The sequence below is a fragment of the Ylistrum balloti genome, unplaced genomic scaffold, assembly GCF_031769215.1.
Source record: "Ylistrum balloti isolate Yb309-2 unplaced genomic scaffold, AGI_CSIRO_Ybal_v1 Utg370256, whole genome shotgun sequence".
Classification (NCBI taxonomy): Eukaryota; Metazoa; Mollusca; class Bivalvia; order Pectinida; family Pectinidae; genus Ylistrum; species Ylistrum balloti.
The window spans coordinates 2082-74170 of NW_026782203.1; the positions used below are offsets into that span (position 1 = coordinate 2082).

Genomic DNA, 72089 nt, shown 5'->3' on the forward strand with positions numbered 1-72089 from the left:
TTTGATCGATTTGAGACCTGAATTCATTCTCCCACTATTCTCTCAATATAACCAAAATAAATAAAAAGCACACAACATATAAGCAACCAACCTCTTTAAAGGTCTCGTCGAAATACGAAGTGTTTGTAAGGAAAGACTGAATTTGACATCCTTCTGTTAACTTTGTTTCGTGTGATACAGTGCATAGAGGCAACCCCATCACGGTAAAGCATTGGTGAGTTGCAATGGATTCCTTCGGATAGTAAAACAAAAACGCAAAACACATTTCCTCGGCTGTTGCTTCACCGCTATAGGTTGTTACGTCTTTGCGTAAAGACGTGAAAGAACATTTTGTCTTGAAAACATCGCCAGGTTGGGCTTTCAAAGGTGTCTTGAAGCTGCAATAACAGGTTTTAAAGTCACTTACTTCTGTTGTCTAATCACTATCGATAACATAATAACCAAGCCGAGCTTTAGTACACACGATTACATTCTTACGATTTACGTTAACGTTTTTACAACCTGTATTAACTCAGAGAATAAAATTGATAGTCTTATATTATTTTCAGTCACTGATTCCGAAACAATACAGGCAGCATAATATATTTTCTGACCTCACCCAAACGACTTACTTGCTATTTGCCCATATAAGCATAATTTATATCACGCTTTCGTTTCCTTATCCATAGATTCAAATCATCTTCAAACTACGGTATTGAATGCGCTAAATGGTGTCGGCGATTGAGATTGCCTCGGCTAAATATACTTAGTTTCTCAGATTGGTTGTTTACTCTGGACCTTGCACTTGTAGTTTAAATATCTTTATGTTTAAAAACTGTATTGTGTCCATTTTGTTCATTTTCTAATCGTAGTTTTTTCACAGGTTCTTATGTTTAACATTAAACATTCTTGACATTTTTAAGAATTTAAAGTTGTCATTTTAAATGAGCCATCTCATATATATTTTCACATTATTTTGAAGCACACCTGAGCAAAAATTAAGATTGTACCAAGATACTTACATATGCAGTATAGGGTTATCATAACTATAGTGAGGGTCGTCCATAATAACTTGTTCAGTACCATCCACGGGTTCATAAGATATCTCCATTTCTCTACCTGTTATACAAATATAAACAGTCAAGTGAAAGTGACTTGATAAGGAAAATATGAAATTAAATAGATCTAAACGAGCATATTATACGAAACTTATAGCTACGTTTGTTGGAGAACTGATGAAGGTGCTATTTAACGAAAATCATATTTAGATCAATAATTAGTTATCACTTGAATTACACATACAACCCCGAATACAGGAAAAGAGCGTGGACACCCACCCATGTAATGCATGTGGTTGTGACCGCCAACGACGTAAATAGGACTGTTCATAATTTGCGATGAGCAGGCTGAAGTGCACTCCGATTCTACGACATAACGATGTTCTCCAGGTGGGATACTGAATCGATATTCTCCGATAATTAGGCTCCCGAGATTGTAAGGTCGTAATATTGGAGTGTAGTATAGGATCATTCCAGAACTGTCCATATAGTCAGGTTTCAATAATGGGTTGTTCCAATGTATCTATGAAATCAAGAACAATGTAATATCCATTTTTACACTTTTTCGAAAGCAGAATTCATTTAATATTCCAATAATTTTAATACATGTTTTCGCATGAGCTTATCCTTTATTTAAAAAAACCTACTCTAAGACATACGTTCTCTCAATATATTTTCGTATATTTTCGCTATTTATAAAGTACCTGTAGTAAGGCATATTTGTAACCGGAAATCCCTATCTTGTATCCAGCATTTTCGTTGTGACAAACACCAGGCAAACCAACACTCCACAAGGCTATCAGTTGCCGACATCGTGTTTCTCCCACCATACCACATTCATATGGGGCATTCAAAGGATTTACTAAATCCCTTGGTTCAACTGGAAGAAACGATTGTCGAAATAAGTTGGTCCGCTGCCGTTAGAGCATTTTCGCAACTTAGATGAGTAAGATTTTTTATTTCATAAAAGGAGATCTTTACATGCACATAGAAATATGGTATGATATGACGTGCTATACTGTCTACTAATAACAAAAACATTTTTGACATTGCATGTGAATGCGAGAAACTATTTCATATACAAAATACAGCATTCCAGTACTTTCCATTTTCACTAATAATTTAAACTTTTGTTCTTCAGTCGGATTTTCCTGTCAAATACAGAGTACTCATCGGATAAACTATAGTAAAGAAGCCTTTCAAACAATTTGCAAAGAACAATGTAAATTCTACCAGATTACTTAGATAATTCGGTCAATAGGGATTTAAGATATTAACGAATATTTCAGTCAGAATTTATGTTCTGCAGTAAATGTCAAAGACCAATTTCCTACTTAAAAATCATATGGCTTATGATACAGCCTATGTACCAACCGTCATTCGAACACGCGAAGATTATCATATGATGCATGACGAATTCATTGTCAATTACACCTCGATCAGCGATCACGTGATAATCCTGGTCAGCAGGTAAGGCGAAATTCATACAAGTGTATGTCGTTTCTTTAGCAGGAACTCTTGTTCGTGGATATCTGACCGCAAATTCAAGAACATCTACAAATAAATCGACTACAACTTTAAAATAACACATATCATTGTACGTTTTAAACTTGAAAGTAAGTTATGGGTTATACAAATGTTCCGAAAATAATTCCATAATGATAATTAAAACTAAATTTTATTTATGTCCTGATTCTGTCCGCAGAACAAAGAAAAAAAGAATCTCAGTGATTTATTATTAATTTTTGTATTATCTTTCTCCCATTAATTTTTTCTCCGTGTCTTTTCTGTTATGCTCAGCTGTGATATTATCAATATTAGCTTCAAATTTATTTTCTGTTTCCGACTTTTTCTTTACATATTTGTTAATATATAATAAATGCCAACGACTCTTTTCCACGACTTTGTGATAGCACTAATATAGAAACTGTTTAAGATATTGTCACGATATTCCTTTTTATGTTTTCATTCTCTATAACTACGTTATATACGGTTTCAGTTATCCTGACACATCGAGCTGACAAGCTGATTGGTTTGGCAGTATTTGGAGTGTACTGCCTAAAAAGTACGAATAGTATTTTCTCTTATCTTGAATTCTCTTTTCTTTTATCACTTAAAGATATAGCACAATTTCAGTAACGAAGTCGTTTGAGTTGACATTCTGATGACATCCTTATACTACCTGGGTTGTTAATGGCGTCACATTCTAGATCCGGTGGCTGGCAAATATGAAATCTCTTTTCGAAGCACTTCGTGTCGCTCCATGGCTCGCATACACCTTTTACAAAACAAATTTGATATTTTTAACCAAATTATTCTTTATTTGCTTTAGTTTCAAATTTATTTCTGGAACAAGTAGCGTTCTTAGTTCTCTTTCTTCTCCTTTTACCGCTTTAGAGCAGATTTAGGTTTTCTATCGATGATAATAATTCCATCCAAATATTAGACTTTTAAAGACCAAACAGTCATAAAAGAATATTTTTGCTTCGTTAAAATAAAAAACGTCCCATTTAAAGAGTATACCAATAACTAAATTACCATTACGCATTAAAATGTTTGGGAGAAAGTCACTTGTAATCATTGACATGGTCATCAAATACTGTAGATATATGGAAAATACTTCTAGTTTTGATATGCTATGCTTATTAGAAGTCAACAGTATTAATGATTTATAGCATTAATATCACTTTAAGTTAAATCACAAACCTGGGTGTCCAGCTGGAAGACCTGTTGGATTTGACCCCGGAGTCCATACACAGTCGGGGTCACCTAGTTCCTCACCGTTTGAAACTCCGTCTCCATCAGAGTCCATCACACATAGTGTGCGATTCCACGTCTGGTATTTAATTGAAAAAAAGAACAAATTTGATTTGCAAAAACCTATACAGTTGTATTTTATATCAAGTGTCTTATATATATTGATATATCTTGGAAATTTTGATCGAAATACTTTTCTTAAATAAGAAAACATATACATTACGTAATATCATTGTATATCTGTTTCCCACGTGTGTCCTTCACCTAGTCTGTATTACTGATTCACCTAATTAACCTTTTCCTCTAGCATATCGCTATAGCGTGATTTCAAATTGCGATGATCACTTTTTTCAAATTTGATTCGGGTTTTAAGATATCCTGGTTTTTAATAATGCAAAATGCAAATGAAAATCTGCCAAATATTAAACATAAATCATTAATATAAGTATTTCTTGAACAGGTTATCTTTAATTTTCTTACTATTAAGTAATATTGCCATTTGATTATTTATTTATTTATTTATTTCTTACTTTATTAACAATTCCTTACTAAATGGCAGCCTTTATTAATCCACGTTTCTTCTCAGGATACCAATATTTTGAACACAAACACTATTATTTTTATCTCATATTAACTATTAAATTAATTATTTCCCCCGTTATCCCATCTCCAACATTGGCTTCGAAAATTCCGCTCGATCTTGGAGCCTAGATGGCGCCCACGTCATCCAGACGGAAATGATACTCTCTGTCATCTCTGTTGTATCTCTTTTGGGAGCTATGATATTATATAAGGTAGTTGTCGCGTAGCGCGAGAAAATTTGTCTCGTGTCACCCTCGGAGGTCTGTGCATGCTTGGACTTGTTGACGGAGCGAATTATTCCCCAGTCGGTGTGACTTAGTCCCGTTTTATTTTTTTTCTCGCTGTGTCTCTGTCTGATGTGATGACTGTACCGTTTGACTGTATGACATGTGCCCTAGTGGTCAAATGGTTGGTCCATTTCTGCACCAGAATGATAAGTTACTGTTCATCATCACTGTATAGTCTCTCTCTGACTGATGGAGCTCGATGCTGACATTTCTTCAACTAATTCATGACACGATACCATGATTTGCACTGCTCCTCCATTTAAGCGGGAAATTACACTCGAATGCCAAAAGAAGAGTCTTAGTCTCTTTTAATTCCCAGTTCTCTTCGAATTAAGTCTTTCATTATCCTATTGTGCTTTCACACGACGTCGAACTCATATTTATCCCTGTTCCCTAATATTACCATAGTATATTCCCATGTTTTCGTCGAACATGTAATCCGGGTGTACGACATGACAGCAGCCAATTAAGGGATTAACGACAGGTTTACCTACCTGTGCTGATACTTCACACCTTATGCAGTAATTTTATCATTACCTTTCTAGTACACACGTAGTTTAGCTTGACTTAAAAAACTGAATAACATTGTAACATTATACCGGAAGTTTTATTTCAGTAAAACCAAATTACGAAATGACACACTAATAACGGAACGATTTTCTACTGATGTATCGTTGTAACGACTTTTTCCCCAAGGGGCATTTATACACTTTAAACAATGAGTTTGTGTTCGCATTTTTCTATGATTAGATTCACATATCTTTGTGTCCGTAATTAGGCCTATCTAATTAAATAGTACGTATAGAATAATAGTCACTGATGCCGACACGCCGCTACTCTCTGTGATATTAGTGATAACAAGCATTAATTAAAAATCAGAGTGGGTATTTGCGAGATCAAAGACTTAACTTCAATAAATATAATGCAAATGTTTTTAAATTGGTAATTAGCATTTTAATAAGAGTAACTCGGGGTCAATATCTGAACAAGCGTAATTATGAGTAGCTCAGTGTCAAAATGTTGAGGAGATCGCTAGAGTATTAAAAGATAACGCTAGAGGCGTTCCAGAGTCTTCGACGGTACCTGGAAAGCAAGGCCGGCATGTCAGGTCAACTGTCATCTCTGTCAACCATCGGTGACGATATTCTCAAGAAACACGTCGATACGAGACTTCGTCAGTATTCAATCAGAGACTTTTTACAGTAGTTCTAGGTACTGATTCCGAAATGTGCGAGATGTTTCGCTTCTATTAGACTTCAATCAAGTGTACTTGTTCGTTAACGGATCGATGACTACTTACTATGACCAGAGACGTACCATCGCGGTACAGACAATATCTCACACACGATCTACATTTTGACCAACCTCTGATTACTCGAATACCCTGTATTCCTCGAACTATTGACACAGGCCCGATGAGTTCGACTTAGCGGGGTTTTACTGTAATATATATATATATTTTCAATTGTATTTTGCATGGCCACCCCCTTTCGTTATTTGAATGAACTGATCAGTTAAAGATGCAATATAGTAAACGGCATCGTCAGACTCATAGATCACTTTACCTTTTCGTTGTTAATGAAGTCCTGGCCAAAGGGATTGATGAGTCCGCCCCCAGCGACTGCTTGATGACCAACACCCGGCCAAATGGTCACGCCGTCACAAGGGTCACGAATAACACCTCCATTTGGAATAAGTTCCTGGAATGCTGGAAAACCGTGGCTATAAGGGGCGATAACTGTCAACAGCAGCAAGGCTAGCATTGTCTACTCTATCGTCAGGTACAAGGAGATGTGGCCTGCAATGTTGAAATATAAATATGATGTTTACATGGAAACTTTATACGCGTAAAACCAGATTAAAAGATAATGTAACTTACAAGTCAAAACATGATATGATAATATCCTTTAATTCTTTTTTTTTTTAACTATAACAGTCGACAAGTTATAACAAAGAATAATGATAACAAAACGTTTGCGGAATATATCTAAATATTTGACTACTTTGCATCTATCAGGAAATTGTCATTTGTAAATAAAACCAGATTACTAAACAATAGATATTATATGTAACAGCAGTCTATTCCAAAAATTGATAAAAAAATATCTAAACTCAGATGAACTTAGGCGAACAGAAGTTTAATCTGAAAATTCAATTAATTGATTTCGATTTAAATCTAATGTCATATCGTAAATCAAAACTCTCGTTATGTTGTATTAATCAATCTTACCTACACTTCTGCAGTAGTGCAAACCTTACTCAGGAAGCAAACCAGATGACGAAGGAAAAAGTACACAGTACCCTATGAAAATACCACGAGAATCTCGGTCGTTTTGAATTATTCAAATAATTCATAGCATACCCGTGTCCTACTTATATCTATATCCAAGTCAACCACAAACGCCCCAATTGTACCGGTACAAATGACAGCTCATTTTGATTGGCTGTTTCACGATTAAATGACAAATGTCTTTAGTTACTGTGTCTTTTTATTTCAGTCACTGGTTAAGATATGTAACTGTATCGTCCTGCATAACTGTAGTAGTCTAGTGATGAATGCTGAAGATTACATACGTTTCTGAAAAGAGATAAAGAGTGTTTTACATGCTCGAGTCGAGACAGGGGAATATTATAATTATGCTGCAAATTGTATGAAATATATGAAAATCGAGAAAATATAAAGAGATAGTTATATTCATCAATGCACGTGTTTTCATAAGTGTATCGACTTAATCATTACTCGCTTATTAGTTACCTCCCCTTTTCATATGGGTTTGTTACCGTAGTCCACAAAAACAGCCACTTGAATGGCCGTACAGTTTTGAAATTTCACATCGTGTATCTACACGGTATGCGCAAGATGTTGTGGGAAAACTTCTTATAGCACACGATGTCCGGTTCTATAGTGTGGTTGATATAAGTGAAGAAATAACTTATGAATAAGTGTGAGATAGGATTTATTTGTTTTCGAAATAGTACAGCTAAGCGTACTACTAAATTAAGCTACATATTTATATGTTAGATCTATCAGGCACAGAATGAATAGTTATATACATTAGTTATTAAGAATGTTTTGTTTACAAAGAGCAATACGTGACCAGTGTACAGAAACACCACATATATGTGAATATTAGATAAACTTCTCTTTGGTCTGGCCAAGATTCTTTTAAAATGTTATACCGTCAAAAAGGAAATTTTATTTAAAACACCTCTGTATCTTATCCTGAAAGTGCTATCATTTTGTGGAGTAAAAATATGTCTCCAGGTACATTTTTAAAGTATTATCTTTTGTACATCGGAGACCATGACGGTACGGACGTGTCACACATACATGTATACAGGAATTTCTTTTATCTTTCAGTTGTGAAACTAAATGCTAGAGAGACTTATTAACTCGGGATCTCCTTCTATTTCAATAAAGCCCGAGAATTCGTTTCAGTATAATTTTCAATTCGTAATATAAATCAACCATTTTCACGCAGAAAGTTTTTGATGCGTTGTGTGATGTCACAGCTGTATTATGATGATTGCCTATGAAAAAGGATTAGATGTGCAGAGGACCGTGTTATCATTACTATTTCATTATTGTGAGGGATGTGAAGTATGCAGTGAAGGTTATTAAATGGGTGTCGAGTGGCGAGAAACCTTGCAAAAGCTAGCCAACTGCATATTTCGAACAAACAGAAAGAGAGAGTGAAAAACTCACTGTGTCAGTCAATATACGCCATTTTGTCTGTATAACATACCTGCCTGTGATGAGCGAGTATTTATCGGTGCATATGCACTTTTGCTCGGCATTTAGTTAAGTCTATATAACGTTTTTCCTAGAAGATCAGAAAAATTAGTAAACCTGATGCCTCATTCAAATAATACCTCATGCATCAGTGTCAGAGATGATACAATATATTTGAAAAGAGGGAGCATTCTGTTCAGGGAAAACTAGGGAAACAAATGAAAATTATAAAAGTGTTTTTTTAGATAAGCGGAGATCCATTTTCTGATGAAGCGAATACTCACTTTAGCTCTTGGAGATTATATTTCTTTTTTAGAAAAAGAGGAGGGTGTATATTCCCTTTTTCAAATAATGCTTGGAATTTTGTGAAATAAGTGAAAAGCAAGGAAGATACTTTTAGTTGAATACCAGTAGTCCAATATTAAGAATATATATATAATTTGCAAGAGTAGACCATGTAAGGACAAAATCATTTGTTCAATATTAAACTCAATATTTCAGTTTTGACAATATTCGTACTATAATAGTTAAATATCGTTGAAATACAGTCTTTCAAGATTTCTTCTTTTGAGTATAGATACAAAATTTACATGTCGTTTTATAAAATAGTTCATGTTGCGCGTGGTAATCTGGTTGTCGGAAAATTCAAGTCTGCCACTTACTTCTCTATACCTTAACACAACTTTTGAAGAGATTGTACACTAGACTAGTGATATAATGTTAAGGAAACCTGTGCATTATCTTCAACGACTTTGCACACTTAACATACAAAATCCCGAAAATCCCATTGAATTGTGCTGAGTGTAACTCATGTTTTAGCCTGTGTCTGTAGATGCAAGTACATTACACTAAATATTGACACACATTTTGCAAATAAATAATTAAACACCATCTTTTTTCTGTATGCAACAAATATTGTTTTATTTTTTGTTTTACAAAATCAAGCAAAAACAGGTAAATAGACTGTGTTATCTTTGTCATTTGTTTATGACACGTCAGTGATGTTATATACTTCAATGATGATTTATTTCAGCGAATGTGGAAAATCACAACTGATCGATAGGAATATCTTAACCTAGTTTGCAAGGTAAATATCCCATAATTCTTTTCTTTTTTTTTCATTTTTCGTTACCATATATCTAAATAAGAGATGCTTTCCTTGTGTTATAACTTTATTGTCAATTGTACAGTGTTGTACAAGGAAGACTGCAATATGTTCTGCCTTGTTAATACTGTTATATGTATTTTCCTGTATGTATATATGTAGATGTGAGTAATGTTACAGAGGACATGAATGAACCAGTTAATGAAAAGAATTTTCTAGGATGCAGGGTTCAATAAAGACAAGATCTCGTCCCACAAATGTAGTATACAATGCATATTAGATAGGGTGCACGCGATTACAATACTGATATGAGTTTAGCGTATACATTTTATTTAGCAATGCATAAAAAGTGTTTCATATGCATGAGTACTATGCAGAAGATAATATTAGTATTAATTGAAGTGTATAACGAACACAGCCATCAGTAGCAGAGAAAACGACATCTTGTGAGAAACACTTGTTCCGGTATATTCTATACATGGCTCTTGTGTTTGGGTTGTACATGTGCATGGTTCAACAGCCTCCAGAGCAAGTTCGACATCACACGAGTGGTAGAGGGCCATTTTGTTTTCACCCATCTGAGGACTGATCATGCTTTCCACGTATCCTTTGACTTTGCCTTGAAAACAAGGGTTACTTCGAAGATCTTCGATGTAAGTTTTGCATTCTTTCAGACAGACGAAAGTTTCACATCGTCGAAGAATCTAAAAATACAGAATATCGACATACCGGTTTTATGAGATATGTGAGAGCCTGATTTTATTTGGCTATGCGAATGCATTATAGGTTAATGTGTGCTTATGGCGGTTACCTTATTTAATACGGCAAATGTCTGCATTAAGATTAATCAAGGTCTGTTTTGATAACGAAAAATCAAAGATATCACAAGTAGTATCACAACTTCTGGCTTTTACCTCAAAAACGAAGATAACATACATAAGTGATATTGTTAACACAGTTTACGTGAAAGGGTATAACTCCAAACAAAACGAGATGTATATTTTAAAGAAAAATTACAAAGCTCCATAAAAGCAAGAAAAATCTTTTTGTTATATTTAGAAACAAGATCATGGGCAGTTAATGAAAACAAATTCAAATTTTAAAGATGATATCTCACTTGAAACCTGTCCAAAAATCCTTTGAATTACTAAAGGAATGTTATTTCAGATATCAGATTTAACACCAAACTATCTCGGCCCGTGCAACAAAATGTGTTGGTGGTTTGTTCGATTTAAGACCTAAATTAATTCTCCGACTACTCTCTCAACATAACCAAAATAAGAAAAGCACATTACACTTAGATAACCAACCTCTTTAAAGGTCTCGTCGAAATACGAAGAGTTCGTGAGAAAAGACTGAATCTGACATCCTTCTGTTAACTTTGTTTCATGAAATATAGAACATGCAGGCAACCCCATCATGGTAGTGCAGTGGCGAGCTGTAATGGATTCCTTCGGGTAGTAATTCAAAAACGCATAACACATTTCCTCGGAAGTTGCATCACCGCTATAGGTTGTTACGTCTTTGCGTAAAGACGCGAAAGAACATTTTGTCTTGAAAACATCGCCAGGTTGGGCTTTCAAAGGTGTCTTGAAGCTGCAATAACAGGTTTTAAAGTCACTTACTTCTGTTATCTAATCACTATCGGTGAAATAATAACCAAGCCGAGCTTTAGTACACACGATTACATTCTTACGATTTACGTTAACGTTTTTACAACCTGTATTAACTCGGAGAATAAAGTTGATAGTCGTGTATTACTTGCATTCACTGATTCCGAAACAATACAGGCAGCATGATTTACTTTCTGACCTCACCCAAACGACTTACTTGCTATTCGCACATATAGGTATAATTTATATTATGCTTTCGTTAATTATCTATAGATTCAAATCATCTTCACACTACGGAATTGAATGGACTAAATAGTGTCGGCGATTTAGAAGACCTCACCTTAATACATTCAGTTTCTCGTAATTGGAGGTTTACCATAGAACTGGCACTTGTAGCTTGAATATCTTTATGTTAAAAAACTAAATTTTGTCCATTTTTTCAATTCTATTAGCACTTTTGTTCACACGTTCTAATTGTGTTTAACATTAAACATTCTGGACTTGAGTGAGAGATCGTGTATACATGTTCATATTATTTTGAAGCACACCTGAGCAAAATCAAGATTGTTCCAATTTTAGATACTTACGTGTGAATTATAGGGTTATCAAAACTAAAGTGAGGGTCGTCCATAATAACCTGTTCAGTACCACCCATGGGTTCATAAGATGTCTCCATTTCTCTACCTGTTATACAAATATAAAAAGTCAAGTGAAAGTGACTTGATAAGGAAAATATGAAATGGATATATCTAAACGAGCATATTATACGCAACGTATAGCTACGTTTGTTGGAGAACTGATACAATTGCTATTTAACGAAAATCATATTTAGATCAATAATTAGTTATCACTTGAATTACACATACAACCCCGAATGCAGGAAAAGAGCTTGGACACCCACCCATGTAATGCATGTGGTTGAAACCGCCAACGACGTAAATAGGACTGTTCATAATTTGCGATGAGCAGGCTGAAGTGCACTCCGATTCTACGACATAACGATGTTCTCCAGGTGGGATACTGAATTGATATTCTCCGATCATTAGGGTTCCAAGATTGTAAGGTCGTAATATTGGAGTGTAGTATAGGATCATTCCAGAACTGTCCGTGTAGTCAGCTTTTAGCGATGGATTGTTCCAATGTATCTATGAAGTTAAGAACAAATGTAAATATTCATTTCAATGGTTTTGTTTTTTTTTTTGAAAGTAGAAGTCATTTAAATACTTAACTAATTTTAATACATGTGTACATGAGGTCATTATTTATTTCAAAAGATCTACTCTAAAATATACGTTCTCTATATTTTTTGTATATTTTCGCTACCTATAAAGTACCTGTAGTGAAGCATATTTGTAACCGGAAATCCCTATCTTGTATCCAGCATTTTGGTTGTGACAAAAACCAGACAAACCAACACTCCATCCGCCTATAAATTCCTGACATCGTGCTTCTCCCACCATACCACATTCATATGGGGTATTCAAAGGATTTACTAAATCACTTGGCTCAACTGGAAGAAAAGATTGTCGAAATAAGTTGGTCCGCTGCCGTTAGAACATTTTCGCAACTTAGATGAGTAAGATTTTTCATTTCATGAAAGGAGATCTTTATGTGCATATCAAAAATATGGTATGATATGACGTCATATATTGTCTACTAATGACAAAGATATTTTTAATGTTGCATGTGAATGCGAGAAACTAGTTGATATATAAAATACAGCAGTCAAGTACTTTGCATTTTGACTAGTAAATAAAACTGATGTTTTGGAGTCGGATTTTCCTATCAACTACAAAGTACTCATCGGATAAACTACCTTAAAACAATAAATGCAGCCTTTCAAACAATGTGCAAAGAACAATATAAATTCTACCAGATCTTTAAAAAAATAATTCGCTCAATAGGGATTTATGATACTAATGAATATTCACTCAGAATTTATTATCTGCAGCAAATGTCAAAGACCAATTTCGTATTTTGCTTACAGAACAAAATAAATAAATAAAAATGAAGTAGAAAGAAAAATCATATGGCTTATGATACAGCCTATGTACCAACCGTCATTCGAACATGCGTAGATTATCATATGATGCATGACGAACTCATTGTCAATTACACCTCGATCAGCGATCACGTGATAATCCTGGTCAGCAGGTAAGGCGAAATTCATACAAATGTATGTCGTTTCTTTAGCAGGAACTCTTGTTCGTGGATATCTGACCGCAAATTCTAGAACGTCTACAAATAAATCGACAACAACTTTAAAATGACACATATCAATGTATGTTTTAAACTTGAAAGTAAGTTATGGGTAATACAAATGTTCCGAAAGCAAATCCATAATGATAATCAAAACTAGTCTGAATTGTCTTTGCATATTGATTAACATATACTGAAACGAAAAAAAAACGCAACTTGGAAAATTGTTATTAATTTTGTATTAAATATACATGGCTGTATAAAAATCGCGGAAATAAAACCCTGCCTATCACCCTAACCAATGTTCAAAATCAACCAGGTGTGACGAGAAACCTATGCACATCCGGCGCGGTATAAACATCAAAAACCGTGCCTGTACAAACATATGCGTTCTTTTTCATTCAAACCAGTATCAATTTATCACTAACATCGAGACACATCATCGCCAATACTTTTGCAAACAATCATTCCTTTTACAATTATGCCACGGTTATCACAGGTTGATAGAGGACGTGCTATCGTGATGCTTATGGCATAGATACCATGCAGAGTTACCCGTTTATAAACACAACGAGAAATATTTATCGAAATCGTCCCCGTTTGGCAGATTTGGATACAACATAATCGGGAGTATACCCCCGACACTGAAACATATCAGAATTCCGATAGTTTGCAAAAATGACATTACTTTCCAGAAAGGTAGGAACGGCTCTGAGGCATTTGTGGGATGAACTAGACAGAAGAATTCGCAATCGCCGTAACCCCCCCAAATACCCTCCCCCAGTTAGCAAATGCACTCGTCCAAGAAAGGAATAACATTCCAATACGGACAGTCAATGCCCTGATGAACTCGATGCAACGAAGAATTAGAGATGCTATAGCTGTTCGAGGAGGACACACACGATATTAGGGCACGGTTTCAAAACTGCTGCGATTTCAACTTGGATTCACGTAGGGTACTACCAATCATGACCTTCTAGCGAAGTGACCTTTTCTTAAAAATCTCCAAACATTTAGAGGATGTTACATCAATATTCAATATTAACTATTACATATGAAATTTAGACATAATGCTCACAAGTATTATTTTATCAAACCTACAATTTGAAGTTGCGTTTCTTATTCGTTTCAGTATATAGTAAATGCCAACGACCGTGTAATGGCACCAATAGACAAACTCTGTCAAATATTGTCACGATCATCCTTTACATGTTTTCATTCTTTATAACTTGGTTCTATACTGTTGCAGTTATCCTGATTCAGCGAGCTTAGAGACTGAATGGTTTGGCAATATTAGGAGTGTACTGCCAAAAATGTACGAATAGTAGTTTCAATTTTCTTGACTTTTTCTTAATATCCCACCATTTCTTTTAGTACTTGAAGTTATAGAACAATTCAAATAACAATGTTGTTTAAGTTCACATTCTGATGACATTCTTATTCTACCTGGGTTGTTAATGGCGTCACATTCTAGATCCGGTGGCTGGCAAATATGAAATCTCTTTTCTAAGCATTTCGTCTCGCTCCATGGCTCACATACACCTTTTACAAAATATGATATTTCAACCAAATTATTCATGAGAGAAATGAAAAAGGACTAAGATTTCGATGATAATAATTACATCCAAATAGTTAGATATATATATATATATCAGCCAGAAATTAGATATTATACGATCCATCATTAGACCTTTTTAAAATTAAACAAAGTGATCTTTAAATGGGATGTTTTTCATTTTTACGTAGCAAACATATGCTTTTATTTTTTTGCTTTATTTCAAAAAGTTTACCAATGAAAAATATCCAATGTAAATAGATAACCAACAACTGAATAATCATTACGCATTAAAATGGTTGGGATATTGTCACTTGTATTCATGGACATAAGAAATACAGCAGAAACATAAAAATATAATTCTAGTACGTTCTATGTTTATTAGAAGTTAACAGTATTAATGATTTGATAGCGTTAATACATTATACAATATCTCTTTAAGTTAAATCATTTACCTGGGTGTCCAGTTGGAAGACCTGTTGGATTTGACCCCGGAGTCCATACACAGTCGGGGTCACCGAGTTCCTCCCCGTTTGATACTTCGTCTCCATCAGAGTCCATCTCACATAAGGTGCGGTTCCACGTCTGGTATTTAAATGATAAAAAAATAATGTATTTGATGGACAAACGATGTGCAAATACTTGTGAAACTGTATTTTATATGCATATATATATATATGTCTTATTATGAATTCCTATTATTTTTTTTTTTTTCTTTTTTTTTTCTTTTTGCGATTTTGCCTAAAATATTTTTAAGCTATCCCTGAATAATGAAACATATACATAATGTATTTTCTCTGTTTTCCTCAGTGTATTCTTGGCCTAGTCTATATAATTGATTTACCCATTCACATTTTTCTCTAACATATCCCTTAATCATGATTTCAAATTAGGATGATCAGTATTTCTTGTGTCCTTTAGCAATGCAAAAACGAATCTGCCAAGTATTAAGTATAAATCATATATATATTAAAAGTCTGTATTGAACTAGATATCATTTGTTTTCTTACTATTAAGTAACATTGCCAGATAACTAAAATTATTGACAATTCCTTACTAAATGGCAACCAGTATATTTCCAGGTTTCCTCTCAGAATACCAATATTTTGTACACAGAGGCTATTATTTGTTTTTCAAATAAATAGTTAAATCCATCTTTTCCACGTTATCCCGTCTCCCATGTCGGCTTCTAAAATCCCGCTCGACCTTGAAGCCCAGATGGCGCCCACTTCATCCAGATGAAATTGATACTCTCTGGCGTCGTGATAGCATCTTTGTTGGAAATTGTGATGATTATGCAGTTCAATCTTTGGATGACTGTCGCAAAAAGTTGTCTGAGGTCACCCACGGCGATTGGTCACAGGGAGGACCTGTGCTGGCGCGGGGTTGTGGACAGTGCGGGTTGTCCCCAAGTTGGTGTACATGTTGATGCGGTCCTGTTTCATTTTTTCCTCGTGGTGATTGTGTCTGATTTGGTAATTGTAACGTTTGGCTGTAGATCATCTCCCTTGATGGTCTAATGGATGGTCCATTTCTACATCAGGATGGTAATTGTCCACTTCGAATTAAGTCTTTCATTATCCTTCTGTGCTTTCATAATTCTCATATGGTTGTGACCAGACACAAAACACGTTGTAATAATTCGGTGTTTTAGATCTTTTCTATCACTGTAGTTAGAGGCAAATAGCTAATGGTTTTAGGATAAAACTTGATTTACATGTCAATACATCACAAAAAAATGCTATCTGTAAATATCTAACAAATAACCTTAGTTGAAAATTCGACAAAAATAGGTTATCGCGTATATTTCTATATTTTATTTGTAACTAATACCTTTTTATTTCCAAACATTATTCCAACCATTCTCCCGACTATATCTCTGAATATTCATTGTTAGCCTCATTCGTTTGAATAAAGTGTTTATGTCAAAGTCATACAACGGTATCGTCTATTGCTTTCGTATTGTTTATTGCAGTATTGTGGGTATCATATATCAAAAAAGATGAGTGATCTGATGTTGTTTTTGTGAGATTTCACACAAGCAATTTTGCAATTAAAAACCATGAAGTACCTATAATAAATATGACTTGAAACCATAAGGTAAACTATAAAATGCAATGGTAACATATATCACAATCAACAAAATAAATAAACAAAATACCAAGAGAATAGGTCAAAAGTCTTTGTAAGGGAAACTAAACAGCCAGTGACGACAGAGAAATATATGTCAGTCCTAGTATTCAACTCCTAGAAACAGGTCATACAATTAGGGTGACTAGTTTAAAAGGATGTCTGGTTGCATTATTTAGTCTTGGAATCAGACAGTACAACCCGGTACCCGGTATCCAGCTTATCATAAGGAAATCGCTAGACATCGCCAAAACAGTAAAGACTAAAATAAAAAAAAAACAACAATGCTACTTGCTAGGGACATATTTGATAAGACATACTGTTAACATCTGGTTATATGAATTCATTTTGTTAACCCATGCAGGTTTTATCTACTTTTTTTTTTTTTTTTTTTTTATATTTTTCATTTTCAATTGTGTTTTACATGGTCATCTCCTTTCGTTATTTAAATGAACTGATCAATTAAAGATGCAATATTGTATGTCAGTTCTAGTATTTGACACCTCGAAACAGGTCATACGATTAGGGTAACTAGTTTTAAATGGTGTCTGGTTGCATTATTCAGCATTAGAAGTAGACAGTGCAGCATGGCGCTTCAACCCAGTACTTAATCCATCTAATCACATGGGACAAGAGAGACACCGCCAAAAAGTAAAGAGACGAAAATAGCTTACTTCGTATTAGAGAAAGACATACCGTTAATACACGTCAACAGTAATCTTTTCGGTAACCTATCGATGAATTGTTTTTTTTAATGCTTACTTTTGTTTTCTGTAGATTGCCATTTATTTATCTATTAATTTTAATTGTGTTTTGCACGGCCACCTTCTTTAGTGTCGATTCTGCAATATCGTAAACGGCATCGTCAGACTCATAGATCACTTTACCTTTTCGTTGTTAATGAAGTCCTGGCCAAAGGGATTAACGAGTCCGCCACCACCAACAGCCTGATGACCAACAGCCGGCCAAATGGTCACGCCGTCACAAGGGTCACGAATAATACCTCCATTTGGAATAAGTTCCTGGAATGCTGGAAAACCGTGGCTATAAGGGGCGATAACTGTCAACAGCAGCAAGGCTAGCATTGTCTACTCTATCGTCAGGTACAAGGAGATGTGGCCTGCAATGTTGATATATAAATATTAAGACATGCAATCTCTTCAAAAAATTGAAGTGTTTCCAAAAATACATGACCAATAAACATTTTCTAAACATATAAGTGACATTCCTGACTTTCGAAAAAAAAATACAGAATTAGATGCAATACAGTTAAATAATTTCTGTTTTCGTTCCTCTGAATATGGTAACGACCTACATTTTGAAACTAAGGAGGCGAATCAGGGAAACAAGAGTTGATAGAAAGAAATATCTAAAAAAATCTATCTAATATATATGAACGTAGGTGGATAGAAATTTCAACCTCTGTCAGCTTTTTCACAGCAATATAATCTGAAAATTCAATAAATTGATTTCGACTTCAATCGAATGTTATATCGTTCAACAAAACTCATCCCTCGCTGTGTCATATTAATCAATCTTACCTACACTTCTGCAGTGGTACAAAACCTTACTCAGCAAGCAAACCAGATGACGAAGTAACCAGTACAGACCCTACGAAAATACTACGAGAATCTCGGTCGTTTTGAAATATTCAAATAATTTTTATAACATACCCGTGTCCTACATACCTCTATACCCAGGTCAACCACATATGCCCCGATTTTACCGGTACAAATGACAGCTCAGTTTGATCGGTTGTTACACGATTACATGAAAAATGTCTTTAGTGACTGTGTCTTTTAATTTCAGTCACTGGGTTATATCTATCAGGTGCAGACTGCATAGCAATATACACTTGTAATTAGGACTTTTTACCATCTGGTGAAAAGACCTATCGTCATTCTCGTTTGTTCTTATTCTTCTTTTAGACTGGTAAGAAATAGATTTATGGCTATTTAGTAATATAAGGGTATATACCTGAAGATGTACGTTATACATTTTTGAGTAGGACTTAAATCCAAAATGGCCGTCATGACCTCAAATGTTAAAATCTTTAAAATCGCCATTTCTCAAAAATCGTTGATTGTACAGAGTTCGTGCATTTATATTATTTGTAAGTAATTCCCATATCTATCTATCTATCTATCTATCTATCTATCTATCTATCTATCTATCTATCTATCTATCTATCTATCAATCTATCTATCTTTTTTCATTTTTTGTTTCAGTTGCCAATTTCTTAAATAGATCAATGCAGAATGTCGTTCCGAAGTAGCTAATGTCTTCAGTTCTGTTCAGCATTTTTCGTTATCGTTTACCGCCATTTGGAACATGTCCTTTGATCTTTTAAAATGGCAATAAATTGGTAAAACTTGTTTTAGGCCTATATCAATTACATATTTCCCTAGATCTCCTCTTCCATTAGGGACATTTTCAACTCCAACAGGAAAAACAATATGGCCGCCATGACGTTATATCCGATTTTGCAACTAAGTGCAATATGTCATAAACGGCTGAATGTATTTAATTCATCTTTATATCCAAGAAGCAAATGGTGATGAAATTTTGATCAGTTGCAATTGAATGTAAAAATCAAAACTTAATTTTTAAATGATATATAAAATCATGTCTTGATATTCAATTTCCGGTTCTCGATAGGAGTCAAAGTTGAAAATTGCTGTTTGGGGTAACAAACTTTCAAAAACTTCTTATCAAGTTCCACAAGATATACCGCCTTAAAATTTCACATGTAAGATGTCTCAGTCGTTTATCAGGTATGATAATATGAATGACCTTGACTCGACTTTAAGGTCAAAGGAGTCAATTTTGTTCAACTCATTTAATGGGTTATTTTCAAAGGTACACGATGATGATGTCTGATCACTTGCATATTGCGTAGGATTGCTAATGATAGTAGTAAGAAAGTATTGTTCCATATGTCAACTTCCGCTTTCAGGAAGGGGTCACATGTAGAATGTTCTTTTTCGGGTAACACAAATAAATAATCTGAAGTTTTACACTCTAGAGTCTAGATATATAATATATAGATTACTTAAACAGTTAGCTGCCATGTTTGTTGAAATTATTGATATTTAGCCAAGATGGTGTATATAGGTGAAAAGCTCGTAAAATTGGTGGCCAACAATTTCTAGTTAAGAGTGCTTTGTGTACAAAGAGCAATACGTGACGAGTCGTAGTGTACATACACTGCTTATATATGTGAACATTAGATGAACTTCCCTTTTTGTGTCGGTGATGAATCTCCTAAAATTGTATACCGTCGGGATGTAAATTTTATTTGAATTATCTCGGTATTATCATGAATTTTTATGAAGAAAATATTATATACCCAGATAAAGCATTTAAAGTATTGTTTTCGGTACATCGGAGACCTAGCTGGTACGGACCTGTTACACATATCTGTTTACGCCCGTTGCGCATCACTCGCCGCCCTTTAAAGTGTGAAACTATACCCACGAGAGACTAAATGTTGCATTTCGATAAATCTTAAATTTGAAATAGCTTTTATAATAACCGATCAACATTTAATACGCATATTTGATAATAACAGCCCGATATTTCTTTTCCGTATAATTTTCAATGCGTAATATTATTCAACCAGTTTTACCAAACAACAAAAAAAATGCGATCATAACACACAGCTGTTCGCTTATGACACAGCATTGTGCGTGTTTACGGACGTTGTGTACACGATGTAAGCACGATGTGCGCAGAAAGTTTTTGGTGCGTTGTACGATATCACAACTTTATAATTATTATTGCTTATGAAAAAGAATTTAGTATGCATTGTGCAAATACATACTTTAGCTTCTGGAGGTTATATTCTTTTCTAGAATAAGAGGAAGGTGATATTCTCGTCCAAAGGAGAATTTTAAAAAATACTGTGAACGTTGTGAAATAAGTGAAAATCGAGGAATTATAGTGGCACTGCTATGAATAAATGCGTATACATACAGTCGAACATCGGTCCCTCCCTAACTTAACACAAAAAATTCGAACTCAGTTAAATCGAATATTTGATTTTCTCGAAGTTTTTCATTGTTCCGCCGAGTTCGAGATAACGAGGTTCAACCGTATTTTGATTAAATTTATATATTATTCTGAATACCAGTAGCCCAATATTTCTCTTTAATAAAATACGTGAATTTCTGTTTGAAAAGGAAGAATGATATAGGACAGAACACCACAACATTTTCATATTAACCTTAAAAATAGGTATATAATTTGCTAGAGTAGACCATTTAAGCAAGAAATTGTATGCTAGATACCTATGATAAAATATCACACAAAACATAAAAGACTCATTCTTTACAGGATCTCCAATTTACGGAGACATATTGTTACTTACAATTGTTCGGTGTGTACAGTTTGGTTTCAGATTTCATATGTATCACATTGACTGTCTGTCCTAGGGTTCCTATAGATATGTATATCCATTGTACATATGTATATGTGATACGTAATGCTGTGTGTTGTATCAAAGAATAGTTATTCACCTTTTCGTATGTGTTTCGTTCATTATTTGTGTTATTCGTGTCGACGTAGGTCTGGATAAGATAAGTTAAAATGATGCCATGTTTATTTTCATTCACTGTGATTAGAATATCCAACTTAACTCCTTCGATATTGCTAATTAGAGTTTAAGTTGGTTGGTTGATAGGTTGACAAGTTTTCCGTCCCCGCGAATCGTCCCGTTGCAGGGTATCAGGTGACGTGAGGTGCACCCTTCATCCCCCTCAGCGGGATGGAACCGTCTGTAGCGGTGGGTGTTAAATAAGCAGGTAAGGTGTATCTCTTTATATACAGGGTATATCAATCATGTTTACCTAGCTTATTTAGGCATATAAATATATTAGTACATAGAAACTTTTTATATGCCTTATCGTGACGGATACGTTCACTTTATTACAAAACACAGGGATTTGGCACGAATTCTCGATCCACGGTTCATATATGTATGTATTAAGTGAATACATATATATGGACCTTGGGTTGGGAATTCGTGCCAAATCCCTGAGATTCAATGTATGTCGGTATCTGGTCAGTCGTGAATTTTGGCCGTGCAGTCGAATGACATGACACAGCTGCATTGTGTCTGACTGCGACCAGATCCGATTGGGACCGCAGAAGATAGATAACTCGTGTGAACTTGAGCAAGAAACAAGAGGAAAAATGACCACGTGGGTCCCTGACAACCTTTTACGCCTCAATAGAATAGCCCCAATAAAAAAACTAAGATAAATTTGAAATAAAACAATAGCATCCAGAGACCAGGTCTATCTGGAATATTATTACTTTTTTAGCGCTAGTGGAGCGATAACTTTTCATATAAATTATTTACCATATGTTTTGTGGGGGTATTTCATTAACAGCTAAAAGTACAACTTAAAAGAGAATAAAATATTATGAAACAGCTATTTTCGATAGAAATACCAATATTGATCCACTTCTAACGACCTAATTCTTTAAGTGGAAATGACAATCAACATTAAACATCTTACATATTTTGAGTGGATAACCCCATCTTTTGAAGATGTACTGATAAGGACAAATACATAGATCTAAAAATACGTTCAATTTATATCAACAAGTTACGTTGGTGGCTGTAAGTGACGAAGCGTGACGAATATCATATTCCGAATATGGGTAAATATATACCTATTGACAAGGTGTGTCTTGTCTCTAATGTGAGCGATTACTTGCAGACTCTTTAGCCGCATGTTGTAATGTCGGGATAATGCCTTACAAGGTGTTTAAAAGTAAACTCAGTAAAAATTAATAAAAACTACTTCCTTGAAAAAAGGAAGATTTTGAAGACCTACCGTCGCAAATAACTCAAAAATATGATATATTTATGGATGTTATGAAGAATTCCGGAACTCCTTATTTAGCAATGCACGGTGTTGTTTTCGTGTTATATTCACACTCAAGGTGTCATGCGTGTTTGATCCATTATTTTTTTAAGTACATACGGGTCTTTTGATGTGTTATTTATAGCAATATGGTACAGTTAATTTAAATTTTATTCATTTTACAATAATTACGAGACAAGTTATTCCAAATTATACTAATCATTCTTGTTCGCCCGGATGTAAGTGCGCGAGGAGTGGAAGGAAACCGGAGTACCCGGGGAAAACCCAAGTGGTCGGGCAGGTGAGACCCCTTACCTCTTCACGTCCTTTCCGGGAATCGAACCCTGGACGGCTAGGTGTAATGCGAATGTGTTACCACTGCACCATCCAACCACCCATGGTACAGTTACATGTATGCACTCTACGAAATGATTTATTTAAAACAGCACTGTGTGTAAGAGAACAAAACATGATGACTTTCTGATGTCGATTACGAAATGTATTGGATAACTGTACGTCACGTGGTCCACATCATAATTAAAACAAATTCTTATTTCCAGCTACTATGTGACTATACTATACATCTTTGGCATGCATACAATAAAGCTGAATATAACACTATTACATAAAAAATGGTAAGATATATTGCATGAGGGCTTAAAGTTTTACCATATAACAAGACCGCAAATAGGCACAACTATTAAAAAATGAAAATTTTACTTTTTAACACAATTTACTCAAATTAACTTTAAGCATTAGCTATTGAAATCCTCATACTTATGGACAGACTAACTTATAAAGTACGGTTCCCCTAATTTTGTTGACGACAAACAAGATACATACATTATAAAAAAAAAGAAGAAAACTTAATGTATTATACACAGATAATTATAACTATGTTAAGTAAAATTGGATGAAAAAAATGTATATTTTTATCGATAGACATTATTATCACACAAATAAGTCATAATTTATGAGAATGGTTACATAAAATATTTATTTATATTTGCACTTCCACACACAATATGAGGCATACCAGAAAATACAATTAAGGGATTGAATGTTTTTTGTTGTGTTTTTTGTTGTTTTTTTTTGGGTTTTTTTTTTTTTTTTTTTTTTATTTTTTCAATGATGAATTGTGGACTTCATGTCATGTGGATGTACCCGCTGAACTTTCATAGCACCATGAACGTTTTTTAAAAAAAACTGACTTCCAGTTCGTATATATATGACAGATATATAGATTAATGCCTAGCATAGTAAAACAATGAATAGATATGCCTGTATGGACATTTTGGTATGACAAGTGAGGATTTAGGTAATACATATCTGGGAACGAAAGACATTTAAAAAATAAGCAAACAAAAAAGTAAAGCTACATTTATTGACCTGGAACACAGTGAAAATACCAAACCAACTCACAATGTTGATTTAAAATTAAACGATGTGTGCACGATATAAATATAAACACCGGTACCAGTTTGCCACAATCCCACTCAGTCATGGTCCCATTTAGCTATGGTCCTACTCGGCCCAGGTTTCACTCAGCCTTGGTCCAAGTCAGCCACGGTCCTACTCAATCCTTGTCCTAGTCAACCACGGCCCCGTCGAGCCCTGGGTCCCAGAAAGCCCTGGTGCCAGTCTGTCACTGTCTCACTCAGCCCTGGTCCAAGTCAGCCACGGTCCTACTCCATCTTTGTCCTAGTCAACCACTGCCCTGTCGAGCCCTGGGTCCCAGAAAGCCCTGGTGCCAGTCAGTCACTGTCTCACTCAGCCCTGGTCCCAGTCTGTCACTGTCTCACTCAGCCCTGGTCCAAGTCAGCCACGGTCCTACTCAATCCTTGTCCAAGTCAACCACGGCCCTGTCGAGCCCTGGGTCCCAGAAAGCCCTGGTGCCAGTCAGTCACTGTCTCACTCAGCCCTGGTCCCAGTCTGTCTCTGTCTCACTCAGTCCTGGTCCAAGTCAGCCACGGTCCTACTCAGTCCTTGTCCTAGTCAACCACGGCCCTGCTGAGCCCCCGGCCCCAGTCATCCACAGTCTTAGTCACTCACGCTCGCAATCATTCCCTGTCATGTATTCCGGGTACCATTAATTCACTATCTTACTCAGCCCTAGTCCCAGTCAGCCACAGTCCTTCTCAGCCCCGGTCTTAGTCAGGCCCCTTTCCGGTCCATATAATTCACGGTCCTACTCAGCCCTTGTCCCACTCAGCCACAGTCGTACTCAGCCCCGGTCTTAGCCAGGCCCCTTTCCGGTCCCAGTCATTCACGGTTTTACTTAACCCTAGTCCCAGTCAGCCACAGTTCTACTCAGCCCTGGTCTTAGTCAGGCCCCTTTCCGGCACCAGTCCTGTTGTGCGTCACCTCAGCTGTTTCATGCAGTTGTCTCAGACTGACCATTTTACAGCTATCACTTAACGAAGATCGACCCTTCTATGAAGTTACTTTTTCCAGGTTCTAACCACCCGTTCCTTTTCTGTAACGTGCTTTCTATATCCGGTTTCGGAGTTCACATTTTACGTTGGTGTTTTGGAGTTTTTGCTGATCACATGACGAAGCCTAGGAATAAAGGTGGAGAATTTTGTAAACGAACTAAATTTAATAAGATCAATATATTAAAGAAGGATAGAAAAACGCTATGGCCGCTTAGTAGAGGTATAAACACAGATATCGGTATTATTACTTTCGTGCCACGTTTAGTACAATCATGATTATAAGCGATTATGCAGAATGTAGACAGTCGTGTTTGAAAAAAAACTACAGAACTGTGTTATTTTTGTTTTATTTCAATAACATATCTATGGTAGATAGAACTTTTGAAACGGATTGGAGTACTCGTAATGACCTGTGTTTTTACTTTTTGAAGCGAAAATAAGGTGTACTGTTGTAAAATCGAATAGCTAAATGGGTAATAAGTCACTATTATTTAACACTACTTTCAGACAGACTCATCGACGAACAGAAACGTCCGTTTTGCTCTGGAGTCGTCCGATAACCGAGAACTGAACAGAGGTATGATACCTTCCGGGTGTAGCTACCCGGGATCCTCGGAACCGTACTTAAACTACAATGTTCTGTTACAACACTACTAGCAGTATAATAGATCATAATTTCATGAAAAATATGTTATAATTTTTATTTGTTTATTTCAACGATTTCATGTCAAAGAAACATGGGGTGGGGGGGGGGGGGATTATCCCATAAAAGCTGAAAAATAAATGAAAAAACATAGTTTCACCCAGATTTGACAGCAGAATTGACAATCAGTTTTTAACTACTAAATCACACAATAGATGTGGGACAGTTATGCATTATATAATGCATTACCAAAGATATGTTTATGCGATATGTATATATATATATATATTGTGTAAGACAATTGATATGGTATTAACTGAACAATATCTTTAACTCCTAATTGTCGAAATCTTGATCAGAAGCTCATAAGTATGTATCTAAATATGACCCTGGTAGTAAAAGTAATATGATGACATGTGTGTTTTTGATGTAAACATATTTTATTTGTACAAAGTATACAAGCAGGATTGGGCACAAGTTTTCTAACTTATATAAAGCCCTTTCCTATAAAATTTTACAAAATACATATTAACAAGACAAGAAGACATGTTTAAATACCAAAAAAAAAAACGAGGGAGGGAGGGAGGGAGAGAGGTTTAAATACCAAAAAAAACGAGGGAGGGAGGGAGGGAGGGAGAGAGAGAGAGAGAGAGAGAGAGAGAGAGAGAGAGAGAGAGAGAGAGAGAGAGAGAGAGAGAGAGAGAGAGAGAGAGAGAGAGAGAGAGAGTTTAAATAACTTCATGTAGAGCGGTCTCTCCTGATACAAACAACACAAATAAAAATACAATATTTTTACATTTATCACGGAAGGAGATAAAGGGAGGTAAATAGAGAGATAAAGATCAAAATCTGTTTGAAGTATGTGTTTATTGTGGTGTAAGCATATATCTATAATTAAAACTGAAAGTCACTAAATCGGGTTTTATGCTATAAAATCTGAATGGATGGACTACTTTTAACACGGAAGTAACGTCCTTGTCATTTCCTGACATGTACACATTCTGTGCTGGTAAGATTATAGCCTGTGGCGAATAATGACTCGCGTGAACATGACGACGATTGTAGACATAATCTTTGTAACCTATGTGTGAATGGTGTGATACGTCACTAAACGTCAGAAACTACAGGAAAGCGTAACATTTTGTGACGGTTTTCAGCTTTACCTTAAAGGAACACCTACCAACATGTACAAGATAGTTACGTGTGCAGTTGAAATAGATCGTAAAAGTTTTGTTTTGTTTTCTCGTTTTCTTTTTTTTTCAAACCGAAGTCATTTGACAAAGATTGGGTTACAACAATTCATCCCAGATAAAAATACAAAGAACTGATAATCAATATTGACTTACATCCGTTAACGTAAATTTCAAGTTTTAGATTGTACTCAAAATTATGTCCAGTTCATCAGGAAATGAATGTTAAAATTAGATGTCGTTCATCAAATTAATAGCTGAATTAACCCTATTTTCCACTTTATACAGAAATAATGACATTTGATAAGTAATTAAAAACTAAATATAAAGATAAGACACTATATGATAAAACGTAGACCTGTAATTAGTGGTTATTTCAATTATGTCTTTGTCTATATTTTAAAAAATCACAAGAATACAATGTACGTTGTATGCGATCATGCGGAAAAACATTCCCCTGTCCATTTGTCATTAAAGTATTTTACATAAGGACATGTGCTCGACTGCTCTGTACAGCTTCTTTGGTTTCAAACATGATGTTAAAAACAGACTGATTGTAATATGTAACTGATGAAATAAATGTATTTTCTTTCGTTTAATATCATGTTATCCATTTTATCATTTTCTTTCGTGTAATATCATGTTATCCATTTTCTTTCTTTTAATATCATGTTATCCATTTTATCATTTCGACCACCGTGAATTCTATCCAGCAAAGTTAATATTTTCATTAATATACACGAATCTTGCCTCCGGCCAGTTATACTGCAGGTACATAGAACCAGGAAAAGAAGGCTTTCGATCTACCGGTACAATCTGGTCAGCCTTAGGGTCCAGTGCAATTCTTAAAACACCATTTATTATTTTTATCTCGTGACACGAACAACTGAAAACATGTTATCATATTCTCTCATTATATTATAACGCCTCGAAAATAACATGAACGTTTTTTACTGTAAATTTTAAAAGGCTCAAAGAAATTTTGATTAATAGCATGTTGGTACGTGGATGTTGTTTCTAAATATACATATTTGCCACAAGGCACATGTCACCAAAGTCATACGTACGTTCACACCTGGTCAAGGCATCAGATTTAGAATGATTCGGTGATTTGTAAACATTGTCCGGAAGAGTTATGACGAGCGTAATCTTCCGCCTTTTTGAAGTCAACAACTTGTAGGAACACTAACAAAGGATGTAAACATTTTCTGACTGCCACGACAGGATCTACATCACGATTATAAAGGTAAGCATCGTATTCAATTTTATTTGTAGGAATTCGTGTCGTTTTGAATATTAGTTCAATTTCATATCACAGAAACCTTAAATAAGCCCACAGGTGATAATCCCAATACCGTAGTGTTGTTAGAGTAAATAAAAATTAACCTTTATTTAACATTGACAAAGTCAGTACTAGACATGTTTATTCATAATATATTTATTATCAATTAAACTATTTATTCAGACATCGGTGTAAATATATAGTTTCCAGCGGTACAGACGATCAATATTTTTACACAACTAAATGACGATTCGGCGCACTTCTATAGAAACAATTAATATATTCCAATATAACTGAAATCCTTCAATTTCAAAAAAATTCATGTGACGTAATTGTGTTTGCATTTTTCGATACGATGAATTAGTAAAAATGAGCGTAGAGTATAATTAAAACAATCATTTTTTTTCTTCAGATGACATTATAGAATCCGTTAGAAAGCCACAGCCATGAAGAGGGTCATTGCATTGGTTTGTCTAATGATTTCCACCGTCACATCGATAAAGGAACCGTTGACTGCGCGGACTTTGAACTCAGCTTCTGGAATCGAAGTAAACAACATTAAAAGGAAGATATTAACGTTCAACGCAAAAACGCCGGATGAAGACTCAGTGAAATCAGGATATAATCCATATGTTGACATCAGTTGGGACAAAAATTTGTTTAAAATGAAATTTCGAGGCAAGCAGGGAGGTAGATTCAGAATCGGAAGAGCTCCGAAGTCTACACTCGGAGAACCTTGGCCTTTACCTCAGAAATACAAGGTTAATCGAAATATTGTGTATTATATAGACCATGAGCATTTTGAAATAATAAAAACAAAGAATACTTGTGATATATTAGAAAAAGCAATACAAAGATATCATGATATTATTTTCACATTTGCGTTGGAAGAAATCCACGAGAATTTTGATATCCTGTTACCAAAGAGCAAACTTGATGTTACTTCGGAAATGTATAGCAATGCAGAAAACATACAAACTTTAAGGATCAACGTCCAGACCCGATGTGATAAGTACCCCAGTGAGGATTCCAAAGAGGGATGTGAGTATAAATGTGGGGTCGAGGGTTTTAGACAAAGTACCAAAAACATACCTAAGTAATTTCCAAGATAAAACCATCCATTTTTGTTAATTTGTAATGTACATAATAAAAACTTTTCGCAACATGAATAGGACGTTAGTATAATTCCTTGCCTATCAAACCATCGACAAATTTTGTCATTGTGATAGTAATACTTTAAGAACAACGGAAATCGCGCCAACTTTTTCGAACTTTTTTATATCACGATGTAAAAAGATGAAACGTAACTGATCCAAATAAAAAAAGTACATTTCTCTCCATCACTTTTAGATTGGAAGCAGTTCTATACAATTAGTTCCAATTTGTTCAAGAATTTGTAAAAACCGTACATGTGATACGCTGTGTTAGAATTATGACATTAGATTATCAGCAAATCGCTTTCTCATCCGCCCTGTTTGGTATATTTTATAATTGCTCAGATCTTTATGTCGAGTCTTCAAAAGAGAAAAAAATAAAGTTAAAAATTACAGATGCCCCCCGCCCCGATCCCCTCACCCTCCACCCCCTTTCTATTGAAGAGTTTGGAAAACTTTTAAATATACAACGGCATCTATGTCTACCAGGTAAATACGATGACGATGTGTTTGGATGATGTTATGAAATACTTATATTTATGATTTTAAAAAAACCTATTCCAGCACATGTTGAGAACTGACTGTAACGAATACAGCGTGATCTCCTCAGGAATTTTGTCTTTTGATAATCTACCAAAGTTTCCCCCTTTTTCCAATTGTCTCTATTTAAATTGGATTCAGATATGTTGTTTAGATAAAGATAATTCAGAAACACTTGGTATTATTCTCCTTGTACTTTTTTTAGGAGTCTCTGTGTAAATCTCTCTTTTGTTTATATCTTGCCCTCTCTTTATTGAATTTGAGCTGGATTTTGATTTGTTTGTTTGTTTGTTTTTGTTTGTTTATTTGTTCTTTTGCCCTGGTTTTATGAAATTGAGTTTGGATTGTGACTATTTAAACATATTGATATCAAATAATTAATGAATTATGAAGAGTTATGACGTTTAGTAGTCGAATTACATTCTGCAATGATTTCCCCAATGTTCTGTTTTCAATTTGACTACTTTAAAAATAGATATTCTCGGCTTAATTTGATTCCATTATCTAATCATCCTCCCATTTTCTACAGATGTTATCAGTGTTAATGGGTCCGGAATTCACCTCGATGCTGTCGAAGTGTGGGGCGCTCTGCGTGGCCTTGAGACCATCAGTCAGCTGGTGTATAAATATAATGAAAAGGTATACATTGATGTCCTAGTTTGGTTTGATAAATTCACAAGTTATTACAAAATATCACAATATAAAACTTATTATAGTTTATGTAAATAAAAAGTAAACTAGTTTAAACTAGCAGTCAATTGAAGTATTGACACACAAAATGTAAATTGTTTGACAATGTCTGTTTGACATTTGTCTACCTTACATCTAACACATCAGTATCTTTGTAGTTTTATATCAGACAAATGTCAGTGAATGACTTCCCCCGATTCCGGTATCGCGGTTTGATGGTGGACACGGCGAGGCATTTCTTGCCGAAAGACTTACTGTATTCGATGTTGGTATGTAATCATTGAAGAAGTTCATGATCTAAATCAAGTGCAGTTTTTTTTATCTCGTTGTATTGAAAACAATAAAATGCATCTGCTTGCTACAGTGTGTGCGTCTCTTTCGCCCACTGATTCATTTCGCACCGTTTTATAAATCACTTTCCTGTCAATGTTTGATAAACAGAAAAAAATAACGAAAGTGATAAACGGAAATGTCTACAATTACTAGTGTTCAGCCAGACGTTATCCATTGCCAGTAGCACTTTTTTGATACCGTATTATTTTTGCGGTTATATTAGGTACGATGATAAATTATTGGCGTGCATGATTTTCGTGGACGTGGCTTGAAGACATATCACGAACGAAAAATTTACCTCTTTACAGGATGCCATGTCGATGAACAAAATGAACGCTTTCCATTGGCATATCGTAGATGACCAATCGTTTCCATACCAGAGCAAGGCATTTCCAGAGCTTTCTGAAAAAGTAAGTTTATTGTATCACGTGAAGTTAATTGTCTAGTTTGCTTTCCACATGAAAAAGCGCATTAGATGAACATGCACCCTTTTTTCATGTGCTGAAGGAGAACAGGCTACCATTGATTCAAAAGGTAGACATTGCACCTGCTGTAATAGGTCTGACTAAGCTCATTACGTTTTAAGGTGTTATCTTGTCTGTGATTGCTATAGCAAACATTAATAGTCATTAAACTTTCATTGTTTGTCTTTTATCTCTTAACATTACATATGTAACGTTTTGTATTATCTGATATATGCAAACTACGAAATTTATTTAAGCATGGGGCTAGTGTACATCCGCGTCTATTTTTTTTTTTTCGATCACTTTGGATTTTCCTTAGTCGACCTTTAGGTTTCAAAATTTAGGACATTGTCATCACTGACAGGTAGGACGAAACTGCTCTATGATGCAGTTAAATTCTTTGTTTGTCTCTACTGTATCTAACTCTTAATTTGCAAGAAAAATGTTATTTAATTGTGTATCTTTTGTACAGACATTGATATGTAGTTAATTAGTATTTAATTCTGTATCTTACAGGGTGCCTTCCATCCGTCCATGGTCTACACACAAACAGATATTGCTGATATCGTAGAGTACGCCAGACTACGAGGAATTAGGGTCATTCCTGAATTTGACATTCCAGGTATGAAAAAAAATAATGGTAAACTATAATACTTTTGTAACTTACCTTATAACATGAAACATACAGGTAGACCATGATAGTTCAAGCATTTCTTTTCCACAACAGCGTCTGTACGCTTTTGAGTATCCATCTATGGACTATCATCAAAAGAAGCGACATTTCAATAATAACGTGTTCTTGTAGATTTCCAAATCTCAACATGATTCATTTAAAATTAGACTGTCAAGTTTGTTCAACTACAGGTCACACATTTTCATGGGGAATCGCAAAACCAGAACTGATGGCCCAGTGTTACTCGGATACAGGACCGGTACCTGGACACTATGTCAACCTCGACCCCAGCCTCAACAAGACCTACTCGGTTTTGGAAGCATTATTCACGGAAATTAATGATCTGTTTCATGATAGCTATGTACATACTGGCGGGGATGAGGTTCCCATGGATTGTTGGTAGGCTATTACATATAATGTATTTTTTAGACTGTTACATTTATCGAAAACCTGTCGTATTTTCTATTTATTCTGAAACTTTAGATGTTCCCTACAGGAAAAATGACGTGCCATAAAAATACACGAACTCAAAAACAATTTAGATTACTACAAATTGATCTAGTCAGATGTTAAAAAAATAAATTGCTCAAAATTTTAATGAAATTGCTACCGTTGGATGATTTTAAAAGAATGACTAGTATGCGTGTATTCTAAGCTTTTCCATTATTAATAAGAATTTAAACGTGACGTACTTAATTATGATTAAGCCTTCCAGATTAACCCTCCCTTCATAAGAGCTTACCACCCAACAAAATCAATATATGATTAATAACATCCATGGTTTCACAATATTTTTGGCATGTGTAAAGTTATAAAATGTTTATATTGAAGTGGAAAGAGAACATCCTGAATTCTAAGAACAGTTTATAATTATGTAATTTATCGAATTTTGGAGTAAGAGCATTCAGCCGACCCTATTTTGACCAGTTTCCACCGAGCAATTGAAAAAAATTAATCCCAGAGTTACTTATAGAGATAAGCTTGACAGCTAATGGAGGCCGAGAATGAACATCATTGACGAGTCCTAGAAGGTCGAAACATTGAATGATGTAAGTTAATTCGTGGGTGTCGTTTTTTACAATCTTTCCTAATGGATAAACAGTTTCTTTGGTATAATATTGTACTTTTATCTGAAATATCACCATCAATCCTGCGATCTGTTTATAAAACTACGTTTTTCGTCGCTATTTTGTATACTTAATTGATGTGATGATTTCATGTGTTAACATGTGTGTCCTGAATAAGTCTTACTGATGATGAGAAGTAAATACATACACTTAGAATGCAATGTGCTCTACATTTGGTATTTATATAGATACTCCATTATCAACCTTAATATATATCATCAAGCTCAACGACGGGTGATTAGGATGTGAACTCTTCGGATCGACTTTATTGTAGATGACAAATATTGTTTTATTTATTGATATTATTACAATGTAACCAGGGGAGACAATTTCAAATATATTTTTCTGAGTATTCTTATTCTCATATTTTCCGAAATATTATTATTGGAATCAATTAGATTTCGATACCTTAACTTGATAAATACTGCGATATGTCCAGAGATTTAAGAAATTTTATTATTCTCCCTGTCGAAGTGCTACTGTTTAGTGTTGTCAATGATACATTTCTCCTGATAACAATAACACCATTTTCAAGGCGATCCAATCCAGGGATCCAGCAACTCGTTCGGAAGTTAGATGACAGTTGGAAGACTCTGGAAATGGGCAGACCGTTGACAGCCAAAGCATGGAACTACTTTGTCAATCGGTAAAATATAACATTTTTATACTGTATATCTACTACATGAAATGATTGTTATTGAATACAAATATGTAATTCTCATTGTGATTAATTTTATCCCACACCCCACTCTGTATTAAAGATTTGCATGGCGACCCGTTGCCGATGTAGCCCTTCAGGAAAACCTAGTCTTATTCACTTTGTACTTTTTCAGTAATCTTTGTGTAAATCTTCGAAGTATTTGGGTTCTTTTTATCCCGGCCAATCTAATACTCGGATAACTCGAAGTTTTCAAATGGTCCCACCTACTTCGAAATAACGAAGTTCGACTGTATGATGATGTCGACTTAGCTTTTGCATTCTGTAGTTAGTCAGCCAAATGGGTTACTACGGATATATTATGTTTTTTTCATTCCTTTATTACATCATTGATTCATGTATCTAACATTGATTGACGCTCTCTCTCTCTCTCTCTCTCTCTCTCTCTCTCTCTCTCTCTCTCTCTCTCTCTCTCTCTCTCTCTCTCTCTCTCTCTCTCTCTCTCTCTCTCTCTCTCTCTCTCTCTCTCTCTGATGTCTAGATAAATAAGTGTTTGAATAAACATGTCTCTTCTATATCACTATAACTTATCACTGGCAGAGTAGCAAGAATGGTGAAAAAAATAGGCGAGGACAGAGGGACCCCCAAACGGATCATGATGTGGAATGAAGTTTTCAGAGATGGCTTGAAGGTATATATTATTAACCCACGATATACTAGGGCATGTCAAAACAATTAACATTGCGATCGCTAACACGTTCTGGACAAATTAAGTACTTCCAATTAGAATATTTTGATTTCCAACCATTTAGATTGACCCTCATCTATGGCTCAAAAACTGCGTTGTCAGTTTATCATGCAACAACAGATTAAGGTTACTAGGATGTTAATTTATCAAATGTGTATGATATATACAATATATTTATTGTTTCTAAAACATACATTCATATAGAGTATTACATTCTCTTCATATTCTATATCAGCCTCAAAATTCAACGTAACATTTGGTATGTTGTTAAAAGAGAAAACAGTTTTTAAAAAAATACTGCTGTATACTTCTTATATTCAAAATGAATATAAACTATATTTTCTTGTATTGCTTCTTAACCTGATTTACAAATTGGTATTTCTGGATTGATTAGTCGAAACAATAATATGCACCACGTGCATAACAGATATTCTGGAAATAGCTATAAAAGAATGAATGAGATGCAACTCCTCTCTCCAACCTAACGTTCATCTAGGCATTGAACAGATTTTTTTATTCTTGTTTTTAGCGACTTTTATGCAAAGTTCTTAGATATCTCGTTTTACTGAAACAAACAGTTCATCGTAACATTTAAGCAATATCTTAATGCATTGTTCTTATTCTTTTCTAACATATGCTTACTGCTCTATAAATGCAATGCCAAGAGGTGTGAACTGTTGTAACTCGTTGATAACTAATGGAAAGTTTCTATATATATCTAAAACACTTTTTAAATTATCTTCAAGTTTAGGTGAATTATTGTACATGAAATCTATTTCGCCTCAAATTTCCCCCAACATGTATGAGGTATGATACATAAGATATGATGTTACACTTATGTTTTTAAGACATACATACAATTATATTTTTATATAATTTAATACATATCTTTTGATTCTGATAGATTCCAAGTGACTCGATCATACAAGTATGGTTTGGCAATTCTAAAGAGGTGGAGAAAGTGATAGAAAGTGGGTATCATGTGATCTACTCTGAGTGTTGGTACCTTGACAAAGTGAGCGAATATGTCCAATGGCCTGATCTCTACCTGTGTGACCCAAACACTCGCAAACCTGGTGAGAACATGTAAAATAGTCACAAACATTCACAGTAATATTTGATTTGTTTGTGTCTTTGTTTTTTCGAATAGTTTCTTAAATCAGAATATTGAATATTTGAATCTCTTTGAAGTGTTTTTAATTGTGCTTACACGTATAAAACATTGAGTATTTTTCTGTCTGCAAATACTTATAAGAGAGTTTTTTCAACAATACAATACCATCTTTGATGAAGTAGAAGACACTTATACATGGTCTTATTTTCTTTGTACCTTTTCAAGGGCTTCCGTGTTTTCGTTTGTTCAGATTTTGCCCTAGTTTTATTGAATTCTAGTTTGGATTATGATCATGTTTGTATTTTCGCGGTGTTTTTAAGATACTGAAGGTCGGTCATGTCCTACCACACATATAAATGATTTTCAAAGAGATTTTATTTTCAATTTTCAACAAGGATTTGAGAAGAGAGAGGCCATGATATTAGGAGGAGAAGCCTGCTTGTGGACTGAAAATATTGCTAGTGAATCTGCTATGCTTTATACATGGTAAGTCTAATATCTGTTTTTATATTTTTTTTCATCGTGTTTTAACCGTATTCGCAATCTTTTCAAATACAATATTTTTGAGAATATCATTTAGGTTTTTTAATTGAACTTATCTTTAGGAAATATATGTTAGAATATTTGCGAAGCTATTGAACAAAAACAAACTAAAACCTCATTTTTAAAACAAACGAATGTTTACGTTCAAAAGGAAACCAAATTTCATATCTTATTTATTTAATGTGTGTACAGATCTGAAAATTATCGTTAGAATATTTCTTACATTAAATAATGAACGGTTTAACGATGATTTCGCATTCAATACTAACTAGATCTGGTTTGTAGGCCTCGGACCTCTGTTGTTGCTGAACGGCTTTGGAGCCACAGGGATGTTCGAGACGTGAACACGGCGGCGACACGTCTTCAGGAACATAAGTGCCGTATGAGCAGGTAAACATATTTCAGGAGATCATGTTCTTCTGAACAGATAAATAACATCAACTGTTTTCTTTGATATCAATGATTCTGTCGTAAATTGAATACAAAATACAATCAGGGAAGTCTTAGTCTTAAAATATGACATTATCTTCCCTCAAGGAATTGTAATGAATTAGTAACAAAATACGTCTTGAGTTAACACATATGATATTTAAAAAATAATCGTCCCTTTTGTATATTTCTGTTAGACGTGGTATACAAGTCAGCATGATCAACGGGCCCGATTACTGTCCTCCATATAGCCATAAAATGAAACCAAAGGTCAAGGTTGACAAGACGATTACAAAACATCACGACAAAGACACAAAAGTAAAGTTGCTAATAGACCAAATTAAAAACGGTGTTCCTGTATCCGTCAAGGTAAGAAAATACCAACATGTCGACAAAATCGTAATCCAAATTCAAATTTGATCAACTTCGGCAAATATGAACAAAAGAATGATTCAAGGGAGATTCCTGAAAAAGGACAAGGAGAATAAGACCGGGTGTTCATGAAGAGTTAGCATCCTCTGCTTCAAAATCATAGTTCGACATAAGCGGTGCCCCGGAGCTTCGAGATACCGTACTATGATCCATGATACAAAAATATTAGTAATCGGTTTCCTTTGAGGGATACCAGATAGAGAGCATAAAGATAACACCTATGCCGGCTTAGATTCTATCAAAGGTCCATGATTGATAAAAATATTAAGAGTATATATTCGTCTGAAATGCACAAATTGCTTTCTAATTTCAAACCATCAAAACCAGTATGTTACTTCTAGATAATTTTCTGGTGTTACTGTAGGCATACACGTAGTTTTATTGGTACAATCTGTCATCAATGCCTGCCGAGGGCAACTCCAATACCAGTGCTGTACATGTTCCATGCGTCCACATTGATTTGAAAAAAAATTGTAAATATGATATTTCTTGCATCATTGATCATTTTTTTTTATTTATTCATTTGTGTCTGTCGTATTCTTGAAAAATAGACTAATGATTTATATAACTATATTATTCTGGTATGTAAAATTTAACACATTAGCATGTAAAGAAACTGTTGAAAATTCCACTTATCCATCACCATGTCTGCTTACAGGAAAACAGACTACACAGAGTTCGCCTCAAAGCCCAGGTATGATTTAATAGATTAACAACAGCGTATCGTAAAAAAAATTTTCAAACAAATCAAAACCACTACAAAAAGTGTAAAATTAATAGAAATATTATGCATAATTATTCATGTGGAAGATATTCTTTGTTCACTTTTTCTGTTCTGTGCACAACTATTTTATCCTCGCATTCCTGATATTAAACATTGTGTTTTTTAGTTGTAAGAAACTTTGTTCAAAATTATATTGTCATCTCGTCCCTAGCATTAAACAACGTGTCTGATATTTCTATTGTACGAAACCCTGTTCACAGTTATGTTGTCCTTCTGTCCGTAACATTTAACACTATGTCGTGTCTGTCAAATAATACGGTATTCACTTCATTGTTCTCTTTTTTAACTTTAAACATACTTCATGTGGTCTCTGTTGCAGGAAACTGTGTTCATCGCTGTGCTGTTTCTTCCGTTCCTAATATTTACATCATTATACTGCTGCTTGAAAATAAAACGATCCAAAATTTTCAGTAGAATAATAAATTGCATAAAACGTGTGATATTTAGATAATGTAATTGTGTGTGTAATTAAATGTTTACGTTTTAAATACAAAGCGTCTGTATTCATTGGACACTACTTTGCATATCTATACCATCAATTTGATCATGATTTTCCAGAAGCCGTCAGTAGTTGTGGTGCCATTTTTACTTGAAACCTACTTGTTTGTTCATTATTTCAAGGCATGAATCGTATAACCCTGACAAATTAAAAACGTGCATGTTATCCAGCGCCTACTCATATACACAATGACTCGTTCACCTAAACCATACCTCTCTCCACCCCTTTCTGCTACAGAACACATATTGAAACCTCCACTCCGTGATCGAGGTCACTACGATCAGAATTATTATCTGTGTAGTTGTTTTGATACGTGTTTATACATGTTACTAATGTGAAAAAATTGTGAGAAGTGTAGATATGTATAGGATTTTAAATGAGTTTACATTTTGTGAGATTTTATTTAATGAGTCTTGGGATTTGCTTTCTCGATAAGTGTCATAAAATCTCATACGAAATAAAATAAAATTGTTATACCATGACTACAAAAAGTTTCATTTTGACAGGGCTTTAAGTAAAACAATTGAAGACTAAAATCAATGTAATTTCCCCTCGAAACGTGTTTATTTATTAACAATTTTTAATGAATAAATCATACAAATATCACAAATTAAAAAGATCTATGTCATCCAGCGTCTTCTCTGACTCCATCTGTAATTCCGTAGTGTAGGTTTCAGATATAGATAACACGTAGCAACGAAACGAAAAATCTAAAGTTATCCCCCTTTGATGTTCTATATACGTTGACTGCTTTCTCCCTACATAACTAAAGCCTGAATGAAGAATTGTATATGGCTTTATTGAATGATTATCTCATGTTTTGTGCGGTAATGATCCATAGTGACTTTAAGTATGTCTTGGTATATATTGATAGAAAGATACAATTGCGGAAAAAATTAATCTGTTTTCTGACAATAAATTACAAAATACTAGTAAGATATTCCCTTTTATACATCATTCCTAGAAATCAAAGTCTTTGATTATTAAATTCCTAGTTACCAAATTATTTTATAACACATTATCAGTATTGAATGCTAATCAAACATTACCAAGAGTTACATCCCCTGTTGTCTGTTCGAGTGGAACCATTTAACATGTTGGTGGACTGTGAAATATAGAAACAAATAATACATGCACAATTAGATAACATGTGAACTTATTGAACAGTTTTGTATCAAAATGTAAAATAAAACATCAGAACATAAATTAACGCCAGAATAGTTTTTCTTTATTTCACCTGTTTACGATCTGTCAATCGTTCGACAAAATTCTAAAATTCACAGTCCTTGCATCATTCATTTCATTCAATATCTTACTCATATAATGCAAATTGCAGCTATAATGTATAAATTTCAAATTTGATTTTCAGGAGAACATGATGATTCAATGAAAAATGCTCTCAAGTAAAATTTCAACTAGAAAAACCCAAAAAAATGTTGACCAAAAGGATATCACATTGGATTCAGCTGCAAGCTGTCTGTAGCTAAGAAATTTTTATAATAATAGGCATACCCATTTATGTCCCCACCCTACACATATCCCAACTCTTTCATTTCAACCGTACCCTCCCATTCCTCTCATGTTTCACACACCGACACGTTCATCTCAACCACACCTCGCCCCTACCCCTTCCCGCTACACTACACCATCCTTTTCTTTCCATGACATAGGTAACTACGTTGAAAGTAATTTCCAATGTCAATACTTTCATAACGTTTATATGTTAAACTATGTAAACACTATTATTTTGTTACTAATGTTATGAACTTTAAAGACGTGTACACATGAATAGGATTTTAAATGAGTTAGCATTTCATGAGATTTCAAAACAATCTTACTTTTTTTATTTTTGTGAGCAAAGTTTGAAATTTCTAAACCAGTTTCATAAAATCTCATGAAACGAAAACAATTTGTAGGATTCTTGTTATCACATAACTACAAAAGTTACATTTTGACAGCATTTAAAGTGAAACAATCGTTTTTCATTGCGTAGTTTTAAATTCATGACGTAACGTCATTGTCCATATCATGACATCACGATGGATTTCTGAATGACGCTCTCGGATAATACTGTATAAAACTAGTGACAGATTCATTTGATGAGAGGCGGATTATGAGAAACTAAAATATGTTATTTGATCATGTTTACTTACAGTCTGTATGTTATCGGTATTGTTATAACTTTTACTATGCATTCGTCACAATAATCAAATCCAGAGCATATCGGCATATAATTTGTGCAGTGCAGTCCTTTTGGGAATCGTGACATTTGATATGTTTTACCAATATTGCACATGTAATATGTAAGTTATGACCGCGTTAGGTAAATATCCTTCTATTATATTGAAGGCACCTGGCATTCGTTAATACTTGATGAGAAATGCAAAATTGTAAAAATTGTAATACTTAATTACAAAAATTTAATTTCAAGAATTCTGTTATCCACAGTCCAACGATAGTCCGGGAAAATATTGTACTATCGTCGGACTATGCCTGAAACTAAATTTCCATACTTATTAATTTTCAAAATGAAAGACAACGTATATAAAAATATATAAAATTTCAGTTGATGTCACGTAACAAAAACAGCTATATCACGAATTATCAGCCAACCCCGTTGGCTGCTGACTATAATTACTGCTATACATTTTATACCTTGGGGGATTTTACTTCCTAAAATTTCAGAGTCGAATTCCCCCGCTACAAAGTTTCCTAGAAGTGTGCCTTTCGTATGACAAGGTTCAGAATCGCTTACTCTGACAGCTCCTGCATCCAAGGAGTCTTTTCTATTTTTAGCATCTCCTGTTGAAATAATTATTTTCTTGATAGTCATTGGCCATCTATATACAATTTCAAAAAAGCTCCGCCTTCGAGGGTCTGTGGCCCAAAAATATGACGAAGAATGATTATATGCATGTCCCGGACCATATCCGTCTGCCCAATTCATATTTGTTAATAAGGACGCTTTAGGATTATCTCCCTTGGGTACCTCAATAATAGGCAAGTCCTTTTCACCGAATCCTTTGAAGTTTTTATCAATCGATGGCATCATTTTGTGTTCTAACGATGACCATTTTCCCATGTGTTGAAACAGAGATGGCGATGAATGAATCGGTGCACTCTGTCCTAAGATCCGAAACACATGACCTAATAGGAGATCACAAGGTTTCGAATCATAATATGCTAGTAACGTGTGAGCTAATCTTTCAATGTGTACTGAGCGAAACAGTTTTCCAATAAATCCTAACTCGGTGAACTCTAAACAAATCCAAAAACGTTTTGTCTTATTGACAAAAATTTCTATATCATTCACAAAATGCTGCGCACAAACGACATCGTCTTCCAACTGGATGTAATATTCAGATATATTTCTAGAATACAGCATCACAAAAGCAAAATCCAAGTTCTGTTTTGACCTCCATAGTGTTCTTTGAGCATTGTCGCGTTGGGGGCCTTTAACAATACTCGATTTGAAATCTGGATATATATTCAACGGAGCATTAACAACTTGTAACATTCCGGTATCAAAATATTCTCGGAAGGTCGTGTACAGCTTGCTAGCCATTTCAAGGTTCCAAGTTTCATTGAAATCAGCAACAAAAATGACAACGGTTATGTGTGACTTTTCATCGTCGTCTGTGTTATCTATTATAGATTTAATGGTCCCCAGAATATAATTTCTTCCGTTCGGACGTCTCACTGAAGGTATCCCCAATGTCAGTAAACCTGAAAAAACAAAAAGAATGAATTAATAATTCAAAGTCGTCTCTCTATTTAGCAGACCTCAAGAGAATAGTTCGCGCAAAGCTATTGACTCTTTTCTAAATCCATTTCTAACAGCAGTTCAATTTTTAAAAGGACACTCCATAGCATGCGGTCAGGTTATCTTCCCTTCATGATATGATAAAATGGTATATCCATTCTAGCTAGTTGTATACGAGTAATTGTATCGTAAAGCTCGATCAATGATTTTTAATAATGAAACATCATAATTTTCTCGTGAAACATCCTTGATATTTTAGGGGTAATGCTCACTATCTGCATCCCTCAATATTTCATGACAAAATTAAAGGCTCAAGTGAAATAATTTGATTGGTCTATTTCTGGTTTCTGGAGAAAAATCTAACCACTCACAGACTGATACGCTCCTTTAAAGATTACAAAGGAACAACGCCCAACTTCAGTGTCAGGAACAACATACCTTTATGCGACCTTGACATTTGTTTGCTGTACATCAGAAGATCAAACTAGCCTCATTATCTTATTCACGAGGTGTCGCATACGAAACCTTAACATTTTCCATGAAATGTTACAGGGGTGCAACGAGCGAAAGTAAGAGTAGCCCTTGGAGTATCGAGGATTCTCATTGGATTGGTTGACTGTTGTTAAATATTGCCGTGATATTTCATCATTATACATGCATATGCAACAGTTGTGATACACGAATATTGGAGATTTATTACCGTACCAAGTAATCTCTCATCCAGTCGGATCACGATAATCCGGATTATCATTTCGTAGTCATGGTTTTAAAAGCCTATACTTCCATTAAACTATCTGTTTCCCGTTTAGTTCTATGTAAACCAGATGGGAGTATACCGGGATATACACTCCCGTCTGTTCATGTGTATGTATAAACATTCGGTGATAAAGGGAATATGTCTGCCCAAAAGTAATTCTGCTAGATATGAATGTAGTCACTTCCGGTTTCAATATTCTGACATTTTTGTTTTTAAATAAGAGGCCTTCACAAAAAATAAATTTACAAAGCTATAAAATTATAACAGAACAAATCTATTGTGAAACATGTATTTTTGCCAGAAAAAACTCATTATCGCCATAACAAACGAAATTACCAAGTTTGTCAAATCGGTATGATACGAATGAAAAAAAATGAAATAAAGTAATTATTCAAAATATGTCAACAGTTTAATCTTTTACATTAAGAATAAAGTTAGATTTGTGATTATACTACTTTATAAAATTGTTATGTATGATGACACGATGAACTATTACGGCTGTTCCCGGATTTGAACTTGTTGACGTCAGACTTTGGTTAAGCGAGAATTTTAAACGATATACATCCTATTCCGTTTGTTTTGATATATATTTGAGAATGGAAATATAAATAATGAACTGTTATCAGATGGGGTATACAGTTGATAACAAGCCAATCCGGGTGGAAGATTTAATATTCACGTCACCCTAGCCGCATGCGCCCTTCTATCTATTTCCCACCCAGATCAACTGTATATATGCCACATTCGATAATAGTTTATGATTTATATATATTCTTAAAAAACTGGATTTTATATCGTTATCCTGTAGTGGAATACACATACATTTTGTTGTACATGAATTGTGTATTACTCTAGTCTTCCTTCACATACCACTTTATATATGTTTGACTAAACATTAACTTACTCTGAAACATAGAAATAATTTTAAAAATAGTAATTTCAACACTAATCATTCGTTGTGTTTATGGTGAGTTTAGATATATCTACATGGATCGTCAAAGAATAAAAATGACAGGTGAACATTGAATTAGTGTGGCGGTCAGTGCCCTACTAAATGACTCTAAAGGATATTTTTGGGGATTATTTCAGTACATACTTTTCTTGGATCGGTGATGTCCATACAACAGAGATGCAGACGAGGAGCTCCATTGCGTCAAATTAGCATGGAGTCCTAGTCGGATAGCCAGGTCCGATACGGAATTGAATCCAGGGAAAGAAATCGGAGAAGAATTCGTCATAGATTTCTGAAAAGTTAATTTTGATGGTGAAAATGTGTATAGAAAATTAATGCAACAACATCTTAACTAAGGTAATTTATACCGTCGACAGAAACATTAAGTACAACACGTTGTAATAAATCGTATCACAATGTAAATTAAGACTTAGAGTTGAATAAGTATTTCATCAATATATGAAGCAAAACGCGAACTGAAAATTAAATCAGTATTTTATCCTATTATATAAGAAAACTTTTAATGATTTAATTAGTATTTAAGAATATAATGATGACATATACCAAAGACGCAACTAACACTTACATTAATATCCTATCATGATACATTATGAAACTTTAGGTAGAAAGTATCTTAGCATGATATATAGCAAACCTTCAAGTAACAATTGAATCAAATTTATCAAAATATTTATCAAAACTTCAATTTAGTCAGTATATCTGTAAATAAAGGTGAATCAACAAATTGTTAAGCAATAAGTTAATTTTAAATATCGCCATCATCTTGCCGAAATATTTGTTATTTGATAACAATGTTTATAGTTTTTGTCAATGTCGAGTTATTGCACAATATATAGATACGTTTTGTACAGATCTTATGACGTGTGATTCGTTTCCAGAGTATATACATTAAAGTTCAAAATTAAAGTTCAAAACTTCAAAAGAAAGTATGTATACACAGTCTTTACAGAATTGGCCTTCTGTTTCGAAGTTATGATCCTTCCGGGGTTTTTTTTTTTTATTATTTTTCCGGTGTGATTAATGGCAGAAATATAGAGTATATATTTTTAAAGTAAATAAAATGTCAAGCAACTACATGAGAATAGATAAATAAATAAATAAATAAAAACGGCAGATTTTGCGACCAACAGATTGTGATTGGTATTTGTCATATTTACTACATCAACCTCACAAGCACACAAGTTACCCGAATGTAATAGAATGGGTTTCGTCGCATATGGAGAGGTTTCCACCAACCCATATGATAAATATGATGATTTCAATTTCCGTATTGTAATTTTCATTTCAATATTTCAATTTCGATTGTTGATGATTACTATAAGTATTCACAATTTAATGAGCAGTTACAAATGCTTTACCCTGAGTTACATTTTCATTCATGAAAATTTATGTAACAATTGTGCGTTCTAAATTCCATACACTGTTCTTTTGGCATTACATACTAATTGTCGATATACAGAAAATGCCATAATAGATATGACTATTCTTGTACTTTTATTATCAATCTAAAAGTATTGACATTTAATAAAATCTGGGAACGAACCCTGGCAATCAGCGGATATAGCCATGCCAACAACAATAACAGTTCCTGTTCTTAGGTATTGAAGACAGATTAACTTTACAGCCATGAATGACGAGGAAGAAGTGAAATATAAACCATTCTGGTATAACTTGATACAATCGATAAACGACACGAGACATATCATTATTTCTTTAGTTGAAAATGGAATCGTCCTTTTCTTATTTCTTCGCTAGTACCTCATTAAATTGTTCCTAGTGATATTCTTTGATACGGAATTCTTTGACATCATGGCTTATTGATTTTCTGTCACAATAGGAGTTATTCAACTCCCAGGATATTGATTGTTCATTACATCTCTTGTTAAAAAAGCTCAAAACGCGATGAAGCAGATGACGCTTACCCTTCAAAATCCAAATCAAAATTTAAAAAAACTAAGGCTAATTATGAACAAAAGAAAGATTTACATGGAGATTCTCGAAAACGTACAAGAAAAATAAGACTAGGTGTTTCACAAGAGTAAGCGTCTCCTGCTTCAACGACGACACCCGTCATATAAATCGGTACATAATCAGAATTACTTAAAACATGCTTAACGACGAAGACGATGAAAATAATAACTGATCAACATATGAACAAATTGCACGTAGACAACAGAGTATATAAAGAGATAATACAACAGATTGTTGATGCATATGTTATTTCTTTCATTCATATGCATTTTTATCTTTTAAGAGTGAAATAAATATATAGAAACAGAGAGAAAGAAATACCATATACACTTAGCACAAGGTTGACCGTTTCCTCCATAATTAGGGCTACTTTTAAGGAATTTGGGTTTGAATTATGATTATGTTGCCATATTGGTAGTTCCCTGATGTTTTTATTAAAGTTAATCCGTCATATTTGTGTGATGTTCATGACTTTCACTATATAGAAAAATACGGACGTTTCACTTAGTTTTATTTTCATTTTCAGTCTAAAATGAATAACATGGCAGCAAAGTATAAACCATGGAGACTTATGAAAGCGTTTAAGACCGGTAGCTCGAGGAGAGCAGTGTTCACTTCTACTTCATCGATGTTGTTGTCTTGTAAATGTTGGTCAATCTATTTATGTCGTGTTGTCAGAACTGAATTTACACAGAAATCACAACTACTGATCCCATGTCTTACCTTTTTCGTCTTCCAAGTTTCTTTCTCGTCACAATTACATTTTTTATTTCCTGCTGTAAATGAAAAACAGAATCATGAAAACATCAATTTTCAATGTAAAAATAAGTGAAAACCTTATTTAAAAACAATAGTATTTCTCTACAAATGATCCCCAATCAGAGAAGTTGTAAATTGTATACATACATAAACACATGATACAAGAATACTTGATCACATTTACTTGCGTGTTTATCAGCTGGATAAGAAGACATCACAGAACGACCTATTAAAAATGCATTTCCCTCATCTAATACCTGTCTATTTCAGCAATTGCCCATAATGTCTTAATAGTGAAAAATAGGGTTTCTTTCTTTATTGATTACGGTAGGCAATATTGAAGGGAAAATACAAAGGCTGGTATTGATTGCAGGCTCGTTAGATATTTCCTATGATATATAAGACAGACTTCAAAGTTGGCGGATATCAAAGGGAAAATATTGATCAGTTTTGTTGGAATGTAATGAGAAATTTGTTCTATATGTCTATAAGAGCTGTCAACTTATATCATTATCCGTGATGTTATCCTCTCTTGTTAAAATCTAAATGTACAATACAAAGTAGAGTAAATCAAACACCTTACGGCATCAATTAAGCTATATTTTTTGTTCCCTGGAGATCTTACCTGTTGCAAATAACATTCGTTTCAAAAAATGAGAAGCAATGTCTTTATGTAACACAACTATACTTTCTGCTTCCAATAGCAAAATTTGCAAGCTATAAAGAATTTATAAGATGACTATTACCCTTGACTATTACCCTTGACAACAACCCTTGACTATTACCCTTGACTAATACCCTTGACTACTACCCTTGACTATTACCCTTGACTATTACCCTTGACAACAACCCTTGACTATTACCCTTGACTAATACCCTTGACTACTACCCTTGACTATTACCCTTGACAACAACCCTTGACTATTACCCTTGACTACTACCCTTGACTATTACCCTTGACTGTTACCCTTGACAACAACCCATGACTACTACCCTTGACTATTACCCTTGATTACTACCCTTGACTATTACCCTTGACTATTACCCTTGACTACTACCCTTGACTATTACCCTTGACTACTACCCTTGACTATTACCCTTGACTACTACCCTTGACTATTACCCTTGACTATTACCCTTGACAACAACCCTTGACTATTACCCTTGACTAATACCCTTGACTACTACCCTTGACTATTACCCTTGACTACTACCCTTGACTATTACCCTTGACTATTACCCTTGACTATTACCCTTGACTAATACCCTTGACTATTACCCTTGACTATTACCCTTGACTAATACCCTTGACAACAACCCTTGACTATTACCCTTGACTACTACCCTTGACTACTACCCTTGACTATTACCCTTGACTACTACCTTGACTACTACCCTTGACTATTACCCTTGACTACTACCTTGACTACTACCCTTGACTACTACCCTTGACTACTACCCTTGACTACTACCCCTTGACTACTACCCATGACTACTACCCTTGACTACTACCCATGACTACTACCCTTGACTATTACCCTTGACTACTACCCTTGACTATTACCCTTGACTACTACCCTTGACTACTACCCTTGACTATTACCCTTGACTCCTACCCTAGACTATTACCCTTGACTATTACCCCTGACTACTATCCTTGACTATTACCCTTGACTATTACCCTAGACTATTACCCTTGACTACTACCTTGACTACTACCCTTGACTATTACCCTTGACTACTACCTTGACTACTACCCTTGACTACTACCCTTGACTACTACCCTTGACTACTACCCTTGACTACTACCCATGACTACTACCCTTGACTATTACCCTTGACTACTACCCATGACTACTACCCTTGACTATTACCCTTGACTACTACCCTTGACTATTACCCTTGACTACTACCCTTGACTATTACCCTTGACTACTACCCTTGACTACTACCCTTGACTATTACCCTTGACTATTACCCTAGGACTACTACCCTTGATTACTACCCTTGACTACTACCCTTGACTACTACCCTTGACTACTACCCTTGACTATTACCCATGACTACTACCCTTGACTACTACCCTTGACTACTCCCCTTGAATACTACCCTTGACTATTTCCCTTGACTACTATCCTAGACTACTACCCTTGACTACTACCCTTGACTACTACCCTTGACTATTACCCATGACTACTACCCTTGACTACTACCCTTGACTACCACCCTTGACTACCACCCTTGACTATTACCCTTGACTATTACCCTTGACTACTACCCTTGACTACCCTTGACTACTACCCTTGACTACTACCTTTGACTACTACCCTTGACTATTACCCTTGACTACTACCTTTGACTACTACCCATGACTATTACCCTTGACTAATACCCTTGACAACAACCCTTGACTATTACCCTTGACTACTACCCTTGACTATTACCCTTGACTGTTACCTTGACTACTACCCTTGACTATTACCCTTGACTACTACCCTTGACTACTACCCTTGACTACTACCCTTGACTACTACCCTTGACTACTACCCATGACTACTACCCTTGACTATTACCCATGACTACTACCCTTGACTATTACCCATGACTACTACCCTTGACTATTACCCTTGACTATTACCCTAGACTATTACCTTTGACTACTACCCATGACTACTACCCTTGATTACTACCCTTGACTACTACCCTTGACTACTACCCTTGACTACTACCCTTGACTACTATCCTAGACTACTACCCTTGACTACTACCCTTGACTACTACCCATGACTACTACCCTTGACTACTACCCATGACTACTACCCTTGACTACTACCCTTGACTACTACCCTTGACTACTACCCTTGACTATTACCCTTGACTAATACCCTTGACAACAACCCTTGACTATTACCCTTGACTACTACCCTTGACTATTACCCTTGACTACTACCCTTGACTATTACCCTTGATTACTACCCTTGTCTATTACCCTTGACTATTACCCTTGGCTACTATCCTTGACTATTAACCTTGACTACTACCCTTGACAACAACCCTTGAATATTACCCTTGATTACTACACTTGACTACTACCCTTGACTATTACCATTACCTACTACCCTTGCCTACTACCCTTGACTACTACCCTAGACTATTACCCTTGACTATTACCCCTGACTAATACCCTTGACTACTATCCTTGACTATTACCCTTGACTATTACCCTAGACTATTACCTTTGTCTACTACCCATGACTACTACCCATGACTACTACCCTTGACTACTACCCATGACTACTACCCTTGACTACTACCCTTGACTATTACCCTTGACTACTACCCTTGACTACTACCCTTGACTATTACCCTTGACTACTACCCTTGACTACTACCCTTGACTACTACCCTTGACTATTACCCATGACTACTACCCTTGACTATTACCCATGACTACTACCCTTGACTATTACCCATGACTACTACCCTTGACTATTACCCTAGACTATTACCTTTGACTACTACCCATGACTACTACCCTTGATTACTACCCTTGACTACTACCCTTGACTACTACCCTTGACTACTACCCATGACTACTACCCTTGACTACTACCCTTGACTACTACCCTTGACTACTACCCTTGACTATTACCCTTGACTTGACTATTACCCTTGACTATTACCCTAGACTATTACCTTTGACTACTACCCATGACTACTACCCTTGCTTACTACCCTTGACTACTACCTTTGACTACTATCCTTGACTACTACCCTTGACTATTACCCAGGACTACTACCCTTGACTACTACCCTTGACTATTACCCTTGACTATTACCCTTGACTACTACCCTTGACTACTACCCTTGACTATTACCCATGACTACTACCCTTGACTATTACCCTTGACTACTACCCTTGACTGACTACTACCCTTGACTGACTACTACCCTTGACTACTACCCTTGACTACTACCCTTGACTATTACCCATGACTACTACCCTTGACTATTACCCTTGACTACTACCCATGACTACTACCCTTGACTATTACCCTTGACTACTACCCTTGACTACTACCCTTGACTATTACCCATGACTACTACCCTTGACTACTACCCTTGACTACTACCCTTGACTACTACCCTTGACTATTACCCATGACTACTACCCTTGACTACTACCCTTGACTACTATCCTAGACTACTACCCTTGACTACTACCCTTGACTACTACCCATGACTATTACCCTTGACTATCACCCATGACTACTACCCTTGACTATTACCCTACCCTTGACTATTACCCATTTGACTACTACCCTTGACTGACTACTACCCTTGATTACTACCCTTGACTACTACCCTTGACTACTACCCTTGACTACTACCCATGACTACTACCCTTGACTACTACCCATGACTACTACCCTTGACTACTACCCTTGACTATTACCCTTGACTACTACCTTGACTACTACCCTTGACTATTACCCTTGACTACTACCTTGACTACTACCCTTGACTACTACCCTTGACTACTACCTTTGACTACTACCCATGACTATTACCCTTGACTACTACTACCCATGACTACTACCCTAGACTATTACCCTTGACTACTACCCTTGACTATTACCCTTGACTACTACCTTGACTACTACCCTTGACTATCACCCTTGACTACTACCCATGACTACTACCCTTGACTACTACCTTTGACTACTACCCATGACTACTACCCTAGACTATTATCCTTGACTACTACCCTTGACTACTACCCTTGACCACTACCCTTGACTATTACCCATGACTACTGCCCTTGACTACTACCCTTGACTACTACCCTTGACTATTACCCTTGACTATTACCCTTGACTACTACCCTTGACTACTACCCTTGACTACTACCCATGACTACCCTTGACTATCCTTGAAAACTACCCTTGACTACTACCTTTGACTACTACCCTTGACTATTACCCTTGACTTCTACCCTTGAGTACTCCCCTTGACTACTACCCTTGACTACTACCCTTGACTACTACCCTTGACTACTACCCTTGACTACTACCCTTGACTATTATCCTTGACTACTACCCTTGACTACCACTCATGACTACTACCCTAGACTATTATCCTTGACAACTACCGTTGACTACTACCTTTGACTACTACCCTTGACTATTACCCTTGACTACTACCCTTGACTACTATCCTAGACTACTACCCTTGACTACTACCCTTGACTACTACCCATGACTACTACCCTTGACTACCCTACCCTTGACTACTACCCTTGACTACTACCCTTGACTATTACCCTTGACTACTACTACCCTTGACTACTACCCTTGACTACTACCCTGACTACTACCCTTGACTACTACCCTTGACTACTACCCTTGACTACTACCCTTGACTACCCTTACCCTTGACTACTACCCTTGACTACTACCCTTGACTACTACCCTTGACTACTACCCTTGACTACCCTACCCTTGACTACTACTACCCTTGACTACTACCCTTGACTACTACACATTACTACTACCCTTGACTATTACCCTTGACTATTACCCTAGACTATTACCTTTGACTACTACCCATGACTACTACCCTTGATTACTACCCTTGACTACTACCCTTGACTACTACCCTTGACTACTACCCTTGACTATTACCCATGACTACTACCCTTGACTACTACCCTTGACTACTATCCTTGACTATTACTATCCTAGACTACTACCCTTGACTACTACCCTTGACTACTACCCATGACTACTACCCTTGACTACTATCCTTGACCTACCCATGACTACTACCCATGACTACTACCCATGACTACTACCCTTGACTACTACCCTTGACTATTACCCTTGACTACTACCTTGACTACTACCCTTGACTACTACCCTTGACTACTACCCTTGATTACTACCCTTGACTACTACTTGACTTCTACCCTTGACTACTACCCTTGACTATTACCCATGACTACTACCCTTGACTACTACCCCCTATTACCCTTGACTACTACCCTTGGCTATTACCCTTGACTACTACCCTTGACTACTACCCTTGACTATTACCCTTGACTACTACCCTTGACAACAACCCTTGAATATTACCCTTGATTACTACACTTGACTACTACCCTTGACTATTACCATTACCTACTACCCTTGCCTACTACCCTTGACTATTACCCTTGACTATTACCCTTGACTACTACCCTTGACTACTACCCTTGACTACTACCCTTGACTACTACCCATGACTATTACCCTTGACTACTATCCACCCTTGACTACTACCCTTGACTACTACCCTTGACTATTACCCTTGACTATTACCCTTGACTACTACCCTTGACTACTACCCTTGACTACTACCCTTGACTACTACCCTTGACTATTACCCTTGACTACTACCCTTGACTACTACCCTTGACTACTACCCTTGACTACTACCCTTGACTACTACCCTTGACTATTACCCTTGACTACCTTGACTACTACCCTTGACTACTACCCCTACCCTTGACTAATACCCTTGACTACTACCCTTGACTACTACCCATGACTACTACCCTAGACTATTACCCTTGACTACTACCCTTGACTACTACCCTTGACTACTACCCTTGACTACTACCTTTGACTACTACCCATGACTACTACCCTAGACTATTATCCTTGACTACTACCCTTGACTACTACCCATGACTACTACCCTTGACTACTACCCTAGACTATTAGACAACAACCCTTGACTACCCTTGACTACTACCCTTGACTATTACCCTTGACTGTTACCCTTGACAACAACCCATGACTACTACCCTTGGCTATTACCCTTGACTAATACCCTTGACTACTACCCTTGACTACTACCTTTGACTACTACCCATGACTACTACCCTTGACTACTACCCTAGACTACTACCCATGACTACTACCCTAGACTATCACCCTTGACTACTATCCTAGACTACTACCCATGACTACTACCCTAGACTATTACCCTTGACTACTACCCTTGACTATTACCCTTGACTACTACCTTGACTACTACCCTTGACTACTACCCTTGACTACTACCCTTGACTATTACCCTTGACTACTACCTTGACTACTACCCTTGACTACTACCCTTGACTACTACCCTTGACTACTACCCATGACTACTACCCTAGACTATTACCCTTGACTACTACCCTTGACTACTACCCTTGACTACTATCCTTGACTATTACCTTTGACTATTACCCTTGATTACTACCCTTGACTACTACCCTTGACTACTATCCATGACTACTACCCATGACATTTACCCATGACTACTACCCTTGACTATTACCCTTGACAACAACCCTTGACTATTACCCTTGACTACTACCCTTGACTATTACCCTTGACTACTACCTTGACTACTACCCTTGACTATTACCCTTGACTACTACCTTGACTACTACCCTTGACTACTACCCTTGACTACTACCCTTGACTACTACTTGAACTACCCTTGACTACTACCCTTGACTATTACCCTTGACTACTACCCTTGACTATTACCCTTGACTATTACCCTTGACAACAACCCTTGACTATTACCCTTGACTAATACCCTTGACTACTACCCTTGACTATTACCCTTGACTACTACCCTTGACTACTACCCTTGACTACCCTTGACTACTACCCTTGACTACTACCCTTGACTACTACCCTTGACTACTACCCTTGACTATTACCCTTGACTATTACCCTTGACTACTACCCTTGACTACTACCCTTGACTACTACCCATGACTACTACCCATGACTATTACCCATGACTACTACCCTTGACTATTACCCTTGACTACTACCCTTGACTATTACCCTTGACTTCTACCCTTGAGTACTCCCCTTGACTACTACCCTTGACTACTACCCTTGACTACTATCCTTGACTACTACCCTTGACTACTACCCTTGACTACTACCCATGACTACTACCCTAGACTATTATCCTTGACTACTACCCTTGACTACTACCCATGACTACTACCCTAGACTACTACCCATGACTACTACCCTTGACTACTACCCTTGACTACTACCCTTGACTACTACTACCCATGACTACTACCCTTGACTACTACCCTTGACTACTACCCTTGACTACTACCCTTGACTACTACCCTTGACTACTACCCTTGACTACTACCCTTGACTACTACCCTTGACTACTACCCTTGACTACTACCCTTGACTACTACCCTACTACCCTTGACTACTACCCTTGACTATTACCCTTGACTACTGACTGACTACTACCCTTGACTACTACCCTTGACTACTACCCTTGACTACTACCCTTGACTACTACTATGACTACTACCCTTGACTATTACCCATTACTACTACCCTTGACTACTACCCTACTACCCTTGACTACTACCCTTGACTATTACCCTTGACTACTACCTTGACTACTACCCTTGACTACTACCCTTGACTACTACCCTTGACTACTACCTTTGACTACTACCCATGACTACTACCCTTGACTATTACCCTTGACTACTACCCTTGACTACTACCCTTGACTACTACCCTTGACTATTACCCTTGACTACTACCTTGACTACTACCCTTGACTACTACCCTTGACTACTACCCTTGACTACTACCCTTGACTATTACCCTTGACTACTACCCTTGACTACTACCCTTGACTACTACCCATGACTACTACCCTTGACTACTACCCATGACTACTACCCTTGACTACTACCCTTGACTATTACCCTTGACTACTACCCTTGACTATTACCCTTGACTATTACCCTTGACTGTTACCCAACCCATGACTATTATCCTTGACTACTACCCTTGACTACTACCTTTGACTACTACCCATGACTACTACCCTAGACTATTATCCTTGACTACTACCCTTGACTACCACTCATGACTACTACCCTAGACTATTATCCTTGACAACTACCGTTGACTACTACCTTTGACTACTACCCTTGACTATTACCACTATCCATTGACTACTAACGTTGACTAAGACTACCCTTGAAATTCTGATTACTAAGAAAAAAAACTATCGCTTCACAGTTGACTTAGGCTTTTTTAAAAACATTTAAACTTTGATAAAAACGTTCCAATCGGTGATGAAAAAAAATACGTTTATTATATCTGGAATGAGTTTCAGCTCGTTAAAGATCAATCACATTCCTGGACAAATATACCAGTCCTTAAAATATTGACGCTTTATCAACCAACTCAGGGTAAGTGCTATTGTCAGAATTAGTCGATAACATGTGGCAGGCTATATTTCTGAAATTTACATGTTAAGATATATAACTGAAAGTTACATGTTAAGATATAGTCTTCTAGTACTCATATCTATATTTTTTCTTATCTTGGAAAATCATTATTAGCACCACTTATCTTAAAAGACTATCAGAGAAAAATCAATACTCATTTAATCACTCAACCTTGGAGTTTTAAAAAGTGTAAATATGTATAACAAGCAACCGGAAGGCAGATTTGAAATTCAAACTTCGATACACATAAATAGATCAAGAGTTAGAGAAGAAAGGAAACAAAGAAAAAGGCCACTTTTATTCCAATGCTTTATCATTTGTGTTTAATTCAAGTTGAATGAAAATCTAGGCACGTAGCTATTTGTACAAGACTCTGCAGCGTCTTCTAATTTAAATACAAAAATGATATATAGATTTTTTTTTCTCTATGGAAACATGTTATCAACATTTACTAATTTACAAAGGTATTTGTTACCTGTCTGTAACAATAATTGTTTCCAATGGAAACCCGCCAGCATGTTTCCAGGGTGCTAAGGTGTCCACAAGAAATATACACCACGCAGAGATCAATATAAGCGTGGTAAATTTCCTTGTATGTTAAAGTCGCTGCGCTTTGGCGTGTTAATGCTTGTTTCAGTATTAAACAAGAATACAACTTATTCGTTTTACAACAATTGCGAAACAAGCTATCAGACTTTATCAATCATTCTTTTTTAACCCAGATGGGGAAGCGCTCGATAGGTCTTACTGTGGGGGATAACCGGAGTATCCGTGGAAAACACAAGTGATTCCGTAACGGAAATCGAACACCGGACGCCAGTACGCCATTCAACCACCCCGATAAATAATTAATGACATATTCACTTTTTGCATCAACATTTGTATATATATCTACATGCATAATGTTATTTGATCAACAGCTAAATCTCGCCTTTTTAAAACATGGTTTTCACACTTTGTTGTACAAAGTTGATTAAAACTTAAACACAAATAGATCCTGCGATAAAAAGCAATTCTCGTGTGAGATTTACGCAATACATAATATTTTTTATCTTTAAAATTTACTGAAAATAGTGAATCTATCATTTGTTAAATAAACTCTCGAAACTGTGGATCATGCATTCTTTAAATAGTCTGCTTCCATTGAGCTAATTTTATCAAACGCCTGCTGTGGTACAATTCTTAATGCACACCAATCAATCATAACAAAACATTACATTCTGTGCGATAACGTGTGGCTGGTGACGTGAATTCTTACCTTGATTGTGGTAGAAGATTTGATAGTTTACCATTATTATTATGACTCCAACTAGACCCAACTGTAAACCAATAGTCTGGATACTGCGTTTCATTTTCGTATTACTGCAAAATAAAAAATTGATCCGTTCTGATTTTCTTTTCACTGTAAATACAAAAATAATGATTTCCATACACATATATATGAGAGTGCTTCCGTGTTATCGCGGCTGTTGATTAACGAACGTCACAGTTACCTATCCGTTGTCCTCTGCACCTGCCAGCATATGTTCTGATACAATTTAAATATACCAGAATGAATACCGTTAAAACACGCAGTATTTGATCACGTGATGTTACAAATATAAATATCAATTTGTGTAAACAAATATACATGTCACCGAGAGACTATGCTATACAGACACAGTAACGATGTCTTACTATTTACACACTTCATGACACCAATAACCTTAACATCAAATATTGCCCATTAGGTCAACCAACAATGTACCTAGATATAAAAAGGAATGATTACATAGATAAAGTATGAAACTATGAAAACAACGATTTGTTTACAAATAGTACACAAAATATGTATTTTATGACACTATTTTAATGTGTTGTTTTAAATATCATTGTTATCATTATTTATTCATTTATCGCAACCAGTTTTTGTAACTATTTTTGTCATTTTTATACCTGTATTTTACTACTACTTCAGACAGGAAAGGTCAAAGTTCACAGAAGGATGGTTATGATACAACAGTCAAATAAAGCAGCCTCGTACTAACTTATTTTACAATTTATTTTGTCGTTTTTTCTTAAGATTTATTTAACATTGGATATTTCATAGTTATCAGTGCCCCCCTCCCTCCCCATTTTTACTAATTTACATCATAAGCATCACTAATGAGTCCTAGCAGGACGAAACAGCTGTGTGATATAGCATCACTGACGAGCTCCACAAGGACGAAACAGCTGTATGATGTAGCACCACTGAGGAGTCCTAGAAGGACGAAACAGATGTATGATGTAGCATCACTGACGAGCTCCACAAGGACGAAACAGCTGTATGATGTAGCACCACTGACGAGTCCTAGAAGGACGAAACAGATGTATGATGTAGCATCACTGACGAGCTCCACAAGGACGAAACAGCTTTATGATGTAGCATCACTTATAGCAGGACGAAACAGCTGTGTGATATAGTATCACTGACGAGCCCTATTGTGATATAGCATCACTGAGGAGCTCTACAAGGACGAAACAGCTGTGTGATATAGTATCACTGAGGAGCTCTACAAGGACGAAACAGCTGTGTGATATAGTATCACTGACGAGCCCTATTGTGTTATAGTATCACTGAGGAGCTCTACAAGGACGAAACAGCTGTATGATGTAGCATCACTTACGGGCCCTAGAAGGACGAAACAGCAGTATAATCCAGTTTAATTAATTACCTCTCCTCTATCATGATATGTAATAAAAGTTACGAATCATTTTTTGTCTTTTGTAGAATATATTATTAGTTTATTAAAATCATTTTTACTGCAAACAAAAGACAAATGTTTGGACAAAAGTTATTACAACATACCCACGCCTTTTCCGTAACAAATAAGCACATACAAAATTAATGAATCACGCAATAGCCCAAGATTAATTCCTATATATATATGTTTACATGTTATACATGTAAATGAAAGAATTTCGAGTTTAAGGTGATGTTACAACAAAACAGGAAAGAATAGGTAAGAGCCATCAACGGATGCTTCAAATAACTGAATAATTTACTGGATATCACACGTGTGATTTCTCTGATCATTTCGGCATAAGTACATAACTATTCTCTACACACAGTTATCTGTCTGTTTTTCTATAGTCCATCACATCCCATGCCGCGAATTGTGTAACACAGTAGGCGTTAACACACGTACTTGTTGGTAATAGTCATGTCTATTACATGTTGAATAATAATAATGTTACATGTACAAAAAGAACATACAGAGTTCATGTAGCCTACTCATACTAGTACTTCATGTTGTGTCTCGTACCAGAACTGTTCCTGTATAAAAACAGTACTTTTAAGGTATACACTAGAATACCCACTCCTCATACTTTTTATCATGGTGTAACTTGTCTGTCCATAGGGCTAGTGAGGCCCCCCTCCCCCCCCCGTCTGTCCATAGTGCTAGTGAGCTATCTCCCCGTCTGTCCATAGGGCTAGTGAGCTTTTTCCCCCCCCCCCCCCCCCCCCCCCCCCCCCCCCCGTCTGTCCATAGTGCTAGTGAGCTATCTCCCCGTCTGTCCATAGGTCTAGTGCGCTCTCTCGTCCACCCCTAACCTGTCTGTCCGTAGAGCTCTGTCCCCCACCCCAAAAACGCCCCTCCTTTTATCCCTATTCTATAAGATCTCGTCATGGAAATGCTAAAATCTAATGCCCCATTGGTTGAGTTTCTTAAAAAGGTGGACTTAAGTTTATTAGACTGCCATTTAACTGCCTAATACCTGTTAAACGGGAGAATAGCATGTGTAAGGGTTTAAGCTTTGACACGGAGGGCATTTTCAAAGGCAGACCGCCGTCTGAAATATAGCTGTATTTGTCAATAAAATAGACTAATATGACCAGTGGATGTCAGTGCTGTCCACTGTGAAAACAGTTACGGAATATCTGTGTGCATTCATAATTACACCCAGTCTACCAGATGTTATATATTGATAAAATTAATCCTACAACCAAGCAGTCAACGATTATTGACTTATGTATCTGATACACACTAATATCGAAACCACATTTTGTAACAATATATCTAAACTCTATTTTGTTACATTCCTCCCCTTTTCAATAAGAAATTTGATTGTGAAATCAAAGTTCTTTGAGTAAAATCAACTATTTTACCAATTTTTTAAAAAGGTTAATTCCAATACTAAGTTTTATAATTTCATTTGGATACATTATCAACATATATGTTTTTAAAATGTATCAATTAAGTAACATGTTAATTACTTCCTAGATTAAGATTCACTTTCAACGTACTACGTCTCCCCTCTACAAATCTTATAATTGGTAACATTACACAATTTCTGAAATATCAACTAAACAAATCATAACATAAGAATAAAAACACTCCTAGTTCATACATGTACAACGCATACGTAATTGATAATTAATATGAATTCGTCAATATTGCTATAATACAAGACAAAACATTTTGAATTTAACAGTTCTCATAAAAACATTTAACCTTTTCACATTCAGGTAAGAAACAAAAATATCTTGGAAATGTCACGTCTTACAAAACCAGTCAAACTAAATGTATTATAGTGTCCACGATCATACTATCCATCGAATACGCGTCAAAGTTATTTACAAGTGTCACATATTTTTATGCGCTTATTGTCTTTAATTTGAACAACACAATAGTCTTTATAGTTCTCTCCCTGGTCGGAGAAATGGGTTTCGGATCTTCTTCCGTTTTATAAAACTTATTCTCGATCATGTGTACTCTTTGTCAGGTACACGTAAATGTACATGTACATGTATAACAACACATGTTGGTCTCTAGATGTTTGGAAAATAGCGTTAACTACTTCCTGTCCCGTACTACTACTTCCCGTCAGAAAAAATGAACTTTAAGAACTTCATCCTAATAAAAATCCACTTCTAACGTCCGGGTGGAATGTTCGCACAACTCTCGATTAATTACGTCGGAAGTATTCTCTGTCCTTCTTAACAAAATAGGGTTTAGATATATTGTTACGGTTGTCTTTCTCCTTTAAACTAACAAACAGTGCATTGATAAGGAACTTATTTGAATAACAGGTACTCGTACATTGTAACTCATAACTGATAAGAAGCTGTCAGGAATGAACAAACATATTTTTTTTTAATTTCAAACATAAGGCATGTTGCTTCAGCGTTTTTACAGATCCAACAATTGGTAGGGACAGCATATTAACCAGTATTACCAATGACAGGTTGTTTCGTTGCTGTAAAACCAGATTTTAATTTATCAAATCATCGGTCTTCACTGGTAGGGATGATTTGCTTGTCAGTATACGAACTGACGTTGTTTTTGTACGAATTGACTATGACTAGTTGAAATCATTTAAAAGACGCTAACAGACTCCATGTCACTTGGTCTTATTTTCCATGTAATTTTTTTTTCATGAGTTTCCGTGTAAATCTTTCTTTTGTTCATATTTTGTCCTTGTTTTGTCGAGATTGGATTATGATTATGGTCACGTGTTGATACTTTCTGGTATTTTTTAATCTATATAATTTAATCAATATAATTTAATCAATATATTTTTAATCAATATATTTTAATCAATAAATTTTTATCAAGTATTTTTTATTGAAGTATCTTTCTGGTGTTTTTTTTTCTTATCAGGAAGACTGACCAAATTTGATTTTAGAATCATAGAGGAGTTGTGAAATAAATTCGAGGCATCTACAGTGTGTAATATTTTTTTCAGAAACATTACACCACAGGAAATTGGAAAGAATGGTGACGTACCGTGGAACCTATACCTTTATACAGGACAGTGGTGTCCATGTGAACTATCCTTGGAAGCGGGTGTCAGTGATGATCAAACTGACTAATGTTCTGATTTTAGTAAGTTAACATATTTCGTGAATAACACAGAAGAATCCTTGCTATGTCGGGACAATTAAACATTTCATAATTTGCGTCGATTCCTACAGAACATTACATATAACGCTGTCAGTGAGACTAGAATAGGAGGGGACACAAAACAGATATATAAAGGAAAGTTTATGAATGTTGCTTTCCCTATTAATTCGGATGTCTAGTGTGTTTCAGGGAAATGTGATGTCACAATCGACAAACATTATGCATTTTGTATGTTGACACTGCTTGTTAGTTTTTCTCTGTCGGAGGAGACTGACTCAATACCAGTAGGGAAAATTCAGCTACACACAGGGTTTATCCTTGATTTAGGTTACTTGAAGCTCAGATGAAGTTAACTCTATCTTTGAGGTAGAGAGTTAAACACGTGTACTTTATAATATATATTTGGATTATAAGGGAAATGATGGTTACATCAGGTAGAATACTGTCCAAGTAACTAAGTGTCATTAGCAATTCTAAATTTGTGTCTATATATAACCGCTATTAGTCACAAATACGGATTAAGTTTCCAACTAAAGGATGAACATTTTTTCATTCTATATGTAGAATTCATGTTATACAATATCCAATCAGTATTTGAAAGTGTTATTTGCCTGTGCCATATTGTTTATGTATGAAATTAGGTTTGGTTTGGTGTAAACTACCAAGCTTAGCTTTTCTAATTGACAGAAATATTCCAACGATTTACCAATGAGCCCTAGCGACAGTCGTATGCTGTAAACAATGCCACCACATTTCAAAACAGTGTCATGCATGTATACTGTCGTTATGTGACAATCAAGTAGTATATTATTTACCAGATTGACAGACTATGTGTTCATGAAAATATTCAGATTGAGATTTGCGTTAATCAGGAATTAGCGTTGCTCTGGTTTGCAGAGGAAGTTATCTAAGACGGGACAATATGGCGGAGCGCACTGAATTATGGGATCATTGATATCTATTCTTAGCGGTTTACCTAAAAATCGGCAACAAGTGATAATCAGCAACAGAAAGAGTCGTAAAAGATATAACTTTAAAAAATCACCATGGTTACAGTTGTGGTATCTGCACAACGTTACACGATGTGCGATGTGCGTACGATAGGAAAATTGGACGAAATAAGCTATCGCACATTTGTGCGCACGTTGTGCGGTTCTATCGCACAAATGTGCGATTCTTTTGTGATTGATATAAATTTAGAAATGACTTGATTGTGATAAGGTTTATTTATTTTCAATATATAAGAATACAAAGAAGTATATTTCCTAGTTAAGTCATCAATATATAGGCTGGACATTCGTAGATATATCAGATACATGTTGTTAGATACACTAGCAAATTAAGTGTTTTATTTACAAAGAGCCACACATGACGGACACACAGTATATATAAAATACATATGTAAACATTAAATGGACGCCTCTTTATGTCACACAATGAATCACTTAAAATCACATATCGCCAGACAGAAAGGAACATTGATTTTCATTACTTCTGTGTTACTCTAATTTTTCATTCGTTTTGTAACAAATACCATAGGCAATCTTGATGAGTCTTCAGACACTATTGCCTGAAATATTGACAAAAGTTAGCGACATTAAAATATGTTTTGTTAATATCATTATGATACAACCTTGTACCGTATTTTATGTTGATATATTTACAATGATTTGAGTTGCGGAGAGACAAATTTTCCTCGATCGCTGACAGTACACGTGTGCATGGGAGCAGCGCCATCTTGTTGATAATTATGTTGTTTTAAAAGGAAAAAGATAATTACGGGAAGAATCTCACTATCGCTTCATGGCTTTGACCAGAGACTTATGATATATAATGCAAAAGCATTCCTAGTTTTATGTTCCTCGTCACACAATATTAACCAGGTAATTACGATGTCACACCGTGTGAGACCCCGACTCTGTATTGAAAACGACACGTGGAACACGGAATGAAGGCAAGAGCACTTTGTCAAACAAAACCAATCTTTTACTACACATTTTGATGAGATAATTGAGTCACAGATATGCTTTGTAAACACCAACGAGGCCGATTTTCATGAATTATTAACCCGTAGTTATCAAACAAAATATCACACAAACACCAAACCCCAAATATTGCAAAGAACTACAAGTGTACATTCTGATAGCATACTTAGGCTGCACCAATTTGAAAAGTAGTTTTTCGTGAAATGTTGGGAGCGAGAGAGATGGTAGTTTTATTATTATCATTATTATTATCATTTAATTTTTCTAGATCATACAATAATAATCCAAATGAAAGAAAAAAGACAACTCTCCTATCCTATCTTCTAATAAAAGTTTGAGGCAGAATTCTGTCGAAAAAATAGATGTTTAACAACAGACCACATTTGTCATTACGGGATTCCTTACGTCCTTCAGGTAAGACCATTAACTACTGGTATCATTATCAGCAGTAAATAGAGAGAACTCTTCTTCACTGGAGGCGAAGTTACTGAGCGGTGGAACACTGCTTTAATTGATAAACATTCCAAAACTATATAAATTGATAATGATATTCTTAATAAATGTATATTTACACACAAGTAGCACTCCCGGGGACGGCGCATATCACATCACATAGATTACAGGGCTGAACAGCCAACATTAGCTGGAATGAGATTAGTGTTTTATGTCCTATTATCAACCAGTGCCATTTAAGGACGTGTCTGGTTTGGGTGGTGGAGGAAAACCGGAGTTTCCGGAGAAAAATCACCGACTTTCGACCAGTACCTGTCGACTGCCCCCCACGTAGGCCTCGAACCCGCGACCCAGAGGTTGAGGGCCAGTGATAAAGGCAATCAGGCGCTATTAACTGGAGGAAACAGTATCATTAGAAAGATCACAGAAACCATACAGACATTAACACAGGGTCAACTACCTGTTCAACAGGGATCACCACCTATATATCTAAAATAACACATCAGCTAGTTATATTCTAGTATCTATCAGGATTTAGTGTCCTCATAACGGCCATTTCAGCAAAGTTAAGTACCATGTGTTTTCTAGCCTATATCAGTATGATTTTCCATATAAGCCTTTAATGCGACACAAATTCTTGCTATGATACCCAGTCTATTCCGAATATGCAATTTACATGAAAATAGCATTAAGAATTAACATTTTTTAAAATTTATTTTATAACGGCAATATGCATTGAGAAAAAAATCAATGATATGATAAACATGACGAATTTTGATCGTAAAAAACGCCAGGAAAAAACGCCCTATAAGAGCTGATGATTAGAGATGTGTTAGAAAGCTAAGTGGCCACTTCCTCAATAAGAACGTGACACACACTAACGAGATGAACGAATAGGTTTTCTAGTGTTTTAATGATTAATTTTCGAGATAAGTGCCATATCAGTGATTATATCGTTATTTTTTTTCACTGTAAGTGGCAGATATTTATTCAACATGATAATGCACAAAGCGAGATAGAATTATCGCTTTGTCGAAATTTGAGTGATAAAAAATTAACATTTCAAATGTTTTCGCCCGTTTAATTTTACATTTTTAAACCCCACATCGACAGAGGACGATGACACTTGTCTTATCTAATATCAGTAATTTTTCTCGCCAAAGGCATCGGTAGGTCCTGTTATACACAAGATCAAATGTTACCACTAGTAACCAACATTATTAACTTATTATGCTGACAATTCCCAGAGAAACGGGTAGATATTTAAAACAATAGTGAAACAACATATAAGCTTACATATGAATCAATAGTGTTCTTACTGTGATGAAAAACCTGAGTACCCAGGGGAAACCCACGTGATCGGCAAATAATCCTCTTCTTTGTTAATGTTCCCTCGGGCGGGCACCGAACCTAGGTGAAAGGCTAGTGTTTTACCACTCAGTAACACAGCAACACACCAAAGGATGGAGTCAGCAGTGTTGTTACATAGTCTTTATTCATTCATCATTTACTGTCTGCATGTGGTTTGTGGTTTTTGAGTTTGAGAGAAGGGCATAGTGTCAATTTAATAACACAGATTAGTAGTGTTATTTAATACAAGACGTTTATAATATATTACGCTAGCTGTATTTTCGGATGGTGGGAGTATAAGCTTTCAAAACTACTTGTTATAGGCACAAATACGCAAAGTAGGCAAACAGATACATACAAGTTTAACGAAAAAATAACAAAATAGATAAAGAAATAGATAAATAAATAAATAGATAAATATTGAACGAAGCCAGAAGACGGTTGTTAACAGAGCGAACTATGACACTGACTTTCAAATTATCCATTCGGTGAACATAGTGGATTTTATTAGCTTAAACGTAACTTCTGTTAGGTATATATTTCATATTTCACAATTAAAATCAGAAATTTATTTAAAATTGATCAATTTTCATATTTTTCGCAGTCACCACACTCACCACATGATTCCCCCCCCCCTTCTCGCAAATACTAATTTAGTATGAAAAAGGACTCAATGAAACTAATATTCTGTTTGAACATGTTATCAAAGATCGGGCGGCGTGACAATAGCAACGGTAGGAAAAGTTGGGCGTTGTGACAATAATTTGGTTAGAAAGAGGAGGGCGGTGTGACATAATAAGGTTAGGAAGAGGAGGGCGGTGTGACAATAGTTAGGGTAGGAAGAGGAGGGCGGTGTGACAATGGTTTGAGTAGGAAAAGGAGAGCGATTTGACAATAGTTTCGATTTAAAAGAGCAGGGCTGTGTGACAATAGTTACGGTAGGAAGAGGAGAGCAATGTGACAATATTTTCTGTAGGAAGAGGCGGGAGGTGTGACATTAGTTATGATAGGAAGAGGAGGGCACCGTAGCAATAATTAGGACAGGAAGAAGAGGGCGGCGCGATGATGATAGGGTGGGGATACGGTGATCATTATGGTGGAAAGTTGAGAGCGGATCAGTGTTGGTTGAAGCGGGGAGGGCGGCGTGCTGACTATTGAGGAGGGAGGGAGGCGTGCTGGCTATTGAGGAAGGGAGGGCGGCTCGCTGACTATTGAAGAAGGGAAAGGCGGCGTGCTGACTATTGAGGAGGAGAGGGCGGCGTGCTGACTATTGAGGAGGGAGGACGGCGTGCTGACTATTGAAGAAGGGAAAGGCGGCGCGCTAAGTATCGAGGAGGAGAGGGCGGCGTGCTGATTATTGAGGAGGGGAGGGCGGTCTGCTGACTATTGAGGAGGAGAGGGCGGCGTGCTTACTATTGAGGAGAGGAGGGCGGCTCGCTAACTATTGAAGAAGAGAAAGGCGGCGCGCTTTCTATTGAGGAGGAGAGGGCGGCGTGCTGATTATTGAGGAGGGGAGGGCGGTCTGCTGACTATTGAGGAGGAGAGGGCGGCGCGTCTACTATTGAGGAGGAGAGGGCGGCGCGCTTACTATTGAGGAGGAGAGGGCGGCGCGCTTACTATTGAAGAAGAGAAAGGCGACGCGCTTACTATTGAGGAGGAGAGGGCGGCGCGCTTACTATTGAGGAGGAGAGGGCGGCGCGCTTACTATTGAGGAAAGGAGGGCGGCTCGCTGACTATTGAAGAAGAGAAAGGCGACGCGCTTACTATCGAGGAGGAGAGGGCGCCATGCTGACTATTGAGGAGGAGAGGGCGGCGTGCTGACTACTAAGGAGGAGAGGGCGGCGTGCTCGCTTACTACTGAAGAAGGGAAAGCGGCGCGCTTACTATTGAGGAGGGGAGGCGGCGTGATGACTACTAAGGAGGAGAGGGCGGCGTGCTCGCTTACTACTGAAGAAGGGAAAGGCGGCGCGCTTACTATTGAGGAGGGGAGGGCGGCTCGCTGACTAATGAGCAGGGGAAGGGGTCGCGTTGACTATTGAGGTGACAGTTGTGTCCCGATGTTAAATATCGATGTTAAATGTTTAAAAAATATACAGACGTATCTCTGCCCATGGTATATTAGACATGATCTATGTTTATATATATACGACATTGGTATATATTGTGTTCCCATTCAAAAACAGCAAAAAAAATCGAACAAAGATCTTCACATGTACATAAACACACATACGTATGCAAACATACATACGTTTACAAGTATGTAAAACATCAATTTTCAAATGCTTTAAGCATTGACATCTTTATCTGACGAATTCTCAGTTGAAAAATTAATCATTATTTATGACACGTGAACACATGTACTGACGTATATGTTAAACATGTAGCATAGATTACGCGGATAATTATCACTATACGTGTAACAGTATGATAAAAATAGCTTACCGTCGCGAAGACATAGTCCAGCATTCGTATCACCTCCGTTGTAAAACGCTTATAATTAAACCTATTTAATTTTACTACATACGTAGAAGTAAGCCCTCGGTAATTATACGTTTTAATAGTCACTCTGTGTCTGTCTTGTGAAACAAATGAGGGTTACGAAGGGTTATCGGAAAGCAGTTGACCGAATGAAAAATCTCCTAATTTTTATAGACTTATATAGATGTCAAATATCATAGGATATTTTAGTAAGTGAAGCAGATAAATTGGAACTTCCTTCAAAATAAAGATTTAAATAAAATTCTTCATCAATCCCACTTTGCCCTCACTGTCTGCATAATATTGTGTGTATAATTGTGGAGTTAATCAGACCTGTTGTGTGTCAATGTATGACCAAGCAGCGTGCTGTTACAGAAATATATACTGGGGCTGTCGGCGTACCAAATCACCGGAACCGTGCATTGTTTTAAGGCTATTGTATGTGTGATACAAAGCCAGTAGCTGACCTCCGTGAGTTTAAATAGATCAAGATTTCCTAACACGATAACAACACATACCCTAATTCTGATATAATTTACTAACTGTTAAAAAGAAATGTAGGAGACAAGCATCAAATCCTCGTGTTTTTATTTATTATTCGTCATCGCTAAGATTTTAATTTTGAGAAAATTTTGTCAGAATTTGATGGATAAAGCCTGTTTTGTTTTTTTTTACCGTCTCGTGTCAAGCCAAAATCGTGAATGGGGTTAACGTTGTCTTTAGGGAAAATACTATAATATAGTAAGACTTTGTATAGTAAATTGTTGATGATATTGATGTGTTTTTATTTCAATTAAAATGTTGAACCACACATAACACCTGTGACTCCATTCCCACCTCTGACGTCACAGATATCAATCATTTCCCATAATCAGTGCAACATTTAATTTACAGCGATTTCTACACAGAACACCACACGTGTGATATCATTGGAAGAATTTCTACAACTTAAACATAAAACATACACGTGCGATTAATTTTTTATTTTCTGCAACTCTAACAACAAACAACTCACATCTGAATGGCGTTATCAAGTTTGCTATTACACCCAACATCACACATTTCTATTCTTTAAAAAGCATCGTCCATCATTTCAGAAACTCAGTTAAATTCCTAATTTGACTCGACTGTGTTTTACATTAATTCTTGTATAATCCGTATTTTCGGAGAATTGATGAATATATTTGTTTGAAATATAATAAAAAAAAATATCACATTTTGAAATGAATGTCCTGATTTCCCAGACCAGTTTTCTAAAGATAGTTTAATTTCTAATTGAGGAAGGCTCTGCAGGACAGACGTGTTCTCTTATGTTGTGTTCCAGCCCTTCACACATCGCCAACTCGTTTTTACACACATCAACGCCTGTACGTGTGAGTGTATATCACACATCAACAAAAAGACGTCACATTTTCACAGGTAGAATACTGAGAATATTAAGGATTTAATTCAGTTTACTTTAATAACAATACGGATATTTTTTTCCCGGCAGTCAAACTGCTGTTGACTGCATGTGAACGTGTAGTGTATCCATTATGTATTTTGATAAAGACCTGCCGGCATGTGAACAACAGTGACATGACATTTAAAGGTCATAGGTCAAAGGGCAATACATATATATATGTAAATGTTTGCACACTTCACTTTACATGGTTAAAACAAATCATGTCAGACATATCCTTGTTAAGAGTAGTTCTGAGAAAATAATTTATTCAGCAACATATGTGTACGTCTTCTAAAATATAGTGATTAATATAGATGACAACGATGTATATATTACTGCATGTTTTAACTCTAATGATAAGCGACAACGGTGTAATATTTTCTCTGCTATAAGCTTTTCATATGGACATGATAAACAACGATAAAATGTTTTTTAAAGAAAATTAGGGTATGTACATGAAATATATATATATATATATATTTAACATTGTTTATTTACTCTCATTAATCCTCGCTGATATTATACGTAAATTCACTTTAATGCTGAAAAGTGAAAAGATTTCTATAGAACTGTTAAAATAATGAACTGATTTCTATGATACTTTAAAATCACGTCGGAAAATTGAGTCCCAGTTTTAACATGTCAGCGTGGAAACCACAGAGTAGTCATATAGATATCAACTTTGTTGACGAAACAGGAGTTAAACCAAACCTGACACTATGAAATCTATGAGAAGTTCGAGGTCAATAGAAACGCTATTCGATATTTGTAATTCACGTGGGTTAGTTTTCCACGACAGCCTCCTATGCTTCAGATATCTTTGTTGATGATTGATGAAGTTTAAATTCGTTATCCGACTTTGCGGAAGTATCTAGTTCTAAATTTGTACTCATAAATGCTACACAACTGTATTCACCTCGAAGTACTTTGTATAATTCGACCTGCTATGACTGCTTACTTCTATGTGTGAGGACATGCGTTTTATGTGAGTTTGTGTGACTGATGTTTTGTGCTATGTAGTGTAGTGTGAGTTTGTGTGACTGATGTTTTGTGCTATGTTGTGTGGTGAGTTTGTGTGACTGATGTTTTGTGCTATGTTGTAGTGTGAGTTTGTGTGACTGATGTTTTGTGCTATGTTGTGTGGTGAGTTTGTGTGACTGATGTTTTGTGCTATGTTGTGTGGTGAGTTTGTGTGACTGATGTTTTGTGCTATGTTGTGTGGTGAGTTTGTGTGACTGATGTTTTGTGCTATGTTGTGTGGTGAGTTTGTGTGACTGATGTTTTGTGCTATGTAGTGTGGTGAGTTTGTGTGACTGATGTTTTGTGCTATGTTATGTGGTGAGTTTGTGTGACTGATGTTTTGTGCTATATTGTGTGGTGAGTTTGTGTGACTGATGTTTTGTGCTATGTAGTGTAGTGTGAGTTTGTGTGACTGATGTTTTGTGCTATGTTGTGTGGTGAGTTTGTGTGACTGATGTTTTGTGCTATGTTGTGTGGTGAGTTTGTGTGACTGATGTTTTGTGCTATGTTGTGTGGTGAGTTTGTGTGACTGATGTTTTGTGCTATGTTGTGTGGTGAGTTTGTGTGACTGATGTTTTGTGCTATGTTGTGTGGTGAGTTTGTGTGACTGATGTTTTGTGCTATGTTGTGTGGTGAGTTTGTGTGACTGATGTTTTGTGCTATGTTGTGTGGTGAGTTTGTGTGACTGATGTTTTGTGCTATGTTGTGTGGTGAGTTTGTGTGACTGATGTTTTGTGCTATGTTGTGTGGTGAGTTTGTGTGACTGATGTTTTGTGCTATATTGTGTGGTGAGTTTGTGTGACTGATGTTTTGTGCTATGTAGTGTAGTGTGAGTTTGTGTGACTGATGTTTTGTGCTATGTTGTGTGGTGAGTTTGTGTGACTGATGTTTTGTGCTATGTAGTGTAGTGTGAGTTTGTGTGACTGATGTTTTGTGCTATGTTGTGTGGTGAGTTTGTGTGACTGATGTTTGTGCTATTTGGGTGTGATGTGAGTTTGTGTGACTGATGTTTGTGCTATACAGTGTAGTGTGAGTTTGTGTGACTGATGTTTTGTGTTTTGTTGTGTGGTGAGTTTGTGTGACTGATGTTTTGTGCTATGTTGTGTGGTGAGTTTGTGTGACTGATGTTTTGTGCTATGTAGTGTAGTGTGAGTTTGTGTGACTGATGTTTGTGCTATTTGGGTGTGATGTGAGTTTGTGTGACTGATGTTTTGTGCTATACAGTGTAGTGTGAGTTTGTGTGACTGATGTTTTGTGCTATGTTGTGTGGTGAGTTTGTGTGACTGATGTTTTGTGCTATGTTGTGTGGTGAGTTTGTGTGACTGA

The 72089-nt window shown here is 35.9% G+C and overlaps 4 protein-coding genes across 4 annotated transcripts in view; 1 reads left to right on the plus strand and 3 right to left on the minus strand.

The window, feature by feature from the left end:
• The window catches only part of LOC132552560 (peptidyl-glycine alpha-amidating monooxygenase-like), a 7303-nt gene extending 877 nt beyond the window's left edge, over positions 1 to 6426 (minus strand). The window contains exons 1-8 of the mRNA XM_060216740.1: positions 6229 to 6426; positions 3744 to 3873; positions 3220 to 3315; positions 2412 to 2591; positions 1742 to 1917; positions 1317 to 1560; positions 1002 to 1098; positions 92 to 377 (exon numbers count right to left, since the gene is read on the minus strand). Coding sequence (XP_060072723.1) covers positions 92 to 377; positions 1002 to 1098; positions 1317 to 1560; positions 1742 to 1917; positions 2412 to 2591; positions 3220 to 3315; positions 3744 to 3873; positions 6229 to 6426 — 1407 coding nt within the window. The remainder of the gene's footprint in view (positions 1 to 91; positions 378 to 1001; positions 1099 to 1316; positions 1561 to 1741; positions 1918 to 2411; positions 2592 to 3219; positions 3316 to 3743; positions 3874 to 6228) is intronic.
• Positions 6427 to 9893: 3467 nt separating this feature from the next.
• LOC132552551 (MOXD1 homolog 1-like) lies at positions 9894 to 18083 on the minus strand. The gene is made up of 9 exons (XM_060216728.1): positions 17886 to 18083; positions 15324 to 15453; positions 14760 to 14855; positions 13173 to 13352; positions 12449 to 12624; positions 12016 to 12259; positions 11702 to 11798; positions 10812 to 11097; positions 9894 to 10205 (listed from the first exon to the last, which is right to left on the minus strand). The coding sequence occupies exons 1-9, from the start codon at positions 18081 to 18083 to the stop codon at positions 9894 to 9896; spliced, it is 1719 nt and encodes a 572-aa protein (XP_060072711.1).
• Positions 18084 to 28867: 10784 nt separating this feature from the next.
• Positions 28868 to 38561, plus strand: LOC132552552 (beta-hexosaminidase subunit alpha-like). The gene is made up of 14 exons (XM_060216730.1): positions 28868 to 29462; positions 30645 to 30754; positions 30964 to 31074; positions 31447 to 31548; positions 32119 to 32224; positions 32467 to 32674; positions 33938 to 34048; positions 34661 to 34751; positions 35713 to 35884; positions 36318 to 36408; positions 36751 to 36855; positions 37092 to 37263; positions 37985 to 38020; positions 38430 to 38561. The coding sequence occupies exons 1-14, from the start codon at positions 28868 to 28870 to the stop codon at positions 38559 to 38561; spliced, it is 2142 nt and encodes a 713-aa protein (XP_060072713.1).
• A 2620-nt stretch (positions 38562 to 41181) lies between these two features.
• On the minus strand, positions 41182 to 57515 carry LOC132552553 (alpha-1,3-mannosyl-glycoprotein 4-beta-N-acetylglucosaminyltransferase C-like). Its single transcript, XM_060216731.1, has 4 exons — positions 57422 to 57515; positions 46797 to 46849; positions 44226 to 44373; positions 41182 to 42335 (listed from the first exon to the last, which is right to left on the minus strand). The coding sequence occupies exons 1-4, from the start codon at positions 57513 to 57515 to the stop codon at positions 41182 to 41184; spliced, it is 1449 nt and encodes a 482-aa protein (XP_060072714.1).
• Positions 57516 to 72089: the final 14574 nt, after the last annotated feature.

Coding starts and splice junctions, on each gene's coding strand:
- LOC132552551 (XM_060216728.1), bottom strand. CDS start 18,083: ATGCTAGCCTTGCTGCTGTTGACAGTTATCGCCCCTTATAGCCACGGT. Junction 13,353..14,759: donor TGACGCCATTAACAACCCAG/GTAGAATAAGAA, acceptor ATTTATTTGTAG/ACGTTCTAGAATTTGCGGTC. Junction 11,098..11,701: donor GATAACCCTATAATTCACAC/GTAAGTATCTAA, acceptor CTGTTATTGCAG/CTTCAAGACACCTTTGAAAG.
- LOC132552553 (XM_060216731.1), bottom strand. CDS start 57,515: ATGAAACGCAGTATCCAGACTATTGGTTTACAGTTGGGTCTAGTTGGA. Junction 44,374..46,796: donor AAACTTGGAAGACGAAAAAG/GTAAGACATGGG, acceptor TTAACTTTTCAG/AAATCTATGACGAATTCTTC. Junction 42,336..44,225: donor ACATCACCGATCCAAGAAAA/GTATGTACTGAA, acceptor TTGTTTTTTCAG/GTTTACTGACATTGGGGATA.
- LOC132552552 (XM_060216730.1), top strand. CDS start 28,868: ATGAAGAGGGTCATTGCATTGGTTTGTCTAATGATTTCCACCGTCACA. Junction 35,885..36,317: donor CCCAAACACTCGCAAACCTG/GTGAGAACATGT, acceptor ATTTTCAACAAG/GATTTGAGAAGAGAGAGGCC. Junction 38,021..38,429: donor GAGTTCGCCTCAAAGCCCAG/GTATGATTTAAT, acceptor TCTCTGTTGCAG/GAAACTGTGTTCATCGCTGT.